The sequence below is a fragment of the Oryx dammah genome, unplaced genomic scaffold (assembly GCF_014754425.2).
Source record: "Oryx dammah isolate SB20612 unplaced genomic scaffold, SCBI_Odam_1.1 HiC_scaffold_14, whole genome shotgun sequence".
Lineage (NCBI taxonomy): Eukaryota > Metazoa > Chordata > Mammalia > Artiodactyla > Bovidae > Oryx > Oryx dammah.
The window spans coordinates 21124629-21195744 of NW_024070198.1; the positions used below are offsets into that span (position 1 = coordinate 21124629).

The 71116-nt window shown below is 49.1% G+C and overlaps 1 protein-coding gene across 1 annotated transcript; it reads left to right on the forward strand.

Annotated features, from left to right (window-relative positions):
* Positions 1-25934: 25934 nt before the first annotated feature.
* On the forward strand, positions 25935-31176 carry TLX1 (T cell leukemia homeobox 1). Its single transcript, XM_040255166.1, has 3 exons — positions 25935-26514; positions 28573-28774; positions 30950-31176. Exons 1-3 carry the CDS (start codon positions 25935-25937, stop codon positions 31170-31172), a joined length of 1005 nt encoding a protein of 334 aa, XP_040111100.1. The 3' UTR covers positions 31173-31176.
* Positions 31177-71116: the final 39940 nt, after the last annotated feature.

The window sequence follows — 71116 nt, forward strand, 5'->3', positions numbered from 1 at the left end:
TCTAAGATGACAAGTGTGAAGTGACAAGTCGTGTCCAACTCTATATAGTCCATGGAATTCTCCAGGCCAGAATACTGGAATGGGTAGCCTTCCCCTTCTCCAGGGGATCTTCCCAACCTAGGGATCGAACTCAGGTCTCCCATATCTAGATGACAAATTTTAGGTCAACTTGCCACGCTCCCCCTTCCATTAACCTTTTGTGATCTTTCGGCAGCTGTGTTTTGAGCTCTGGCCATCTTTCCTTACTTCTGTAAAACCAGGGATCCAAGCCAGTTCGTCTGGACAGCTCCCTAATTTTCACTTTTCAGGAGTGGAATGGAAGGCAAACCTTTGTGACATTTGCCAAACCAGGATTGTTGCCAAAGAGGGCCTCCCTCTGCAGTCAGTGGCCAAGACTCTGGGTGTCTCATGTGTATGTCAAGTCTCACTGCTGATCCTGTTATTAATTGATTCAGTAAACTTTTATTAAAACTTAAATTTCAAAATTCTTGCTGTAAGAAATATAGATGAAGCAATTCCAGAATCTCCCCCCAGAGTTCACAGCTGTTGTCAGTTTACTGGGTATCCTTCCAGACCATTTCTTATGCATTTATCTGTATGTTATATATACAAAGAAACACACCATTTTGGGGTGAGTTTTTATCTTTGCGGACAAGTATTCTTATTTTTCTGCAACTTGCTTTTCTAATTAAAAATATGTCTGGGAAAAAAAATATGTCTTTGAGATTTTCCTGAATCAATACCTAGAGATCTACTTCATAGTTTTTAACTGTGACATATTAAATATTCTGTAGCATGGGGTTTCACTGTTTATTTAGCCACCCCTCACCAGTGGACTGTGAGGTTGCTTCTAATTTTTCATTGTTATAAACAATGCTCAGTAAATTCTCTGGTATATGGTTCTGTGGGCAGACGTGAATATTTCATTAGGATAATGAGGATCTAGAAATAAAGTTGCTAAGACAAAGATGGTCATTGTTGATTTTAATAGAAACTGCCATAGTACCCTCTAAGAAGACTGGATCTGTTTACAGTGCTTCCAATTACCGATGAGACCACCCAGTTATGGATGCTTTCTCCAACACTGGATACTATCAGTTTTCTGAATTTTTGCTAATCTATTGGATTAAGCAAAAATGAATCTGGTGTTTGTTTTAATTTGTGTTTCTGTAATTAGAATTGAGCCTGTAATGCTGAGCATGTTTTCCTAAGTTTATTGGACATTTTGTATTCCTGAAGTGAAGTGAAGGACCTGAAGTGAAATCGCTCAGTCGTGTCCAACACTTTGCGACCCCATGGACAGTAGCCTGCACCAGGCTCCTCCGTCCATAGGATTTTCTAGGCAAGAGTACTGGAGTGGGTTGCCATTTCCTTCTCCAGGGAATCTTACCGACCCAGGAATCGAATCCAGGTCTCCCACATTGATAGACAGACGCTTTACCGTCTGAGCCACCAGGGGACCTAAACTGCCTGTTCCTATGCTTTGCCCATCTTTCTAGAGCATTTTTTTTGGCGGCACCATGCTGCTTGCTTCGGTTCCCCTGACCAGGGATCGAACTCAGGCCATGACAGTGAAAGCACCGAATCCTAACCACCTCCCACCTAATGTGCTTTTAAATATCTCTTTCTTAGTGTGTTAGCATTCTTTATTCTGGATGTTAACATCTGTTATGCTTCAGTTGCCTGTCTTTCTATGCAATTTCTGACCTTTTATCACATAGCAGTTTAAAATTTAGTTGTAGTATATTTGTCAGTGTTCTTCTTTATGGCTTTTATAGCTTGTGTCTTAAACAGCCTTCTTTAATCCAAAATTATTTAATTTTAACGTGTCTTCTAGCATTTTTAGGGCCTAACATTTATTTCCTCTGGAGTCTACTTTGTGAGTGGTGCAAGACAGAAAGAAATACGTAAAGTTTGGAGACCTCCTCCATCACCACTGGGGTGCCTGGACTAGGAATCTGATTTGCCAAAATCAGGGCTTGCCCGGTAGTGTTTTCACAACTGGAAGTGAGAGCCTGTAAGCAATGGCAGGTATCTGGTGTGAGGAAGGAGGTATGGTGGTGGAGATGGGTGGGACGTGAAGGGTCCCCTCGCAGGACTCAGCTGAGTGAAGAGGAGTAGGGGCTGCAGGCCTCGGTTCTCGCGCCCCGCTCCTCAGTCTGAACGGGGCTCCAGGCAAGGAGATCTGCAGGTGATCCCGTCACGGTCTTTACAGGTGCATCTACGGTACAGCACGTGTCACACCACATGAGTGGTCTATTTCCTCAGCACTGCCCCCACTAAACGTCAGCGCCTGGAGCAGGGACTCTTCATTTTTATCTCCCTTGCACCAGACATAGAGCGGTCATCCTTGGGTAAACGCACATGTACGTTCTCGTGGGCGCCCGAGGGGCATGTCCAGGGTGAGCACATGGCCCGCTGTGTGCACGGGTGCATATTGAGGGTGTGTGATATGCAGTGTGTGCCCTCGTGTCTCTAGACTGTGAGTGCAGGCCGGTCTACCTGTGTCTGGGGCAGAAACCCTTGGGGCCCCCTTTCCCTCCCCCATCAGTTCTCCATCTCCACTTCTCTGGTCAAAGAGCTTTTTCTCCTCGCAGGTGGGAGGGTTTATTAGCCAGGACAGCGTTGGAGACATGTCAAGTCTTCTAGTTTCTTCTGGGAAAGCGTTACTCTTCCCCCTTCCTTATCCCATCTTCTTCGCTCTCTTTTCCCCTCCTCCTCTTAGTTCACATCTCTCCCCCTCCCCCCTCAGGGAGGAAGCTCATCTGAGCTCAGCCTTTGCTGACATGGCCATTTGGGCCCATTAGCTGCCTCCTAATGAGTGGCTGCCTTCTTGGCCCTTCCCCCACCCCAGCTGGGAGGGAGGGATCAATTAGCCTCACACACACACACACACCCTTATACATAAATCCGTGCCCCTGTGTACACATGTGCACATCACATATACATTCATAAAAACACTCATAACAAACATACATGCTTCCTTTCTCCTTGACCAATGATGTCTTTTTAGGGGCCCCTGCCTTCCACAGTATTCCCCTGGAGAGAGATCCTGCTCAATTCCATAAGCAGAACCCCCACTGCCAACTTTACTCACCCCAGCTCATTCCCAGATTCCCATGATTCTAAATTTAGTCCAAATCATATTTTACTGATGGGTAAACTGAGGCTCAGGGTGGGAAACTGACTAGCCCAGAGTCAAGCCAAGCTGGAAAGAGACTTGTGTCCTTGGATTTCAGGTCCTGCACTAGTGCTATCAACAGAGAGAAATGGGGTGTCCCACAAACACCCATCCTGTACTCAGCAGAGCTGTGGGCTTTCAAAAACAGTCCCTGCTCAGGTGTGTGGATGTGATCCTGGGAGTGACAGGGATCTGGGGAGGCCCTGCCATGTGCAGAGGAGAGAGAGGGTGAGCTCTTGAGGAGCCGCCTTGTTCCATGGAGTCAGTGTGGCCCAGAGTGACTGAGCAATGGGTAAAGCCTCAGTGCCTCCCGTGGCCCTCGAAAGCCTGGCCTTGGCCTTCTCTCCCTCCCCTGAGAACAGACCTCAGGCATTCCCGATGGACACTCCCTCTTGTTCACATAGGAAGGGGGCAACTCGCTGAGGATTCTATCCCAAAGAGTCTCCCCTGAGGACAGGGGAAGGGTGGTCCCATCCCGGCCCTGGCCCATTCTCCAGATTATGTATAAGGACAGGAAATGTGGGTACTGGGTGGTAACTCCAAGGCACAAAGGACCATCAGGGAGAGCCTGGGCCACCTGTGTCAGAATGCCCACTGGGAGTCAGAACAGCCACTTGGGAGTCTTGAAAGCTTCAGCAGTTGCTGCTGCTGCTGCTAAGTCGCTTTAGTTGTGTCTGACACTGTGCGACCCCATAGACGGAAGCCCACCAGGCTCCCCCGTCCCTGGGATTCTCTAGGCAAGAACACTGGAGTGGGTTGCCATTTCCTTCTCCAGTGCATGAAAGTGAAAAGCGAAAGTGAAGTCACTCAGTCGTGCCCAACTCTTAGTGACCTCATGGACTGCAGCCCACCAGGCTCCTCTGTCCATGGGATTTTCCAGGCAAGAGTACTGGAGTGGGGTGCCATTGGGTTACAGCCAAACCCTGGAAACTCACACCTGCCCAGGTCCCACCCTTGCAGGCTCTGTAGGAAGAGAAGTTGAGGACAGGTCGGGGGAGGCCCTTCTGAAAGATGAGCCAGGAGCAGTCACAGAATGCTTACCTAGAGGGCAGGGTGCTTCCAGAGCCTCTTACACCCAGGAGCTAGGAATAGTCCTTGCCATGTCCATGGTTAGCCTCTCCTGGAGGCAGAGCGGAGGGTTGAAGTTCGTATCTAAAGACTGACATTATATCTAGCATCCCTCTTCTTCCTGGGAGCCCTGGACTCACCCTGCTCCCTGATCCTGTGTCCCTGCCTGGGAGGCACCGTGAAGACAAGGCCTGTCTCCTACAGCACTCCCTAATCCCCAAGGCCTTGGGGAGCCTAATGTGGACTCGAGAGGGGCACCCTGGGACCTGTCCCTCTGGTGACGTGGACCCTGCAGGGATCTCAGTCAGGTTCCCAGGCCTGCTCCCTACCCTCCTTTTAGCAGGGATCAGCCCAGCTACTTGTCCCCCGGATTGAGTTGATGGAGGAAATAAACTTCTCCAGACGAGCTCCCCACTCTGCCCTAGAGTGCAGAGCAGCAGGGGCCAGACGTGTTTATGGGGGTGATGGAGCCTCTCACCTGGGCTGGACATCACAGTTCCAGCGTGTGAAAGAGGATGCAATGGGCCTGGGGAGCTGAGGGAATGAGAACACACGTTTCAGGCCAGGTAGGTGGATTCACAACAACACTTGCTCGATGACGTAGCTGAGCAACCTTGGAGAGCTGCCCAACCTTTAAGAAATTTTCATCTGTAAAAGAGGAGAAGCAAAGCTTCTTCCCAAGGGTTAGATCCACATATAATCTCTAATACTATATGCTTCTGTGTGCATTGACAATTTCTGGAATGATATGCCTCTGTTAACAATGGTTACCTCTGCAAGTGGGAATATCAGGAGGAAGAAGGTGGACTTTTACTTTTCACTTTATCCTCATTTGTATAGTTTTAATTTTACTGCTAAAATTAATTTAGTAAAATCATATTTTACCTTTATTTAAAGAGAGAAAGGAAGAGAAGATGAACCACTTCCAGCAAATAGTTGAACCTCAGTTGAGTCAGTAAATGGCAGCTTTAATTGCTGTCTGTTTACGGGATAACAATCCCTCCTTCGGTAGGTATTGTGTCCAGGTGTGAAAGTGATTTGTAAATGAATTGCTGTATGAATGTTAGGTATGATTAACATCTGGGTAATGATGTTTTTCTATGCTGTGTATATGAGATGGCTTGTCTTTAAGTATGAGTGATGGTGGTTTAGTTGCTAAGTCGTGTCCGACTCTTGCGATCCCATGGACGGTAGCCCACCAAGCTCCCTGTCCGTGGGATTCTCCAGGCAAGAATACTGGAGTGGGTTGCCATTTCCTTCTCCAGGGGATCTTCCCGTCCCAGGGATCAAACCCGGGTCTCCTGCAGTGCAGGCACACTCTTTACCAACTGAGCTAAAGGGAAGATAATGATGCGTTTCTATGCTGTGTATATGAGATGGCTTGTCTAGGTGTGTGTATCTTTAAGGGTAATTAGGCAAATGTCGCAGGGTGGCAGTTAAGAGTGCAGTTTGTGTTGCCTGGGTTTGAACCCACTGTTTACTGGAGATATGATCTTAAACAAATCTTCCTATCTTTAAAATGGGGATAATGAATGTACCTTTGCCATAGGATTGCTGTGAAGTGGAAAGATCTAGTAAAAGTGAAAGTTGCTCCGTCATGTCCAACTTTTTGGGACCCCGTGGACTATATGATCCATGGAATTCTCCAGGCCAGAATACTGGAGTGGGTAGCCTTTCCCTTCTCCTGGGGATCTTCCCAATCCATCTATCGAACCCAGGTCTCCCGCATTGCAGGAGGATTCTTTACCAGCTGAGCTATCAAGGAAGCCCCAAAAGAGCTAAGTTGTGGAAAACTCTTAGAACAGTCCCTGGCACATAGTGAGCACTCAACAAATGGTTCTTTATCTTGTGTATCTGTGTATACACTTTAATGTTTCTCATCCCCTCACAGGGAGGAACACTATCTTATCCTGTCTTCCATCAAGGAGGGGGAGATGACTGGGTGGGTCTGTCCACGCTTTGTGACCTAAGGTGCTTCAGGAAATTGGGGTCCCTATTCCAAGAGTCCGGAGCCAGGCCCTCATCCTCAAAGGGAGCCCTGGGAAGGGGTGTGGTGACTCCAGCTGTCTCTCATCCCTCCCGTGCTTCCAGGACACTCCTGGGTGTGGCAAGTCCCATTGGCCCCTCTGGGTCACTTAGATAGAATGTCAGCTGAGCCCGCAGGGTAGAATGAGCCACTGAGGGTGGGGGTGGGAAAAAAGAGGTTACTATCAGAGTCCTGACTGGCAGGAGAGACCTGGGCAGTGGGGCAGGGGGTACTATAGCTAAGATCTGAGAGAAGCATCAGGATAGCTCTGGAAACGGCAAGCCCAATCTCCCCACCCCTTCTGAGGGGTCAGCCCGCCCTCCACCTACCCCACTCCCAGCTCTCACTGTCTCTCCTGGTTCTGTGTGATGGCTGTTCCCCTGAAGAGGGGTGCAGGAGGCACCTCTGGGAGATGCTGGGCCGCCGGGCGGGTTGAGCAGGTTTGGGAGAGGGTGGGAGGGGCCCTGACTCAGGGAGGGATGGGGGTGGGAGGGTGAGGGGGTGGGTGTGGTGGGAGGGGGGCCTGGGATGTAGCTGACAGAGCCAGGTTCCTCATGGTGCCAGGGCAGGCGCCAGCCTGTGGAAGGGAGTGAATGAGTCTGCCTGGAGGAGGATGGGAGGGCTGAGCCAAGCTGACCCTCCTGCCTCAGAGGCACAGCCCCCTTCCCAGGGTAGACCCCAGGTCCTGGAGACCTTCAGAAATCTGAGGGTCTGAACCTCCAAGTGGGATGTGTGGCAGGCCAGTGTTGTGGGACTCACAAGGTAAAGTAGTTTGAAAGAAAGTGTGCTTACTCTGTCTGGTGTGGAGCACAAGCACTCTTGTGCCCCTTGGAATCACAGGGGCTCATGTGCGTGTCCTAACATACAGCCACAAGCACACACATGGCCACATACATCACCCACAGGCACGTGCACACAATCACATATACACATAATCACAGGGACGGTGCGGGAGCCCAGAACGCTTTCTTTCACTTTAAGAAACCAGATCCCAAGAGCTTTAATAGTGTGGCCAATGTCTGTCTTTGGGGGTTTCCAAAGAGAGACCCTCTTGAGATTTTTTTCTTCTAAAAACCCACAGTGAACACACACCTGCAGTACCCGCTCCCTCCCATGTGCACTCTGTCTCCCTTGAGAGCGACTGGACTTCTAACATTGTCACATCGGTGTATACACCTGGGGTCTGGCCCAGTGCAGAATTTCAGTGTGAGGGCTCCTAGAGGGTGGACCCAAATCTCCCCTCATCTGAGCTCTAATCTTAGGACACTGTCTCAGATGGGGTCGCTGAGTTTTAAGGAGAGGCCAAGGAAGGTGAGATGGAGGTAGAGAGGAGGGCCATGAAGCTGGGGAGGACCCCAGACTCAGCGACCCTGATACACACGCCTCTTAAACATCGAGACACCCCCGCCTTCAGGGGGTGTGAGGAGGGGAAGGAAGAGAATGCGGAGCAAGTGGCCAGAAGGGACGACGGGGGCACGTGTGAGGCATGTGGGTGGAGATTCAGGAGACAGTCTTCACGTTCATTTTGGGGGTAAATGTTTTATTGAATTACAACATATATTCAGACAATATCTAAATTATACACCTTATGGTTTATTATTATATATGTGAATAGAACTCAGTGAGTTTCCACAAGGTAGACACCCCCATGTAGACAGTATCCTGATCAAAATGAAGAATATTCTCAGTATCCCAGGGATTCCCTCATGCCTCCTTTCCAGGCACAATACCCTAGTCTGATTTCTCATACGATGGATTCGTTTTGCCTATTTTTATCCTTCATATAAGGGCTTCCCATGTGGCGCTAGTAGTAAAGAACCTGCCTGCCAATTCAGGAGGCAAAAGAGATGCGGGTTCGATACCTGGTTTGGGAAGATCCCCTGGAGAAGGGCATGGCAATCCTCTCCAGTATTCTTGCCTGGAGAATCCCATGGACAGAGAAGCCTGGTGGGCTACAGCCCATAGTGTAGCAAAGAGTCGGACACAACTGAAGTGACTTAGCATGCATGCACATATCCTTCATACACACGGCATCGTAGAGCACATTAACTTCTGTGTCTGTCTTTGCTTTAACATTACAGTTCTGACACCTTTCTAGGTTGTGCTGACACGGCCTTAAACACTATTCATACCTGGAGATGTACACAAACTTCTATGTGTGCTCACACACAGGCAGGCAGGCACATGTGTACATGTTCTGCCACAAGCCTGCACACCAACTCACACATAAGCACAAGCACACATCCAACTTCTCATGCACATGTGCACATTCTCTTACACTCACATATGTGGCTATCAAGCACACATATAAATGCTCACACCCAGATGCTCATGCTTATTCACACTCACAGGGGTTCTCACACACAAACATGTTTTCAAGACAGATGTGTTAAACTTACCTTGGTTTTCCCACACAAATGCACCCTCACACCATGCACCCCCAGGCTCATGCATGACACCCGTTTCTCACAACCCCATGCCCACTTTCACAGGCTGAGGCCAACCCCCAGCCTCTCTGGTTCTGGCTCTAGACAGACAGAGGAATGTGATCAAATCGACAGCTGAGAACTGTCCTGAGAGCAAAGCTGTACTTTGTTGAGAAATCTGAGCCCTTATTGGAGGGACACAAGTGTCTGTGTGTCTGGAGGCTGCGGGGAGAAGGGAGGTAGTGGGGTGGTCTCCCAGGGCGCCTGTGGCCACTGGGCTGTTTCCATTATAAAAAATGATGAAAGGACTGGAGCAGTGAGAGCATGGCTGTGAGTAAATAAAGCTGCCACCTTTGACCCTTGGAGGCCAGGGCTCATCCCAGAACGAATGCTCATTAGTTGGGGAGGGGGTGCTCAGGCCCAGCCCAAGTTCTCCAGCACCCCAGGCTCAAGGCCAGACTCCCAAGGGGGAGGGGGGGGGGACCTGAGCCCCTGTATGATACTAGGGGACATGTCAAGGAGCAGGGGGAGGAGAAAGGAGTAGAGGATGTGAGGTGGAGGCTGGGGACATTCGTGGGGGAGTGGTGGGGACAGGGAGGAGGCTCTGACTTCTCTCTCTCTCTCTGTACCTCTCCAGGTCTCTACTGCTCCTGAGCTCTGAAATAAGCATATGTCCCCCTTCTCGTGTTTAAGGCTTGCTTTGCTTGTTTTTCTAATCATCAGGAACTACAGACAAACAGGGGTTAGCAAAAATAACAAACACAGGCGAACTACAAAGTCACCAGGAATTCCAGAAAGGTTGAGAAGTGGTTGTTTCCGGCTTTGACAGAAATGAGAGTGTTTCTGGGCCTGCCCGCTGTGAACTCCCCCCAGGAGGTCTGTCCAGCTCAGTCACTGGTTTGGAGGAAACCTTGTTTGGATTAGTGGCATTGAAATGGTCGTCAGTGGTGGTCACCCAGCTGCTGTCCTCATATGCGTTCGTCTGCACAGAGCACAGAGTTGGCTGAATGGATAAATAAGTGAGTGGATGAATGAAGGAAGGTTTCATTCCGTGGGTCTGGCTTCAAAAGTCTTTCAACACATTTGTGGGATTAGCCTCACTATAGAGTTAGGAAGGACCCTTGGCCGTTTTCAGGCTTCCTCCTTCTCTTCTTTTTGCAGCTGACCCTCTGGATGCCCCTCCTCAGGGCTGACATTCAGTTTATTCTATAATCACGTTGGTTCCTAGAGGGTCCCCTGGTCCAGTTCCCAGGAGAAGAAAGTGCTTTGCAATCTGGTTCTCAAAGAGCCCTGCCCTGCATGTCTCTCCATCCTGAATGGACCCAGTAGTCACTCTCTTTGACCCTCCTGGAGGACACTAAGTAGGTCCTAGGAAGTCCTGCCTTGGCTAATTATAATAAAGGTAATAATGACAATGCCGTATAGCAATAAACACAGAAGTGTTCATCAAAGGATAAGGGTACTCCCAGGTTTATGTGCGAGGAGTGTACAGAGAAACAGACCATTGTACCCCTACCCTTGCCACCCATCTATGCCTGATTTAGCAAGAGGAGCAGGGGAAGACAGTACAAGAAAAGCATCTCCATTTTCCTGTAAGCCTAAAGACTTGTGGCTGGAATTGAACAGGAGGGAGGGATCGCTGAAGGACACAAGCATACTCCAAGCAGGACAGAGCTCGCTGGGGTAGGGGGGAGTGCCCAGTTCTTGGCTGGGAGAGCTGCCTCTGGCCAGTGAGACATGGCCTGCAGCCAAGCTCCCAGAGCCTGGCCCCTTTTTATCCCCCAGGCACAAAGCGTATTTCCCCCAAATCCCTGATGGTGACTTGGCTTGGTCTTTGTCCCTGGGTGGAGAGGGGAGGCAGAACCCCCATGGAGGGAGGAAGAATCTGAGGCAGCTGAGCCCTGTGTGTCAGCACTGGATTCTTAGTCTGCACTGGAGGGCCCCTCTTGGCCCAGTCTCTCTTGCCTCATCAGTCGAGATGAGGGAGAGAGCCAGGTGGGCTCAGCTTCACAACCAGCTGGAGACCCAGAAGACATAGGTATCGCAGAAATCGAATGCTGTTTTCTGACTTCTCCCTTAGCATTCTGTCAACTTTCAATTCCCCCAAATCATGACTGACTTTTACTGAGAAGTTACTCTGGGCCACACACTATTATGTGGAGTTACATGAATTAAATGATTTAATCTTCACAATGATTCTAAGAATAGGTGCTACTACTATCCCCATTTTACAGATGAGAAAATTGAGATCCTGGGAGGTTAATTTACAGTTTTTAGACGAATGACTGAAATTGGAACCCAGCAATCTAGCCTCTAGGGAGCTGGTGAGTATAACCAGCTGTAGGAGCTGGCTTGGGGACACGGAAGCCCAAGTCCAGGAGTCAGATTTGGAAGGCAGTGAGTATCCTGTTAGCTGTCCTGAATCTCTGCTGCTGGGGTCCCCTCATCTGAGCTAGAGCAGATGTAGTCCTACCCCTTCTACAAGCAGCACCAACTTCTCTGTGTTAATGGAAAGGTGGGATGACTCACACCCTCTCCTTTCCCTATTTTATCAGACTCCTATCTTCTCAACAATAAAAAATTTGAAACATCAACTATTACAGCAATTGTAATGTTCCATCCCTTGATCCTTATCAAGGTTATGACCTGTACTTTCTCAGCACTGTAGTCAGTGAGTGTGTGTGTTATTCACTCAGTCATGTCCCACCAGGCTCCTCTGTCCATAGGATTTTCCAGGCAAGAATACTGGAGTGGATAGCCTATCCCTTCTCTAGGGGATCTTCTCAACCTGGGATCGAACCCGGGTCTCCTGCTTCGCAGGGAGATTCTCTACTGTCTGAGCCACCAGGGAAGCCCCTGTAGTCAGTAAGAACATACACTCTTTTGTGAATTTTTAAAATTTAACATTACATTGTACGTCATTTCCCTGCATCCTCTTAGTCATCATTTTGATTATTTAGTCCCTCTTGTGTTAAATTTTATGATATAAAATAACTTATTGTTCAAGTGGTAAATCTTTCCCAACCCTGTTTATTGAGTTACGCTCCCTTCTCCCTTTGCTTTCAAACATCTATATTCAATTCTTAGGTGTGACTGGCTCTGTTTCTGGGCTCTCTTCTGTCCCACTGATTTCAGTGTCTATCTTGGCGCCTATACCACACTGTTTCCGTTTAGTTGCTCTATAACAAAATGTTTGAACATCTAGTCAAAATTGCTCTTGTTTAGAAAAATTATCTGATATATTCACCTATTTACTCTTTCACGTGAAACCTGGAATAATTTTTTTCTGAGGTTAAGAAAATTTCTAGGGTGATTTTGATTCATAAATCCAGTCTGTAAATTTTCTTGGGGAGTATTGATATTTTTACACTGCTCAGCATCTTCACCAAGAAAGGTGCTATGTTCTGCTGCTTGTCTGTGTCATAGTTAGCAATTTGAATTTGTTGTTGTTCTGCTGCTAAGTCATGTCCAACTCTTTGTGAACCCATGGACTGCAGTGTGTCAGGCTCCTCTGTCTTCCACTATCTCCTGGAATTTGCTCATACTCATGTCTATTGAATCGGGGATGCTATCTAACCATCTCATCCTCTGCCACCCCCATCTCCTCAATCTTTCCCAGCATTAGTCTTTCCCAATGAGTTGGCTCTTCGAATCAGGTGGCCAAACTATTGGAGCTTCAGCATCAGTCCTTCCAATGAATATTCAGGGTTGATTTCATTTAGGATTGACTGGCTGTATACTATTCCTTTGTGCTGATGTTCCCTGGCTGATTTAATCATTTCCCTAGTGTAGGGTATTTGGGTTGCTTCCAAGGCTGAGGCACTGTGAATAGTGATGCTATAAACATCTTTGTACAAATCGCTTTTTTATTTCCTTGGGAATGTGGTCCCCAAAGTGGGACTATCTGATCAAAGGATATGAACAGTATCATGGTTTTTGTTACATAACCCAGGGAGGACGGGACCAATTTACAGCGCCACCAGCAACATATAAAGAAATGTCTACTCTTCCCTTAAAAAAACCTTGAGCAGCTTGAACACTTAAAAGAGTAACTTGTTCCTAAGGTAAACAAACCACAGACAAAAGAGGGAGTCTGAGCGCAGGGTTCTGAAGAGAGCTGATCCTGCAGCCAAAGAGGCAGCCTGTGCCTGGCCCATGGCTGCTGTGGCGCCTATGAATCCTTCTCAGAGCCAGATTCCCCATCAGCATGTGAGCCTGGCTTTATTTTTATTTACTTAGCTTATGTTTGCACAGCATTTGTTATGTGTCAGAAAGTACTCTAAGCACTTTACAAATATTAAGCCATTTACTTTTCATAATAAGCTCATAAGAGAGATCCTATTATTATCATGTCCATTTTACAGAGGAGGAAACCAAATCATAGAGTACTTAGCTGTAGGTCCCACAGTTAGTAGGATTTGAACTCAGGCCATCTGGCGTTAGATTCTTAACCACTGTGCACTGCATCTTTGATGAGAAACAGGCCTTTCAACTTGTAGCTGCCCTTCTTTTTCTGGGTCCTGCAAGAAAGGAAGACCCTGAATTTTCCTGTCCTGGGTTTCAGGCCATCTTACACTGGCCTTGTAATTACTTCCTTCTCATGTACAGCCATCATCTGTTGGATCTTGCATGCGCCAGCCACTGGGCTTAGTACTTTTATGTCTTTTCGTCTCTTTTAATCCTCACTACAATCACACAAGCAAGGCAGCATACCTTTATTTAGTAAAGGAGGAAACTAGGATCAGAGAGGTTAAGTATGTCTCTCAAGACCACACAGCTACTAGAGCGGCAGGAGAATTTGAATCAATGCCTTTGATCTTTCCATTATACTTGACTCCTTGAAACCCCACTCTTTACCCTAGTCCATTTCTTTTTGGCCTGATTGGTGTTCTTGAAACACACCAAAATGGAAACCAACCCTGGTGGTGTAGCCTTGCTGCTCCTCCTGGCCACTGTCAGTCCTGGCTTCACCGAGCCCAAGTAGCCACCCCCAAGGGAAATGCCATTTTTACCTTCTGCTTTTTGGAACTTAGAGGCCCCAATAGCTCCTTCCTTTCCCGTTTTGAAGTCCACACCCCTTTGGCGTTACCCACTGGCTCCTACTTCCTGCCTCAGGATCTTCTGCTGGTTTACAGAGCACAGGTGATGGGCAGGTTCTGATTCCAACGATTGGATCACACCCCTCCACTCAGATCTCTGCTCCTCCTCCTTCTCCAGGTTCTCTGGGATGACTCAGAGCTCAGGGACCTTCTGGGGAGTGGTTTTCGTCCATCCTGTCGTACAACTGTTACAGCCCCAAACATGCTGCGCACACATTACACAGATGTATACGGAATTCCCAACAGGAATAAAATACGGGAATTCCCTGGCAAACTCTGGAAGATTTGGTGGCAGCAGGAACTGTGATAACCACACTTGGCATGTTGAGTGGATGTATATTTGTGTTTGTGGGTCCTTTGGTGTGAACAGGCCAGTGTGTATGGTTGGAGACATCTCTGAGTGCATGCTCTTTGGGTGGGAGATAGCAGAGATGCATGTGTGCGTAGGTGAACCCGGGGCTTCAATGACAGCCTGATGTCTTAAGCTCAAAGGTTTGTGTTTGTGTTTCTGAGAGTGAATATCTACATGTATCCCTGAATTTGTGTGTGTGTTTGTGTGCACACATGTACAAAGTGGGCAAAAGGTCTGCTGAGGAAGATTTCCTGTACCAAGAACACTAAGAAAAGAAGCAGCAGGGAGGCGGGACAAGAGAGGTAGGGTGGACAGAAAGTGAAAAGAGGAAAGACAATCAAGTCTGCTGCTTTGTAACCAAGTGAAGGGATGCTGTGGGAAGTCCGAAGTGCTCCAGATTCAGACCAATTTGCAGAATTCAGCAAAGTCACTTGTAGCCCAGGGCAGGAATGGCAGGTCAGAGTTGGCGATAAGTATGTGCTGGTCTGGCCAGGTGTAAGGGGACCGAAGAATATGGTTAAGCACGGCTCCCTTCCCCCATCCTTCAGGCCCTGGGCACACAGACCTAATGGCCTTTTGAGCTAAAGACTATTAGGCCTTGGTGGAGAGGTTGGGGGAAGGGAGAGAGGCTCCAGGAGGCCTAGGAGGAGGTCTTGCCAGCTCCCCTCACCCTCTGCCTTCTCCAAGGGCAAAGGAACCGCCTTCTTCCAGAAGCTGCTCAATGGTTTCGCTGACTTCAGAGGGATGGTGGAGGAGGGAGAAAGGAGGGGAGGCCTCTGAGGCAGGGAAACTTGTGCTGAGCCTGCAGGCTGCCCAGCCCCTCCCTGGTTCCTGATTACTGAGGTCCTCGGGCAAAATATGTCTTTTGAGTTGAAGGCCAAGAAGAATCCAGGGCTGTGGTAATGACCAGCCTGTACCAGGGCAAGGCCTGAAGCAAGGGGCTGCCTCTCTTTTCTATTTTATTTATCTATTTATTGGCTGTGTTGGGTCTTAGCTGCTGCATGTGGAGTCTTCATCGAGGTGCACAGGCTTCTCTCTAGTTGTGGCACACAGGCTCCAGAGCACGTGGGCTCAGTAGTTGCAGCAAACTGACTCAGCTGCCCTGTGGCCAGTGGGATCTTATCTCCCTGAACAGGGATCAAACCCCTGCACTGGAAGGCAGATTTTTAACCACTGGACCACCAGGGAAGTCCCGGGTTTGCCTCACCTGAAACCCTGTCCACACTTTTCTGCTGTGTTGATGTTCTATTTTTCCAGAACTTACCTCTAATGTCTTGGTCATACCCTCTCAGTTGGACTCTGAAGAAGCCTCAAGAGGAGGGGAGTTAGGGAGGCAAGGAGAAGGCATCCAGTATGTCTGAGGAGTTCACCTGCTGGGTCTGAGAAACTGAGGAGGGCTTGACAAATATTTGGTTTCAGTGACTCCCAGACCCATAGGGATGACAAACATTTCATGTGTCAATGCAATAAGAAAGATGGTAAAGCAGAGATACGCTGGATGAATTAGGACACTTACAATGTTTCATCTTTATACTAACTCTGACAGTAGCTTGTTGAAATTGAAGGCAGAGTCCACTGTGCCTGAAAAAAGCATGGGCCCTAGAAGTTCATGAATCTGTTCCAATTCACATTTGTAAAGCAGTGCAGATGAGACTTCAATCCATGCCTCCGTGACTCCAAGTGAATAACAACAACAGAAAAGGTAATTTTTTTAAATACACATACTATCGATCCCACGAGGGCCTCATGAATTATGCCTGGAGAATGTCACGGGAGCCAGAACTTCAAAGTAGGACTGGGAATTTCCTTTCCTTTTATTATTATTATTTTCAGTGGGGGAGATGGGTGTTGTCAGAGCATAGCACCCAACAGCTGGGTGCAAGCAGGAAGGTGAGATAATATTTATCTCTCTTAACGTTTATTAAAAAGGCTAACAGTAGCCAGCAACTAGGGGAGGTGCTGGAGAGGAAAGTAAATTAAGGGCCTTGAATGGCAGGGATGAGGGGTTTTGAGTTTCCCATAGACAACAGTAAGAGGTTCCTAAGCCAGGGAAGAACATGCCCTGGACACCCTTTGTGTGTTCTTTTGCTCAGTTGTATCCGACTCTTTGAGACCCCATGGGCTCGCCAGGCCCCTCTGTCCATGGGATTCTCCAGGCAAGAATACTGCAGTGGATTGCCATTTCCTCCTCCAGGGGATTTTCCTGATCCAGGGATCGAACCTGTGTCTCCTGCATTGGCAGGCACGTTCTTTACCATTGATGCCACCTGGGAAATTTTGAACACCCTTTAGGGGGAGAGAATTGGGCTCTTCCAACAGTGTGGAGTCAGAGGAGAGGGGTAGGGTGCCAGCTGGGACCAAACTTGCTGATAAAGAAATTAAATGGAAGAAATGAGGGTGTCCAGTGAGGTTCCTGGCTTGTGGGTGGATGTGAGGCTGCCTCCAGACAAGGAGAGCTCCAAGCCAGGAGGCCTGGAGAGCAGGATGGTCTTGGTATCCCAGGGAGAGGGGCAGGCTGGCGAAGCCCTCAAGCACGGGCAGCCATGCTGCGGCCATTCTTACCAAGCACGGCCGGCAGCCCCTGCATTCTGAGCCTCAAGCCTCATTGAGAGGTTATTAATAGGGAGTTTGTCTGGTGTCAGAGCGTAGACATAAACGGCATTAGCATTACCCCATAATCGTATTTAGTAAACGCTCATGCCGCTCTGTCTCCTGTAATTGCATTGGGAAGATGTAATATTTATGAAAGGGGAGAAGGGGACGTCACTGCTCATCTTGGTGCTGCAGTAAAAGTCCCAGGAAACACAGCGTGGGCTGCTGAGGCCTGGCCACGGGCTGTGGGAGTGAGCAATGTGGGTGCCGAGGTCTCTCAAGGTGGCCCACCTGAGCCCCCCACCTCCACCATCTCTCCCTAGCCTCAGGCAGCAGGGCAGGGGGGTGTGAACAGAGGTGACAGCCACTGATCCCCTTAGTGACACTCCTCTAGAAGGTCCTAGTTGCTGCCCTGCTGGACACACCGAAACTTCTGCTGGGCCCAAGGCTCCCAGATTTGGCTCCCCTCACCCCTAGTTGGATACCCAGGAACTCTACCTTCACTGCATAGCCTTGGGGATTTGTCAAAGCTCAGCAGGCAGCAGTGGAAGGCAGCAGGAGGTGGGAGTCCTGGCTGGGGTGGGGGTCCTGGCTGTGGCAGAGTCTCAGGGGCAGTGTTGGCCACTGGATGATCCCCAACACCAGCTACAGACCTAGGTTCCCAGGGCAGTGGCTCTCTTCTGCTTTCCTTGGGTCCCATGGCTCAATCCCTAGGACACACACACCCCCAACATGTGGGGCCAGCCCCAGGTCTCCTATTTCCGGGTGGAGGAGGCAAGGGTGCAAACTTGCCCCAAAGGGACTTGGAAGCATGGCCGTGTGCCCCCACCCCGAACATCCAGTCTCCACAGCTCTTGAGCTCACAAGACGAGGAAGTCTTGCTGGTGTTGGAGCACCAGTAGATGAGTGTGTGCCAGCGCTGGGGGGCAAGCTGGGACCCTGCCCACTGTACAGTTAAGGTGTAGGAGGCACGGGGCAGTTTAGGACGGACACAGAGACCTGATTCCAGCCCTGGGAACCCCAGGCCTAGGGCAGGAGTTATTTCTCAGGCACCTGCGGGGAGGGCACTGGGAGTCAGACTTCAAAAGGCTGCGTGTGGGTACTGGATCAGCCAAGATGTAGAGTATGTCAGGGTAGGAGAAAAGCTGAACAAAAAGATGCCCGTGCTTGGAAACGGATGTCCAGAAAGCCCCCGTGAGACTCCCTGGAAGTCTAGGAGGAGAGGAAGGCAGATCCCTAGGCAGGTGCTTCCAGATGGGGCCTTGGGGTCTGCGTGGCTCCCAGTAGTGGGGGCTGGGTGTCCTTACACACCCCACTCACACCTCACTCACACACAGCTCCACACTCTACCCTTAAGCCCCCCACACATGGCCCGCACTGCACCTACCGGGCAGGGAGGTGCTCACAGCTCTCCGTGCTCTTGCGCACTTGGGGTGGGCTGCAACCCTCCACCCACTCATTCACCCCCCACCCACGCAGACTGCACACACCTCCCTCACTGAAGCATCCAACTGGCCTCATTTCCAGCGGCAGCTTCCCCTCCCTCCCTCTCTTGCCCTCACTTTGAGGCGGAAGGGGCACAGAGGAAGGCAGCTGAGCACCGGGAGAAGAGTGGGAGGAGGAGGGCCGCGGCCCCTCCCTGTGTCCGCTCCCTCGCCGCCATCCCATTCATCACAGCGTCGCAGTCCAGTTGGGGATCCCGGCACCCAGCACCCCACGTAGCCCGCGGGACAATGGGATTATTTCCAGGGGGAGAGGCTGCCTGGGGCAGCGGCTCAGGCGGGAGTGCCTCCCTCCCTCAATCCGTCCCTTGGCACCCAACGAGCGCCTGCGGCGGCTGGGGCGGGTGGCAGAGCGGACACGGGTGGCGCGGGTGGCAGGGCTTGGCCGGCCTAATTCAATTAGCTGGGTCGCCGCCGCCTGCCCGCAACTCTGGGCCCGCTGGGGCTCAGCTTCGGGCAGCTGCTCTTCGAGCGCAGAGCCCATGCATATGGATACCGTCCCTCCCGCTTCGACGTGGCTCCCCCACCCCCCTTGCCGGCACCTGCGGCTCCGTATCCAGCCCTCCCTGAGAGAGGGCGACCCTGGCCTCCCCGCAAAAGTTGGAAAACAGTTGGCTGCTGGTGGGCCCAAAATGGCCCGCCTGAGGGGGTGCGGTGAAGGGAGGGAGGTGGGTCTTAACCTGAGCAGGAGGGTCTGCGAGGAAGAGAGTGTACCTGTAGGTTTGCAGCCTCTCTGCCGACTGGCGTCTGCGTGACCTGTGGGGTTGTGTACGCGAAGGGAGAGGTTTGGCTTGGTTTTGAATCTGCCCAAAGTGTGTCCTGTGTCTGTGGGCACCTGAATACGAATGGGAGAAGGAGGCTTTGTGAGCATCTGCAGGGATTGCGCACAGGAGTGTCTGTGTTTTGTGCGCAAGAGTGAGTGTGGGTCTGTAAGTCTGGGCACCAGAGGGTGTTGTGTCTGCGCCAAGGAGTTATCTGGAAAACCTCGGGTGGTGGGCGTTCGAAGTCTGTATGTGACCATCGGTGTATATGCGGGGGTCCAAGTGCAGTCAGGACAGTGTGGAACGCATCACCCCACTGCCGCCACCACTAGCACCAGCGCCAACAGCGGGAGCAGCTGGGTCTTCCAGGCCGAATTCATGTCCTCCTTACCGCACCTCGTGTTTTTCTGATGGAGGAAGAGCTTGGAGAATTAACTTCAAACCTGAACTCCAGCTTTATTCATTTATTCGGAGGACGCTTCCCAAACCACCAGGCTGGCATGGAGGCTACAGCCGAGGTGGTCAGACCCTCTCACTGATGGCAGGCTTCCAGCCGTCCAGGTTTTCCTTTGCCAGAGCATCGTGGTGGGATCCACAGATGCGTGCAGCTTCGGACAACGTGCCCTGAGCACCTTCAGAATTCCCAGACCTGCTCCTGCCAAAGCAGCCCTAGCTCCTGGGGTGATCATAAGACCTTCAACTGGCCTCCCCTCTGCAGCAGGGGATGAACCCAACCCCCGCAGGGAGTCTGGGTTTTCAGGGGCTTGGAGATCTCCATCCGCTCTTCCTCTGAAGCCAACTCTCTGCTCCAGGAGTGGACAGGAATTGTGGCAATGAGTCTGGGTAGATCTGGCCATGGTGGTCCACAGAGCCTGCCAGCCCTGCGCAGGGAGGAGGTTCTTAGAAGGCTATGTAGTGGTCCTCAGATGGCCGACCTGCAGGGAGCTTGTACCCTCTCTGCTCTGACTCCCTCCTGGGCACCTCAGCTGAGGGTCTGGCTAAGGGGATGCCCTCTGCCACAGGAAATTTCTCAGATCCAGAGGGACTCACCTGGTCAATGAATAGGGCCAAGGGCAGAGGCCAAAGGTGAGGGAGGCTGGCATGTTCGCATGGCCCTGGGCCCTTGTTACTGGGATCCACTGGTGGGAAGCCCTCCTAAGCTGTGCCTCTGGAGCTTTCCCACCAGGCGATGGCAGGGCCACAAATATTTGTCTTCCCCTGAATTTTCTCTCACACCACCTTTACCCCCACACTATGCCCTCTCACCCCCATGCCACCCTTTCCTCCTGAGAGCACACTTAGCATGGAAGACATACCCAGTCAAGGGCACCAGTGCTGGATGGTGAGACCTGAGGGTCTCTGGGCTTTCCTTGGGATAGATTTGGTCAGAGAGAGTTGAGGCCCTAGCTCACTGCCCAGAGGTGATGCGGCCAACAGCTGCCTTTTGGTCAGAAGCTGAGAGGGGTGAGTTTAAGAGGGGAAGGCCAGAACATAAGGACCCCATGACTCAAGGAGGCTTTGGGTTGGGGGTAGGAAGAGGAGAAAGGTGCTCACCCCTAAATCAGGTGACAGCTGAGATTGTCTAATATCAGGGAAGATCTGTCCCCTGTCCCTCTGTCTTTGACTCACTTGGGATTCCTCCACTGATAGGGAAACGTGTGCCTGTCCTTCCGTGTTGGAGAGGTCCTTGGGCCTCACTCTGTAAGGACTGGGTGGGGGCACCTGGAGCTGACCCTGGACAACCCTCACTCCCTGCCCTGAAAAATCACTGAATTGTGTGACTGGAACCAGCCTGACCTGCTCGGATCCCTCCTCCTCCATCCCAAAGACAACACCACCTCCCCCACCCCCTCACTCCCAGGTTCTTCAGAGGTGAAGTGCCCTTCACTGGGTTTCTAAATCTCTGAGTCACCAGCTTCACCTGCCTCCTTCATGGATGGTGACATTTTCTGCCCCCTTCCTGAGGCAGGGAAGCAAGGCAGAAGGCACACCTTTGGTATTGGGAATCCAGCCCCCAACCCCCAGGGTCTGCTTTATATTACCTGTCCCTTTACATGGTTCCCAGCCTGTTCCACCCTTTACCTTCAAAATGCCTGTTGGGCATACCCTGTCTCCTGCCACCCTCACCTACAGGCCAACACATGGTGATTTCCCGGACAATTAGACTAGAAATAAGAAGCCCCTTCCACAGATGCACAAAACCATCGGCAGCACACATCACTGTTACACTCACACTATCACAGTGGCTGGAGTATAGTCTTGCCCTATCAAATGTGCCCGTTATAGAGGAACAGTTACAGAAACGCATTCTTATCCTGTTACAGAAAACACATTTACCTGCCTTCTCACTGACATCCAGCCTCACACAGACAAATCCAGTTGTAAAAATGACCTAGACATCTTTCATCTCTTACAGCACCCTTACTGAAGTGTTTTTCTTGCAGCCTAATAGGGTACTATCCCAACAGTCTAACACTGATACAAAATAGACAGTGCGTATTTGTTGGGTAAATTAACAAATTAGTCCTCAAAGACATGCCCGGTATGTCTGCACAGATACCCTCACTGCCATGCACTTTCATACCCGCTTTCCCCTTGTGGTTGCAGTCCCACAAACACAAAGTAATTAAGTTACCACAAACACCCCTAAGCTAAAGGACAACCTCTGGCCCAGGGGTCTCTCCCTGAGCGGGGAGGGAGCCGGGTGGGATCCAAAGAGGCCTCTGCCTATGGCTGAGCCCTCCCTTTTCTCCTCCCCCTGCCCCAGCCTCAGTCCCAGCTGCTCTTCTTTTAATTGGAAGTACTTATTATCCTGCAGGCAAGGGGAGGGGATCTGGGATGGCAGCGGGGTTGGGGGTGGTGTTACCAGGGGGCCTAAGGGCTCAAAGGCACCTAGCTGTGTGCAGGGTACTCCTGCAAGGCATGGACCACCTCTGCCAAGTTTGGTGCTGAGAAAGCAGCTCGTAATGAATGCAGCCAGAAAAGCAGCATTTGAGTCCAGTCTCAAATGCTTTCCAGATTTCAGTGAGTCAGTTTTCTCATCTGTAAAATGGAGATAATAAAAGCCACATCATAGGATTATTGAAAGATGAGATGAGGTAATTGTGACTGCAGATGTCTAGGACATCAGCTGCGCTTTGTGGGTCCCTTTCCTAAAAGGACTATTCTGCAAAGTATGGAAAAGCACTGTGGAAACACTGAAGCTGCACTGACTATAAGCTCTGTGTGAGCCTCCTCCTCCATTTCAGAAAACTTGCCAACCTATAGCATTGTGCTCAGGTAACACTGGGAAGTGTGGTGAGGGGCAAAGCCCAGTGAATCGTCACCCTTTTGTTTCATCTTCCTAGGCAGAGATGGGACTGAGAGAATAACCCTGGCCCCTCAGCAACTATGTCATCAGGGGACAAAGGCTGAAGTTAAAGTGGACTCAAAAACTCCAGATGTGGGGAGACCAGCACCTCAGAACTAGATTGGGATAAAAGTTGACTCATAGTAGGAGAGGTGAGTGGGAAGCACTAAAGCCATCAGGCAGGCAGGCACCTGTGAGGGCAGGGGAACGTTAGGACGTCCCTGGGTTTCTGGGTTTTGATGAGTCAGTCTTAGTGGGCTACTAGGTGACTGTGACCTCTGCCATCCTTGGGCTGGGCCAGCAAGGGTAAAGTCTCCTCCCAGGTACCTTGGACAACTTGTGCCAGACCTGAGGAGGTAAGTGAGGCAGATGTCCAAAGAGTTGGAACAAGCAGGGTTGAAAAGTCAAAGGGGCTGTAAAGTCCATTGGGAGGGAGGAGAAAGGAGAAAGAAGAAGAGTGTTAGAAACACTCAAGGGATTTCCAGCACAGATTAGAGAGAGGCAAAGAGGAGTTGTTCTGAGGGTAACCTAGAAAGACAGGGTTTTCATTGTAGCAGGCAGAACTGTAGTTAGACCCAAATGTGACTTCTTGACCAAAAGGAGGAACACAGTTGGGACCCAGCCTCACAGGAAGCTGGAGCTCCCTTCTGCATCATTTTCAGCCTCCTACAGAGAAAATAGCCCAGATCTGAGGGTCCCGGATCAGTTCTCTTCTGTCTGTGGGACTTCGGGAAACTTTGTTCATCTCAAGCCTCAGTTATTGTTTCCTTTTCTAATAAATTAGATATAATTTCCTATAACATCATACAGAATATCTTTTAACTCATACAATTTAGTGGCTTTTAAAATTATATTCATAAAGTTGTACAATCATCACCACTGTTTAATTCTAGAGTATTTCTATCCCTACGAATAGAAACTTTGTATGCATTTGCAACCAATTCCTACTCCCCCAACCCCACCAATCCCAGCTCCACTAATCTGCTTTCTGTCTCCAAGGATTTGCCTATTCTGGATGGTTCATATTAATGGAATCACATAACATGTTGCCTTTTGTGCCTGGTCTCTTTCACTTAATGTTTTGGAGGATTGTCCATATTGTAGCAGGAATTCCTTTTTATGGCTGAATAATATTCCACTGTATGGATGGAATATTAAATATGGATATACCACATTTAATTTATCCATTCATCAGATGATGGATATTTGGGTTGTTTCCACACTTTGGCCATTATGAATAATACTGCTATGAACATTCATTCCGTTTTCTTAATTATTTAAGACTGAGGATGTTTCTATTAATTTCACAAGATTGTTGTGAGTCTTAAATGAGATCAGTGCCTGGCACACTAGTTTCTCAGCAAAATATTTATGTTTATCTCTGCTTTAGTTCCCTCAAGATAAGAGACAAGAGACTCATTCAGGTTTAAACAACTTCCAAAGGAAGTCTGGAACCTCCTGTGTAGAGGTGTAGTATGCCTGCCTGGGAGGGTGGAGAGGAGAGAACTGGCAAGGGAATAGAGTTCTTTCTCATGTTTCTGCTTAATGTTTACAAATGACCACCAGCTTCATACTTGGCTTTGTCTTGAGGGGCCTTTGTCCACTTGCCTGGAGCCCAAGCAAGATTTTTCCCATAGAAATGTGCCACAAACCAGCAGCCAGCTTTCCAGGCCAACCCATAAAAGCAAGTTAAACCCCGCTCCTTCATCCTGATCAAGTCATTTAGCCTTGCTGAAATGTGGTTTCCTTCAATCCATAAAACGGGAATAATCCTTGTCTTGAAGACTTGGTGTAGAGTTTATGCCCTACATAACACTTTCCACCATCTGGCTTATTGTATTTGCTTCTTTGTTTACTGTCTCACTCATGCTGTGGAATATAAGCTCCATGAGGACAGGAACTTTGTTTTGTTCACTGCTGTTTTCCCAGTGCCAAGAACAGCGACTGACACGTAGTAGATATTCAATAAAATATGTGTTGAATAAAGAGGTTCTTTCATTATTTACCCAAGATGAGTATATTTCATGGGTTGGGGCTGCACTCCACAGGGAGGAACAGAGATGAAGAAACCATTCCCTGCCTCCATGGAGCTCTCTTCAGGTTACAGTAACACATATGGCCAAAGCAAGTAAATTGCAATGAGACTTGTTAAGTAGAATGTGAGCCACCACATTCTAGCATCTTGTCTGATAGACAGCCCCTCCCTGAAGACCTGTTGAATCTGAACTAGAGCAGAAATAGATCCCAAGTGATCCAACCTGTGCCCTTACTAGGGCTTGGCGCCTAGGAGGGAGCAGACATTTCTCTGCTAGAGAGGAGAAAGAGAGGAAGCAGAAAAAGGGAGTTTCCTTCTTCTCTCCTGGGCTCTAAGCCAGTCAGCCACAGGCAAAACTTTGAAAAGGCCTAAATTTGTCCTGCTGTACTTCCCTGATCTTGGTCCCACCATACCCAGCCCCCACTGCCTTAAGCCCCTAGGCCTCCCTTCCAAGATTCCAAAAGTAAGAAAATAATTCCTTCCCCTTGCTACAATCCAAAGGTTTCTTGCTTGGAATAACCAGCCCTGGTGAAAGCAATCTGATTGAATTCATTCGCATACTGTGGAAACTGCTTCTTGGGACTTCTATTTAAAAGGAAAGGAGGTATCTTGGGCACCTCCGAAGCAGGCCCCAAGCCAATTTCTCTGACTTGTGACTGCCTTTCTCTAAATAGGCTGAGGTGAGGTTGCTGCTGACTTTTTCAACAACATATAGCCACTGTTCATAAGCCCTTGTTTTAAAAGACAATCTGAACTCACCTTCCTGTCTGGGAGGCATACCCCGGGGAGCAGACAGCCTTCTACTTTCTAACAAGCCAGACAAAATTGGGAGTAAATCCTCTGGTTGACAGACTGGTGCTTCCCGGCTGAGCCCCTGGGAGATTCCCCGGTAGCGCTGGGTGCCCCTTCCCCACAGGCCTGGTGGGCTAGCTCCTCCGGCCCAATTCTAAGCGAGGGGGTGGCTCCCGCCAGGCGGGGAAGAGGGCTCTGACCTCCACCTCCTTGAGGCCATCTGTCTATCCGTCTCTGGGAATGCCAGCCTCCTATTCTCTTTCTCCTTTGACGCCTCTGGTTGGCCTCTTCCCTCTCTTTCCGAACTACTTCTCTGAGCTTCGAGCTCAGTCCCTCCGTCTCTGGCTCCTACTTCTGTCTCCGCTCCAGGCTTTCCTCTCGCCTTCTCTGCCCCTCCCCCGCGCTGTCATTCACCCCGCTCCTCTCCGCTCACAGCCAATGGAGAGACCCGGCCGAAACTGAGAGGCTAGCTCGCACCGGGCTTTTTCGCCGGGTGATTGATGTCCCAGAGTCAACAGCGACCGAGCAGCCGGAGAGGGGAAGGAGCAGCCGGAGAGGGGAAGAATACCGCGCCCCCTCTCTCCTTCCCCTCCCCCCCGACTTTAGCCCTTCTGCGCACTTCGCCTCCAAGTCTCCACGCAGCCAGGAGCCGCTGCCGCCTCCGCGCCGCCGCGCGCTGTCCCCGAGCCAAGCACAGCGAGTGCCACCGCCCAGGGCCCCCACCCCCGCGAGGCCGGGGTCGGGGGCCAGCATGGAGCACCTGGGTCCGCACCATCTCCACCCGGGCCACGCGGAGCCCATCAGCTTTGGCATCGACCAGATCCTCAACAGCCCGGACCAGGGCGGCTGCATGGGGCCCTCCTCGCGCCTCCAGGACGGAGAATACGGCCTTGGCTGTTTGGTTGGAGGCGCCTACCCTTACGGCGGCGGGGGCCCCGCAGCCGGGCCGGGGGCCGGGGGCGCGGGGGCCTATGGCGCTGGAGGCCCGAGTGGCCCGGGTGGCCCGGCGGGCGGCGGCGGCGGCGCGTGCAGCATGGGCCCGCTGGCCGGCTCCTACAACGTGAACATGGCCTTGGCGGGCGGCCCCGGTCCCGGTGGCGGCGGCGGCGGGGGTGGCGGCGGCGGCGGCGGGGGCGCGCTGAGTGCTGCGGGAGTGATCCGAGTGCCTGCGCACAGGCCGCTAGCTGGAACGGTGGCCCACCCTCAACCTCTGGCTACCGGTTTGCCCACCGTGTCCTCCGTGCCTGCCGTCCCGGGCGTCAACAACCTCACCGGCCTCACCTTCCCCTGGATGGAGAGTAACCGCAGATACACAAAGGACAGGTTCACAGGTGAGTCCGGCCCGCGCGCGCCCCGCCTGGCCGCGGCCCCGGCTCTCCTCTACCCCTCCTTCGCCCCGGGGCTCCCTGCAGCCCCCTCTGCGCCCGGCCGCCCGGCTCTTCTGGGTGCTTCCCCCAAGTTCAGCCGCCCGCCGCCTCTCTCGCGGAATCGACTCGCTGGAAGAGTTCTCCCAGCCTGGGCCCCTCTCCGTCTCTCCCACAGGACCCCCTGCTCTGAGAAGTTCTGCCTGATCCCCTCTCGGAGTCCCTGGGCCGGTCAGGCGAAGGGAAGGGGTTGTAGCTTCGGGACTACCTTCTGCCGGCATTTGGGGCTCAGGGATGTTGGAGAAAGGGGCGCGAGGTGAACAAACTGTTTCTTCCGTCCTGGCGGACGTTGTCTGGCCGAGGCGGCGAATCCCAGAATCAGACTCAAGGGAAACAGGTTCCCCACCTTCCTTCCCCTACACACACACACACACAACACACGCACAACACACGCACACACACTTTGCGCTCCGAGGTCCAGTGCCCGTCGCGCTGCCGACTCGATAGAGGCCGTGAGCCGGAGTTAAGACGCAGGGCTGGCCGGCCTTTCTTCCCGGACTGCGGGCCCCGTCCGGGTCAGTGGCAGCGACTAGGCTGAGCCGCCCGCTCCATTTTCGTTCTGTACCGGCTCGGCGTCCCCCGCTCTGGGCCCAGCCTCGTTTCCTCTGGCGTGAATAATGCACCGGCCAGGCCCGTGATCGATCGGCAGCCGAAAGAACCCCTGGGACGATAACGCACTCGGCGGTGGCCGTCTGCCCTCCTCTCCGCTGCCTGCTCTGCGCCTTGCTTCTGCCTTCTTCGGCTCCCTCCGCTCCTGCTTCCGCTCACGGCACTCAGCTTTTGCATCTGCGCGGGTCCTTTTCCACGCCGCCTCACTTCCCGCCGCCCCTAGCGTTCCCTGGATGCGAGACTGCGATCTTCCCGCCAGGCCAGGCCAGGCCCCCAAGTCCGCTGGGAAACAGACCTGAGTTGAGCCTGGGTTCCCGGCGGGGCCTTAGAGAGAGAGGAAGCAGGAGGCACAGGCGGCTGCCTAGATCGACCACGACGTGGGATTCCCGTGGGGCTCGGGCTCCAGGGCCCAACGGTAGAAGGGGAATAGGCAGTTAAGAGCTAGACCCTGGGCTAGGGTCGTGTTCCAGCCTTGAAATCTTGGCCCAGATTCTAGGTCAGTGGCAAAGAGGGGTGGAGGAAAGCAGAAGATCCATTCCACTCTGGGCCTCAAGAAGGGCCCCTGTGACCCAGCCCAAGTCCTTTCATTCCTGGGGAGGCCTAGTGCCCGGTCCTACTCCCCCAGCCGGGCCAAGCTAATCTTAAAGGGCCCTGATGGAGCACCACCACCACTCCCAGCCTGGAACCACTGGGAGCCCACTGGTGGAAAGGTACTCCACATAGCCCACTGAGGGGAGCCACAGCCTGCCCTAACCTTGCTTCAGCCCTGAAGAAGGCTCAGAAGGAGGTTATGGCTGTCACCTTACGCATCTGTCTCTGTGCCTGTGCTTGTCGTCTGTGTGTCAGCTTGTCTGGGTCTATAGATCTCTAATTTGTCCCCTGTTGTATGTGATGTGTCTGTATGTTGGTGTGTAATGGAGGCCTCAGGTCAGGATCCAGGATTCCTGGCCTTGACCAAGGATGGTCTCTTACTGTTGAGCAGCTTCTCTGAGGCTGGAGGCCTGGGGCTATGAGGCGAATGCGACCTTTAGCTCGCCTTGGACATGCCCCTCAAAAAGACTGCATCTGTCTGATGGGCATATGGGAGCCCAGGGCTAGGGAGGCCTCTGTGGTGGCAGAACCCATGGCGTCGGCCTGGCGGGCCGCTGGGTGGGGGGCCATTTCAGCCCACAGGCTTGGAGCTGAGGGCTGACAGGAGGACCACAGCCCTGCTTTTGGGATCTAGCCGCTGGGCTTGCTGACTCGCGGGGTGTCGGGCCTGGGACGCCTCCTGACGCTCTGCCGCTTGCCTCTGCCGTCTGTCTGTCTCTCCCGCTCCAGTGGCCCTCTCACCCTTCACTGTAACACGCCGTATAGGTCACCCCTATCAGAATCGGACGCCCCCCAAGAAGAAGAAGCCACGCACGTCCTTCACACGCCTGCAGATCTGCGAGCTGGAGAAGCGCTTCCACCGCCAGAAGTACCTGGCTTCGGCCGAGCGCGCCGCCCTGGCCAAGGCGCTCAAAATGACCGACGCGCAAGTCAAAACCTGGTTCCAGAACCGGCGGACAAAGTGGAGGTGAGCTGGCGGGCCGTGGGCGGTACAGTCTCTGGCTCCAGGCCTCTCCTGGGGAATTCACACTCCTTCAATCCCTGCCTTCCGATGGTTCTGGTTCGGAGGAGCGGACCGCTCTGCTAGGCTCGAGGGGAGTGGGAAGCAACAGTGGCCTATGACCGGATGGGGCCGGAGAGCCCCTGCTGTTTTGCTTTCCGGCTTTCTGGCCGGCACACAGTGCGGTTGTAGACGCGGCGGGTCTCTGCCGCTGCTTGGGGTATACGTCTGGATTTAAGCAGTCTACGCCGTCTGGGCTTCCGAGATCAGCGGGTCCTGAGGGACTTTTTGTTTGTGCAGAATTACGGGTACAGAGATGTCTCTTCCATCCTGGAGACCAGAGGCAGACTAGCTCGCTCCCGGTTTCTGCGCCCCAACCGGGGCTCCGGCTAGAGCGCCTGGGGCCCTAGACCGTGAGCCCGGTCCCTGCTGTCTCCCTCCTCCCTAGACGCCTGGCCTGGGCGCAGCGGGTCCCCCACCCGGGAAGGGGAAAATCAATCTGCGCCGCCTGCGGCGGGGTTTCCGAGGGTCCCACTGAAAGGGGGATCAATCAGGAACAGATGGGTATGTGTGTGTAAGAGAGAAACATTTTCTCTTATCCCGTCACACACCCACAGCTACACTCGTTTTACCCACAAGCAGGCGCTTTCTTTGGTTGAACCCTTTTGCACCCCTGCATTCTCCCGCACATTTGGCCCGCCTGCTGGGTTCCACACACGCCGGGAGTTTCTTGCTAGCTCAGGTCTCAGGAGGGAGAGCAAGAGAGTCTGGGCGAAGTCCCCGGCGCCGGGCAGGGAGGGCCTGGGCCCGGAGGAAGGAATTGGAGTTTCCTCTTTTTCTGAAAGAAGGCGAGGAATCTGCCTGAGATTCCGCCACCGTGGCCACAAAGGAAGCCACTGCCCCGCAAGTCTGTGCCCCCTCTCCCCACATTCCTGCTGCTGGGGAAGGGGTGGGGGACGCAGCTCAAACCTCTGGAAAGCTAGGGAGGGAGCAAGGACTGGAGGGGGGAGGGGGAACGCACTCGGGTTCCCAAGGCCGATCGGAGGCTACCGGCCTAAGGGAGGGAGTCAGGCAAGCCCTTGGGGTGGGCGCATAGAGAAAAATAGTATAGCAGGCTTAGAGAAACTGATACACAAGGTGGGGGCAAAGATAAACACCCCACCCAGGGAGAAAATATAACAGAGAAAGAGTGGACTTCCCTGGTGGCAAAGAAGTCTTATGTATGTATAATAAAGAAAAGCAATAGATGACTGAAATCTTCATTTTCGTTTCAAACAAATTCCCTTAAATTCTGAGAGAAGGAAAGGGGTAGGGTGAGAGAAAAACCAAAGAAAAGGACACAAAGCCTAAAGGAAGAGAAATAGTTTGAAATTCAGGGAAGAACGGGCAGAGGAGAGACGGAGCGAAAAGGCAAGAAAGGGCGGCAGGCGAGAAGAAGGTCGGCGTCCGCTGCTGGGAGAGGCCCTCTCGCTGGCTTCGCTGGCCTTCATCGATCGCCTACAAATTGCTTCTGGAGGCCCCGGGGACTCCCATTAGGTCTGTCCACCTTAGAGACAGACGCTTGATCTCAGTTGACTGGGTGGAGGGGAGGCATTAAATGGAATACGTGAGTCATCGCCTCCCTGGACCGCCTCGGAGAAAGCCAGTCGGTCCGGCGGGAATCCCGGCCGGCCCAGGGCTTGGCGCAGGAGGTCGGAAGCCTGGGAGAGGTTCTCAGAAAGGGGGTGAAGAGGTCCATCATGGCAGCTCACATCCACTGGTCCCTGCCTCTGCCCTGGACTGATGGGGAGGGTGAGACCGCTCAGACTTGGGAAGGCTCCTGGTCTTCCTCGAGTCTGGGGAGAGGCAAAATGCCATCCTAGCCCTGCTTGTGCCTTCCAAGGCGAGAGAGGGTGTGGGCCCTGCCTGGAGCCAGAGAGCCCCAACTGCTTGGGCCTAGCGGATCTCCCTACAGTTCCCCCAGAGTACCCCCTATCTACTTTTGTGGTTTCCAGTCTTTGTCGGAGTCAGAACCCTCAAGATAGGGGAGTGTTTCCAAGGGCCCCCAGCTGGAATTGGGGGCCGCGAAGGGGAGCTGCGCTCTCCCAGGCTGTCTCCCGGGAGCGCACCCGAAGCGTGGGTAACGGTTTGTCCCCGGTGCAGGCGGCAGACTGCGGAGGAGCGTGAGGCCGAGAGGCAGCAGGCAAACCGCATCCTCCTGCAGCTGCAGCAGGAGGCCTTCCAGAAGAGCCTGGCTCAGCCGCTGCCCGCGGACCCGCTGTGCGTGCACAACTCCTCGCTCTTCGCCCTGCAGAACCTGCAGCCGTGGTCTGACGACTCGACCAAGATCACCAGCGTCACGTCCGTGGCGTCGGCCTGCGAGTGAGCCTGTCTGCTACTCTCTGAGAGACCCGAGACCCGGGCCCAGCCAAGGGGTCTCGAGGCCCCGAGAGCCAGGACTCTCGCCCGCCCTCCGCCGCAGACTGCACGCCTCCGGGGATCGCGGCGCCCCTACGCACCGGCCCGCGCGCTCGCGCCGACTCCGTTCTCTTTTGGGTGGAAAGAAGAAGAGAGCGCGCAGGAAAGGGACGCGCCGCCGTCTCCCAGATGCCTACGCGGTCCCGCGCCTGCTGGAACTGTTCAGAGTCCTCCGTTAGCGTCTATTTTATTTTATTCTGATTTTTAACGTGGGACTGAGAGAGGCAGAAGAGGTGGTGGAAGAAGAGCTGGTGGGGTCCCTAGAGGACAGCATGAGCTGTCATTTGAACTTACCCTGGGGAGATCGCCCTCCCTGTTCTCCACTCCCCGTAGTGGCCCGCCCACACAGACGTGATTTCACTGTCCCTCCTGGTGTCTCCCCACAGTCACGCACAGGGGCCCTATGGCAGTGTCTTGCACACACAGGGTCATAGCCTTCACTCCCTTGGCCCTTACGATCAGGGGTGGCCCAGATTCATTCTGAACAGTATGGCACTTCTCACAAATACAAGGCCACAGTCACACTGTGACACACCATCACACACACAACAGCCACAACAGCGTCACTTGGCCTGCCAGACCCCTATCACACACCCTAGCTGCACCCAGGTACGCACAGGCAGGTTTCCACACAAAAAGCCTATTTCTCCAGATCCTGTTCATAGGGGGGGTTTAAGTTATGCACTTATAAGGTGTTTTCTGTGTAACCTTTTTATAAAGTGCTTGTGTAATTTATGTGAAAAAAATAATAAAACCCTCTGAATCCGGAATCAAGGCTGCTTGCTCCTTGCTGAGCCCAGCACCTTGCAGCTACTTGGGTCTGGTGTGAGCTGGTGCAGCCAGGGCAGCCCCTCATACTTAAGTTTGAAGGACATCTTAGGGTCAGGACCTGTCAGGTTCTGGAGAGAGGAAAGAAGGAGGAGGAGAAATGAAGAGAAGGCAGCAGTGAGAAAAGTTGGGAGAGCCAGTCTCTCCCGGAACAGTTAGTGCTCAAGATTTGTCTTTGGGAGTGAGAGTTATGTGTGTGCACTGTGTGTTTGTGATGGTGTGGGCAATCAGGATGTTATACTGACAATGAATGTTTGTATAATAAGTGTTCAAGTGTGTAATTTTGTATGCAGGTGTGTGTGCTTATTTTGCTTCAGTTGTGAATCGAAACTACCATTATATATACAGACTTGTATTGGTATATGTGTGATCATGTGTAAATGTGGCTTTTTGGGTAGTTGTATAATCACTCACCAACATCTGTGATTGTTAGTGAATTAGGGGCTAATATTTGTGATAGTACATATTAGTTTCTTATTATGAATCTATTTTTGTGTTAAATGTGTGAATGTTTATGGTTGTATATCATCTATAACTATGTATGTAATCATGTGTTAGAGGTGTATTTCATTGTATGAGTGATACTTGTCTAGGATTGTATATAATTGGGGGAGTGAATTAATGGGGAGTATGGATCATTGTGGATGACATGTCCCTGCGGTGAGTGTGTATGGTGCTGTGTGAGTGGGTATAATTGTACGGTGCTGGAGTACATGATGGTGGGGTGTGCAGATCCATTGTAGGGGTGTACACATCTGCTAGGAGATTGGGGTCCTAGGACCTTACCCAGCAAGCTGCAGAGATTAGAGCATTCTATGAGTAATCGGACTGGGATCTTCTGTGATGCTTGAAGCAAGACTTCCCAGCTCCCAGACTAGCCTGGCCTAGGAGGGATCTGAAAACCTGACTTCCTGGGGACCTTCAGGGAGGCCCCAGACCTCTCTAGCCAGGACAGCAGCCACAGTACACAACACTCCCCATGACATTTAGTCCCCCACCTACCAGACCAATGTCAGGATATACAAAACTGACTTAAGCCTGCTTTTCTGGAAGAAGCTAGATGGTAGAGGCTTTGGGAAACATGCCATCCTGGGGTAGTGGAGTGGGGACATAGGGGGCTCTTTCTTTATGGTGGAAGAGTGAGAGAACTTTGTGGCTAAAAACTGAAGAGCGTAGGGTGTGGGGCTTGTTCGTGTATGCAGAGCTGTGTGCACCCAGACGGGTTGAGGGCAGGACAGTTATGGAAACCATCAGAGCCCTTATCCTGGCCTAGACTGCCCTCTTGGCTCTGCCATATCACAGGACAAAGCACAGCAACCTCCAACCCAAGGAGGCCCAGGAGGAAATTTGGCTGAGTGCCGAAGGGGCACTGCTTGTCCACCCCTATCTGTGCTCCTCTTTAAGCAGGATCTGGGAAGGAGAGGAGGATTCTGAGTCCAAAGGACTTCCAAGGTGGAGGGGCTACTCCAACTCCAGACCCACCGGGTGACCAGGCCAGACCCTGACAGTGTGTGGGTCAAGGGGAGAAAGTTCTGGTCTCAAAGTCAGTTCTGCAGTGGGCCTCCTGCCTGTGCAGGCAGCGGCATCCAGTACCGGGCCAAGCGAAATCAAAATCCGGAAATGGCCTCTTGCAACCACAGAATTCTGCTCCTCCTACCTGGGTAGGTCTGGCTCTCCCTCCCCTCCTGCTGGGACTGGAGCTGCCCAGCCTAAACCATTTTCATTTGGTGTGGTCTCTATTTGCGTCTTTAAGAGGCACCTTCAGTGCCTGCCGGTTGCTGTATTCCAGAGTTACCGACCCCAGGGGAAACTGGGTCCTTCCTCCCACCTCCTGACTCCTGGGACCCTTCAGGCTGGGCGCCCGGGGGCTCCTGGATATTTTTTGGCCACAGACTGTCTAGCCGAGGCAGGAACGGGGAGTGGCTGTCCAGTTCAAACTCAACCACCAAACAGGCTCCCGAGAACCCCAACTCTTCACCAGCACTCCCTCACCTCTGCTCTGGCAGACAAAGCAGGCAAAATCAGGCATAACACACCTCTTCCCCCAAATACCTCCTACGTCCGGGATCTTCACCAGCAGCTGGGGTCACACTCAAAACAGCGCGGGGCCAGGCCCCTCAGCCCCTCTGCTCTCGGACCCTGTCCAGCTTATTCGGGCCTCTCGGAGAACTGGGCTTCCGCACGGCGGAATCCCGGGAGCCCATCGCGGGAGGCCACCCGACTCCCCAACCCCTCCCCGCTCCGGCTCCCGCTTGCCTGTTTCCAGGGCTCCCAGGCCGCCCCGGTCGCGCGCTCTCCCGGGCCCCTCCCACGCGCTCGGGACCCTGGGCAACGCGTCCCAGGGGTGGGGGCACACTCCCCGGGGTACTGGGGCCCTCGGCGCTGAAGGACGGCGTACGACTCCCCTTTCTCGGTCGGGAATTCGTTGGGACCGAATCTCGGTAAATCCCGCGTCGGCCGAGGGCCGCGGCGAGGACAGGCCGGGATGGCGGCGGGGCCCGCACACCCCGTAGTCCCGAGGGGACGCGGGCTGGAAGGGAGGAGGACTGCCAGGGTCACAATCAGGGCCAACTACCCGCCGCACAAACAAAGCTCACAACTCCTATCTGCCACCGCTCCTGCAGGCAAGGGTCTGTCTCTGTTCAGAAATAGAAAAGAAACAAATGATCCGAATAATGGTGTGTAGAGATGCGGAGGGAGAAGAGGAATTAACGAACCTGTCTGAGCAGAAAGGGCCACATCCTTCCTTGGTTTGAGTGAGCCGACTGCACTGACCAAATTCTGCAGTGAGTGAGCCTTGATACCCCATCAGACCTGGCTGACTGGGTGGTGGCCTTCTGGGTCCCAGAAACCCAAGCAGGGCTGGGGTCCTAGCGCCCCCGTGCCCCCGCCCCCTGGGGTGGCACACAGAGAATCTGGCCTAACCTGTTAACGATAATAGCGGCTTTGTGCGGCCAGATCCGTGCTTGGGAGCTCTATGGGCACAGTCTGAGCACTGCCTTGTGAAGCACCCACCGCAGTGGCAGGTATGGGGTCTGCACGGGGCCCAGGACTCAGACAGGCGTCCTGTTTGTGGTGTGAGTGACCTGCAGATGGGCAGGCCGGTTCCAGGTGTATGGTACAGTTATGCAGGGATCTCCAGGCTGTGCAGAATTGGAGCAGCTGGGACAGAGGACATGCTGCACGGGTCAGTGGGCTAGAGCTGGGGCCCCAGAGCTGCACGAAGGGCCAGATGCTACACTAAGGCCAGATGCTGGAGGCAACTGCCCCCCTTCCTTTCTGTTTCTGCAGCTTTGCTCAGGCACACTTGCCCCTCGCCCCCACACACTTCCCCTCCACACACCTGCCCCCCACCGCGCCCCACACACTTGCCCCCCCCACCCCACACACTTGCTCCCCCCCACACTTCCCCTCCACACACCTGCCCCCCACCCCGCCCCACACACTTGCTCCCACACACACACTTGCCCCCCTACAGACACTTCCCTTTTACTCCTCCCAGACACCCCCACACACACACCGCCCCGCCCCGCCCCGCTCAAGAGTCGGACAAAATTGAGCGTCTGAACTGAACTGAGACCCCCTCCCCCTCCTAAGCAGCGTCTCACTCTCCTAGGCCTTCCTAGTCAGCTCAGATTTTGGAGCCCAGCAGCCAGGTCACTGCCTGGGTAGCTAAGAGGAGCTGCCCGCGCGATTTTCCCGTATCGTTCGAATCCACGGCGGGTCCAGGAAGATCTCTGGAACGGCCCACCTGCACTCACTCCTGGATTCCTTATCCTCGGGAGTCCGATGGGAACAGGCTGAGTGAGTGAGAGGTCTGCAGCCAGTTCAGATTTTCCAAGGAGCTCAGAGCAGACTCGGAATATGGTGTTCGCAACTGGGGCGTGGGAAGCCAGGGCGGAGGTGCAAGCGGGGAAAGAGGGGAGAGGAGGAAAGGAGAGAGGAGGGGACGGAGAGGCGTCGGGGGTGAGCAGAGGGGGCGATGAGTGCCCGTGTTGTGTTGAAGGACGGTACAAAATCACATCCTCTCACCCTGGGCCTGCTTTGTTGTGGACCTCACATACCTCCTCCAACTATACTACGACTGGAGTGTGCGATGTTACACAAGGCAAGCTACAGGTGTGCTGTTCTACGCGCGCGCACACGGCACACACACACGCACGCATAAAGTCTCCACTGCTGCGTTCGCAGTTACCTCCACAAGCTCACTCCAAGGGGGACCCCATCAAGTTCCTATGGGTGGTTACCACGCGTCTATCCCGCCAAGGGCCTTCCTTTCCTTTCCCCATCTCTCCTCCCCTAGCCCGGAGGGAGGAGGGTCTAATTCAACTACCGGTCGGTTTGGGGGTGGAGATTGCCCAGGCCTGCATTTTCGTTTCCAGCCCCGCAGCTCTGGCAACGTGACCGTGGGGGCAGCGGGCCGCCCTGGATTCGGCCGAGAACCCTAGCAAGGCCCGGGAGGTCCAGCGGCCGCCGCTGCCTCCAAGCCCACAACAATCTGGCCTCCTTGTATGTGCGAGAAGGCGGCGGGGCAGCGGCGGGGGGATGGGGGGTCTGAGGCCCCCCTTCTGGGTGCCGTTCAATGGGGAGGTTTGATAGGAGCTGCTCCTGCCGCCTCACATTTTCCGCCCTGTGGCCCCAGAGCCCATGTATCTTTGGTTCCTGCGGGAGGAGTCGCAAGTCCGGAAAGCTGAAGGCCCAGAAACTGCTGGAGCCGGACCTGGGCTTCGAAGAAACGCTGGACAAGTGAGTTCCGGGCGCCCTCTAGGGGCCGCGCGGGGAGAGGCGCCTCTACCGAGGCCCTGGGAGCTTGTGGTCTGAGGGACCCTGGAGACCTCAGGGACGGCTGCTACCAGCCCCAGTGGAAAATAATAACGATAATAATATTAATAATTAACAATATCGAGCACTTGCTGTATTCCAGGCAATGCACTAGGTTTTAAAGGTATTAATACATTCTTAACAACCACCCTATGACGTGGGTGGTATTCTAATCCCACGTTATAGACAAGGAAAATTGAAGTCCAGAGAGGTTAAGCAACTTGCCTAAGGGCACACGACTCCAGCAGTCGAAAGTGAAAGAAAGAGAGTGAAGTCGCTCAGTCGTGTCCAACTCTTTGTGACCCCGTGAGATTCTCCAGGCAAGAATACTGGAGTGGGTTGCCATTTCCTTCTCCAGGGGATCTTCCAGACCCAGGGATTTAACCCAGGTCTCCCGCGTTGATAGGCAGACCCTTTAACCTCTGAGCCACCAGGTCAGACCCCAGAGTCTGACCCTGGAACCAGTTTCTTTGGGATGATGGCAAGTCAGAGGATGTGGTGGACTTGGGGAGGACTCCTCAAGGAATGTCTTGTTTTATGGAGGAAGCTCTTAGCTCAGAAGTCCACTGGGATTTTGCTCCCTTGCTGCTGCTGCTAAGTCACTTCAGTTGTGTCCGACTCCCTTAGGACTTTGGAAAAAATATTTCCAAGCCACCCCAGTCCACGGTTTCCTCCAGCTCTTACTGCTCCCCCACTCCAGGATCCCCTCTGCAGCACTGCCAGGACTTGAGATCTTGCCCTCCTCCTTCCTCACACCTAACCCTTTAGGCTTTCCCAGCCATGGCTTACCACCTTCCAGGAGCCCTTTGGGATTGGAAGGGGGTTGCATATACTTCCACCCCTCCCTCTTTTGGGTCAGCAAGATAGAGGACACAGGCCAACAGAAAATTTAAAATAGAAGTGAACGTGCCAAACTTGATTGGAGGAAGAAGTGGAGAACCAGGAAGGTAACCTGCACTAGGTTTTAAAGGTATTAATACATTCTTAACAACCACCCTATGACGTGGGTGGTATTTTAATCCCACTTTATAGACAAGGAAAATTGAAGTCTAGTGAGGTTAAGCAACTTGCCTAAGGGCACACGACTCCCACCTCTCTTTTCCATCTGCTCTGAGCAAAGCCTGTAGCTGGAGGAGGTTGCTCTGGGTTGGAGGATGGGGGAGCATGTTGGGGTGGGTCAGAGAATTAGCAAGGGCTTATGCCCTGACCTTTTAAACAGTAAAATTCAGTCAGAATATGAAAAGAAAAGAGAGCATTGTCTTCCCTTCTTCCCTGCCTTCTCCAGAGTGATAGAGAAGGGGGAGGAGGGTAGGTGAGTTGTCTCTGGGAGGCTCTTTTATATACAATATAAGGTGTGTTCAAGGCTATGGTTTTTCCAGTAGTCATGTATGGATGTGAGAGTTGAACTATAAAGAAAGCTGAGCGCCGAAGAATTGATGCTTTTGAACTGTGGTGTTGGAGAAGATTCTTGAGTCCCTTGGACTGCAAGGACATCCAACCAGTTCATCCTAAAGGAAATCAGTCCTGGGTGTTCATTGAAAGGACTGATGTTGAAGCTGAAACTCAAATACTTTGGCCACCTGATGCAAAGAGCTGACTCATTTGAAAAGACCCTGATGCTGGGAAAAATTGAGGGCAGGAGGAGAAGGGGAAGACAGAGGATGAGATGGTTGGATTGCATCACCGACTCAATGGACATGAGTTTGGGTAAACTCTGGGAGTTGGTGATGGAAGGGAGACCTGGCGTGCTGCGGTTCATGGGTCGCAAAGTCAGACACGACTGAGCGACTGAACTGAACTGAAGGTATATTCATTTATATATAAATTTCACCTGACAGTCTTAAACTTTCAGGTGTATAAGAAACACTTGGGAACCTTGTTAAAATGTAGGTTTTTATGCATTATGTCTGGGGTGGGGTTTGAGATTCCAGATTTAGAGCAAGCTTCCTGTGGTGCTGATGCTACTTCAAGGATCAAGGTACCACCCCTGTATATCTGAGATCTAATTCTGGGTTCTCAAGCTTATCTATCAAATATGGCCTACAGTTTTATTTGCCTGAGTATTTTCCCATTTTATTTAAAGAAATTAAAAACACAGACACAACTGACACCCTAAAATTCACTCTCCAGCATGCTACAGGCCTCACCACTCCCTGCTATCTTATGTCCTGCTCCTTCCCTGTTACCTGCATGGCCCCTCTTTTTCCAGTGCACCTGTCCCTCTTTCTAAAATTCTCTTTCACTCCCAGGTGCCTGCTGAGGTGACTTTGGGCATCAGCCTAGGTTTTGGGCTCAGCTTCCCTGCTTTCTAACCTCCGGCAAGTTAATTAAATTTTAGGAGCCTGCAGTTTCCTTGCCCAAATTATAGGGCCAACCCTTCCCTGGATTACAGAAGGGATTAAGGAGATAAGGCAAGTAAAAGCGTTTGGCTCTTAGCTGGTGCTCCAGGAGTGGCGCCCGGAGCCCCTAGGTGGCTTGACCTAGGTTTTCTGTGCACCAGGCGGGGTGGGGCAGTAGGGGGCGGGTCCTACAAACTGCAGAGTTCCCCTCCCTGCCCTCCCCATCCGCAGATTCTTGATTCCTGGGGTAAAGTCGAGTGGCCTCGCAGCTTTCCCTACTCAGCGCTTCAAAGGGAGGCTTACTGTGCATTTAGATGCTGCACTTCCTGCTCCTCCTGGCAACAAGGAACAATTAGCGAGTCCTCGCGTTCACAGGCGCCCAACTGTCCGCAGGGCAGGCGCTCGGGGTGAGAGCCGGTACCCAACAGGATGGGACGGGTGGAGACAGGCTCAGCCCCAGAGGGGCTGGAGGCCCCGGCAGGGTGGGGCCGCTGCGGAGCAACGTCCATCACCGCTTCCATAGACACACCGCACACCTTCCTCCACGAGTGCTCACAGGCACACACCGCCTTCTTCCTATCTCACTCTCAGGCTGGGTCTCAGTGAGTCCACAGGGCGGGACGATCCTGTCACATTCATTCCAGCAGGATCCTTGGTTACACAACAGCTGCTGTCCCCAGATCTCACCCTCACGATTGTGTCAGTCTAGGGAAACTGCGGGCTTGCGGGCATGGGCATTCACCCACCTGTTCCCTGGCCACAAGGTCACACCTGACTGCACATAGGCTTGGAGGTGGGTCTCACAGGTTCACAGGAAAACACTTAGGAGCCTCTGCAGAATCCTCTCACTAGTTCACTTGCTGTCAGGGGAAAACCGGCTCTTGTGTGTTGGCGCATTGTGTTCAGGAGTCCAGCCCACAAGCTCACAGACACAGACTGGTGCCCTTGAACCCATTTCTACCCGCAGGTTTCTACTTCTCTCCCTTTGGCATCTCAGACCTGAAATTGGGGGCTTCCTGGTCAGCACAGGGGAGGCATGGTTGCTCCACTGGGGCGGATTCTGCCGGTTGGTGGGCAGGATGAGTCGGGGAGGACAGTTTATTAGCCCCACAGAAGCCCCGGGTTACGGTCCTAGGTGCTGGCCTGCATCTCTGCGTAGGCACGCTGGATCACAAGGCGACTCCAGTCCTATTTATGGTGCTGGTGCAGCCTCGGTGCTGTTGGGAAGGCTTCTAGCCTAGAGAAAGTGAGGGGTCGGTGGTCCCTCAGAGACTGGATGCTTCTTGATGGGGGTGGGGTAGATCGAAGTAGCGGAATCACTGGGAGGCCTGGGGCCTTTGATTTCACCAGCTGAGCCAAATACTCAGTTCTAGGGACCCCCTACCAGTTCCTGCACCTTCTGCCCAGGGGTGAGTTCCACTGTCCTTCCACACAGCTTGTCGCGGGGTGTCACCGCCAGTTCACCGGAGTTCACAGGACGCCAGTGAGCTCCAGCGCCGGCCTGCGGGGAGCTGCCCTGCGGCGCTCAGGACCCATCCAGAGCATGCGGAAAACTGCTTTCGTGCGGACTGCCTCGAGCCTGTGTCCAGGCCAAAAATTCGGCGGAAAGCTCTGTAGGACGATTAGTGAACGTCCCCTTGCCTCCGTCGAGGCCAAACAGGCAAGCAAGGAATGCCAGTTTGGAACAGCAAGAAATGTGAAAAGTGAGAAACGGGCTCTCATTTTGAAGCCCAGTACCAAGAGGTCTGGGATAAGGGATATAAATAGAGGAGAAGAGGGGCATCTTGTACTTCTGTCCTCCCAAACTGGTCTCCTAGGGTGTCGAGGGGCCGGGCGGCAGCGGAGAAAACGCAGGCTGCGTCCACCAGCTTGGATCGGATCAGTCGGTAAAGTCAAGGCTCTACCCAGCTCTGAGGTGGATCCCACGGGCCCGGGGATGCGGTCTTGTCCCCACAGGGCTAGGGAACACGGCAAAGTTGGTCCTTCAGCAGCGAGTGGCTCCACTCGGCCAAGTGGACCTGAGAGGCTAGGGAATCCAGCCGCCCGGCGCTGACCTGGGCTGCGGAGGGCGGCCTGAGAGGCGGCGGCCTCGGCCCCGGGTAGAGAAGGAACGCGCTCCAGGAACGCGTGCACCTGGCCTCGGCGAAATCTGCCATCGGTCTCTCCTGTGGGCTTTATCCCTTCCTGGGGCCCAAGACCCGGACCGGGGCGGGCAAGTGTGCGGTGACTTCGCTTTTTCTGCCTATTCTAGGACTCCCTACCCCACCCCCGCCTCCAGAAATTGTGGGAAACGCGCTACTGAGCAGAGGTCCGGCCCTGCCCAACCCGGGGGCCGCCCAGGCCGCGGATTCGCTCCTGTGGGTTTCGGGGTAGAGTCTAGAGAAGCGCTCAACTGCCCGGAATCCGCCCAACCGCAGGACTGCAAATGCTTGGTAACCCGCCGCCGGAGGAGCTGGGTACTTCGAGTGAGAATATATCCTGTGGCCCAGAGGAGAGTTGCAGGGTGAGAACTCAGAAAGAAAGGCACACTTGCTGGTGGCCCTCCAGCACAAATGAGCACCACTGTGCGCCTCTTTTTCTCTAGTCCTACCTGCGTCCTGGGCCCCGTGGGGAGCACCTCGGGGGGCATTACTCCACTACAGAGAGATGACAGCCCAAGAGGCCCCCATGGAATCATCCCCCATATGTTCTCCCCTCAGTTGGCTTAGCTAGCGGTTTCCAGGAAGGATGAGGGCAAAGGCAAGGCTGATAGAGGAGTTCAGGTACCCCTTATTTTTTGTTGAAGAAAAAGCACCTTGGGCGCCTGTGTTACTGGGCAGCCCCCTTTGTAGCTGTGTTGTGAGGTTCATTACAGTGAATGCAGCTGTTCCTCTTCACATTCCTTGGTGAAAAAGTTGCTCAGTTGTGTCCGACTCTTTGTGACCCCATGGACTGTAGCCCACCAGGCTCCTCTGCCCGTGGGATTTCTAAGGCAAGAATACTGGAATGGCTAGCCATTCCTTTCTCCAGGGGCTCTTCCCCACCCAGGGATGGAATCCAGGTCTCCTGCATTGCAGGCAGATTCTTTACCCTCTGAACCACCAGGGAAGCCCCACATTCCTTGGGACAGCAGGAATCCCAGGAAAAAGGAGCCGATCAGCCCTGACTGCTCGTCCCCAGGCAGCTGAGCCTACACGGCATCTCTGCCTTTATGGCCCTTGGATGTCAGGGCCGTGGGAAAGAGGGCTGAGTGTTTTGGGCCACTGGCCTGGCAACTGTCAATAGTCTCCTTGGCTATGAGGACAAATGAGTCTTCTTAGTGACCAGAGTCCACAAGAGGCTGTAGGAAACAAGCATTCCTCTCCAGCCAGTAGAGGACAGAAACCCTTCCCACCTGTATAAAGTTCAGAGACTACTTCTCTGCCCGAAACTGCAGAGAATCCTCCCCTTCCTTGAAAGTGTTCGTTGCTCAGTCATGTCTGACTCTGCAACCACATCGACTCTAGCCTGCCAGGCTCTTTCATCAGTGGAATTCTCTAGGCAAGAATACTTTTCTCCCTGCTCAGCAGTGTTTAAGTCTGGGTTCAGCTAACGCAAGAGAAAATTTAACTTAATACAGGGATATTGGATAGTTTATAGGAGTAACAGGAAGGTTGAAAAATGAGGAAGATTGTATCAGGAAACACCAGAAGGTCACACCGCAGAAAAGCCTGGTTAGTACATTACTGCTGGCACCCAATCTCTAGACTCATATCTAGAGATACAAGTATCACTATGTGTAATCTTTCAAGTCTCCTTCCATACTTACTGACCTTAATCCTTCAGATTTAAATCTTGTGTGGGATCGTTTGATTGGCTAAACCTAGGACACATGTAGGCACCAGCTATCACAGATGGGGAGAAAATGAACATAGTCTTTTAGGCTTCTATATGAAAAACTAAAATTCACCCACTAATGTTGACCTTCTGTGGGGAGAGTCTCTCCAATCAGAAAGTGTTCAGAAGGGTTTAAAAAAAGGGGGGGGGATGATAAATGCTGCTACAGTCCACCCCTTTGACTGCCCAACATCCATCCACACATTTCTTTCTAAATTTACAGTCTTTCCCCCTACAAAATGCTCCCATCCAATGTCATGCTACTGTCATTCATACAGAGTGCATTTGACTTGCCCTCAAGGGAGACATTCCAAACCCTCATAGCTCTAAATTCAGGGTCTTCCTTCTGTTCCTCCTCTTATTCTTTTGGCATCCTAGCTCAGTATTCTGCAACCTGTAAACTAGACCAAATTGTAAAGATAAGTATCACCACACATAATAATACAATAGCAAGGAAATAAGAACTGGAAGAAAATGCAAATAAGTTCAAATATATAAATGTCTAATATGACAGAAGGTCAGGAGGTAAAAGCCACTTTCTTTCTGTGATATTAGATTCTGTTTTGTATTTATGACATCCCTCCTCCTTTTTCCCTTCTGTTTTTCTTGCCTTCAGCTATCACCTGCTGGTTTTCTCTTTACCCAGAGGAGGAGCAAGCCTCTACTTCTGAAGGATCTGAGAACCTTGATGATCCTGCCTAGGAAGGGTTGTAGTTAATGTTAACTTTTACTTCCATCAGCGTTTTAAACTTTAATTTCCATTAACTTTTACCACTGGACGTAACAGCATTAGGAGGCTCCCCAGGGGAGCCCTTTGTTTCCACAAATACTTCCTTTTGCCTATGGTGTAGAGAAAAATCCTGCTTGATCTTGATATTCAGAATCAATCACCCTGGCCAATCCCATAATCCCTCTTTAACATCTTTATCCATTGCTGTTAGCAACCAGAAGTGACCAGGTAGCAGTTTCTGCTTATAATTCAGTAAAAATATTGTTGTTTCTCCTGGTAGGAACGTTCTTCCTTTGAGAATTCCCTAACTCCAATCCAGCAGAAATAAGGGTCATAAGAAGTGAGAGAGTCATTGGGTACTTGTAGGAAGTTCTGCCCCTCTTTTGGGGCCCATATAATTGGGTTGTGGGAGAAATAGCTTTCTATGTTAATCACTAGCCCACAACATATAGCTCATCCTTGAAGTACTGTAGCACACCATGATAAAAAGCTAAATTGTTTTAAGAAAGAGTCCAGAAACACAATGGGTCAAACTAGACAAAATGTATTTTTCTCTTACAACCAGGGAAGAGGGTTGAACACATCTCCAGACCTGAGCTAATGAGGGAGTTCTGGCATCCTCAGTAAGTGCCTTGCAAAGTTGTCGGTCCTGGCTAGCAGGAAGGAAAGGGTACAGCCAACTCCAGGGCAGGCTGTTTAAGATGACTTGAAGTGACTTCTCATTTGCACTCACATTCCGTTGAGGTAAATGAGGGAGCTTGTGAAATGTGGTCCCTGTGTGGGCAACCATATGCTCAAGAAAAAGGGAGGATGGATTTGATGGGACAAGCTGCTAACTCTAATATTCTTGTCTGGAGAATCCCATGGACAGAGGAGCCTGGTGGGCTACAGTGCCTAATGTCGCAAAGAGTCAGACAGGACTGAAGTGACCGAGCATATCACGTGCCATAGTTTCCTTCATACCATTCCACTGATCTGTAAAGCCAGCTGCTTCTGGATGATGAAATACATAATATCAGTCAATATCATGAAATTTAGCCTCGTTTTGAAACTGTAATATGAATTCTTTTTTAAATTTTATTTATTTAAATTGGAGGATAATTACAATATTGTGATGGAATATGAATTCTTAAGAAGCAATGTTGTGTGGGAAATAAGGCAGTTATAAGGCATAGACTAACTTTATGGGAGATAATATTGGCAGAATCTTGATATTTGGTGAAGATATAGCCAAAGCTTCCACTAGATCCTGGTCTAATAGGTCCCCCTGGGGTGATAGAATAGGGGACCTGGGGTTGATTGCTGCTGCTGGCAAATTAGGTACTTTCCCAATGATGGTGACCAGGTTGGCTTTGATGAGATGTTGAATTCAGATATAGCCTTCATTCCAGTCTTGGGACCATCTATTCAACAGAAGGTTTGGCAGGCCCTGGAGTTCCCTGGGGTAAAGGACTCAGATCCAGAATCTGTTATCTTGTCCACCTGATTATTAAGAACCTGTTCTATAGTAGGAGGTTTTTGGTGCTTGATGTCATAAGACAAGAATATTTTCACACTCTATATCCATTCGCAAAGATTCTTCTTTATCCTTTTTCTTCCACTTCCTTACCCAAAGCCTCTAACATCAGTCCTTTTAAGTCCTTGACCATCTGTCTAAACCATCAGCCACCACCCATACGTTCACTGCAGATCCTTACCTCAGGTCATCTTCTGTCTGCAGGCAGGGTGAGCACAAAATAACACTGTTTGACATTCTACCCACTGGGTAAGATTCTCTTTTCTGTTGTTTCTCAGAGCCATCCCAAATGGGACTGTACAGCAATGATTTGTTTCTGAACAGGGTCATTGTATTGCACTGTAAACTGGCCTTGAAACTTTTCTTCTTCCCTCATCTGGTGTTAGGGTATTCCCCATGAGATCATAAATGTGGAGTGAGGGGTGGCATATTGTAGTATAAGGTAGAGTGAGGCCCGTGGGCTCCTTGTTGTGAAAAATACACAGAGGCATCCACTCTTAGGATTGTGCAAGTACTGGCTCAGCACCTGTGTGAATGCCTCCATAAATTTTACACCATAGACATCTTGTCTACCTCCCCCTAGTCCAGGCCCTGGTGAGTGAACTGTACTGGACACTTACTTATGCCTTTAGGACCTATTTGTACCTGATTCCCTGGATTCCACTTCTGCTTGATGACAGACTCTAAAGGGTACAGTCAACACATGGTTAGCTAGATCAAATAGCAACCGGCTCAGTCCATCTTGGTGTCTCATGTACACCTAGTGATTTATAGCAAGCTAAGCCCCCTTCTGTGAGTAGCTATTTTCTTTTTGGGGAAAAAAAGGCTCTTGCGTCTTTGCTGGACCATGAGAGGTACCTCCTCTGTGACTATTCTATGGTGACATGCCACAGGCTCCACATAGCACCCCTATGTGCTGTAGTGACTGAACTTTTGTCCAGGCCTTATCCATGCTCTACTGTGTCTTGATAGTTAAATGGAGATGTGATAGGAATCATCAGCCTTTATATATATATATATATATACATATATATATATATATATATATATATATACACACACACACTTATTTGTTTATTTTTGGCTGTGCTGGGTCTTTGCTGCTATGTGGACTTTTCTCTAGTGGCCTCAAGCGGGAGTTGCTCTCTGGTTGCAGGCAAGGGCTTCTCATTGCGGTGGCTTCTTTTGTTGTAGAGCACAGATTAGGGAACAAGGGTTTTAGCAGCTGCAGCACGTGGGCTCAGTAGTTGCAGCTCGCAGACTCTAAAGCACAAGTTCAGTAGTTGCAGTGCATAAGCTTTGTGGGATCTCCCAGGATCAGGGATGGAACCCGTGTCTCTTGCATTGGCAGGGAGATTCTTCACTAAGGAAGCATTAGGGAAGCACCCCCTGCCACTTCACTTTTATAGTCCTTCATGATATAAGTTTTGCAATTCCCTCAGGGTGTAGCTTTTGATCTGCTATTTTGGTGAGAGTTCCAGGGTCTTCCATGTTGTCTTTCCAAATACTAGATTTCCAGTATGTGCTAGTTTCTGAAGATGGAAAGGAAGATAATCAGGAAATAGTTTATATTGGACCCTCTGTATGGCAAATTGAGTAAAAACTGATCTCATGACCTCCATGAGCATCTACTCTAATGGACCACAGAAGCATTCATGTTAGCTGAAAGCTAGCAACTAATAATCTCTCTAAAGGATGAGTGTTCCTCTTTCTCTAGGGCTCAATTCCCCTTGAAATAGTAAAGGATTCCTTAAAGGAAGACCATGAGAGGAATGCAATATAGTTTCGCTGTCAGGAGCACAGGTCTGGAGCTGGACTCTGTGAGCTTGAAATCTGTCTGTATCTTAGTTTCTTAAACTGTAGAATAGGGGTAACAATGCCTACTTCAAAGAGTAGTTTGAAGTCTAAGTCATGTTTGAGATATAATCTGCATACAGCAAATTTCACCTTTTTTAGTGAACAGTTCTATGAGTTTTGACAAAACTCATAGGTTAGGGTGAACTGCCCAGGGGATGTAATCTCTCAGCTGGTGCTGAAGGATGAGGAGGGTATACGATCAGATATAGAACATTTTCATCACCATTCCCCCAAAGTCCCTCATACCCTTTTGGTAATCAATCTCTTCCTCATCTGAAGCTCCTGGTAACACCTGCTCTATTTTCTGTCCCAGAAGTTTGCCTTTTCTAGAATGCCATGAAATGAAATCATCCTGTATGTAGCCTTTTGAGTCTGGCTTTTTTCACTTGGCATGATACAGTTAAGATTCATCCTTGTATGTATCAGAAATTCATTACTTTTTTATTGCTGAGTAGTATTCCATTGTATGGATGTACCAGAGTTTGCATATCCATTCGCAGTTGAAGGACTTTAGGGTTGTTATCAGTTTGGGGCAACTAAGAGCAAAGCTAATCTGAACATTCATGTTCAGGATTTTGGTGAACATTCCAGTTTTATTTTTCTTGGGTTAAATACCCAGGAGAGGGATTGCTGGGTTACATGATAAGTGTGTAAGTATATTTTTATAAGAAACTGTCAAACTGTTTTCCAAAATGGATAAGCCATTTTTCATTCCACCAGCAATGTGTGGCAGTTGCAGTCACTCCATATCCTGGCCAACACTTGGTATGTTCAGTGTTTAACCATTTTAAGCTGTGGTATCTTATTGTGGTGTTTGTTGCTGTTGTTGTTGTTTGTTTATTTTTGGCTGCATAGCATGTGAGATCTTAGTTCCCAAACTGGGGATCAAACCCATGCTTCCTGCAGTGGAAGTGCAGAGCCTTAACCGCTGGACCACCAGAGAAGTCCCCTTACTGTGGTTTTAATTTACATTATCCTAATGATTAATGATGTTAAAAATCTTTCCATGTGCCTATTTGGTAAAATATTCAAATCACCTGTCCATTACAAAAGATGGACTGCTTGCTTTCTTTTTATTGAGTTTTGAGAGCTCTTTATATATCTTGCATACAAATCCTTGATCAGATATGTGAAAGTGAAAATCACTCAGTCGTGTCTGACTCTTTGTGACCCCATGGACTGTAGTCCATGGAATTCTCCAGGCCAGAATACTGGAGTGGGTAGCCTTTTCCTTCTCCAGGGGATCTTCCCCAATCCATGATATATGTTTTGCAAATATTTGCCTCCAGTCTGTATCCTGTCTTTTAATTTTCTGAGCAGTGTTTACTGAAGAGCAGAAGTTTTAACACTTTCATGAAGTAGAATTTATGATTTTTTTCTTTAATGGGTAGTGAGTTTGGTGCTGTAGATAAGAAGTTTTTGCTTAACACAAAGTCATAAAAAGTTCCTCCCCTGTGTTCTTCTAGATTTTTAATAGTTGGTTTTATACTTAGAACTATAATCCATTTTGAGTTAATTTTTGTTACTATGCCAATTTTCTTTGGTATATGGATTATATATAGTTTCAAGGATTAAATAATGTATGTTAAGCATTTATAAGAGAGCTTGGTACATAATGAAGTTCAATAAATGATAGCTATAATTATTAAAGAACATTCTTTTGCTGTTCTTACAGAATTCCTCACTAAGAACACTATTTTTCTTTTACTTAAGGGTGTCTATGAAATGACTCAGGTCTGGAAATTGAGGGAGGTGCCTCATTCCCTATCACTGGGGTTTACCAATCTATCATCATTACTTATTTACCTGCAAGTAACAGAGACCTAAAATAACAGTGTCCTAAACAAGGTGAAAGTTCATTTCTTTCTCATGTGAGTGACAGAATGCAGGCTGTCCAGGGCTGGATGGCATCTCGAGTCCAAAAAGACACTCAGGGACCTACACTCCTTTTTATCTTATTTTCTCACCACCACTAAATATTGCCCTTATCCACATTCCAAGATGCCTCATAACCACTTCTATGTTCTGAGCAGAAGGTTGGATAACCAACAAGGACCTACTGTGTAGCACTTGGAACTCTGCTCACTGTTACGTGAGCACCTGGAACTCTGCTCACTGTTACGTGGCAGCGTGGATGGGAGAGGAGTGTGGGGCAGAATGGATACATGTGTCTGTATGGCTGAGTCCCTTCACTGTTCACCTGAAACTATCACAACATTGTTAATTGGCTATACCCCAATACAAAATTATAAGTTTTGTTTTTTTTTTAAAGAAATAGAACCTCTGATTTTTAGCAGAACACGTGGCTACCATGAATAAAGACTACATTTCCCAGCCTCCCTTGCAGGTATGTATGGCCATGTGACTACCCCTCCCATCCAGGCTGCCACAGAACATTAAGCGGAATTCCAGGTGCTATACAGTAGGTCTTTGCTGGTTGTGTATGTGTCCATCCCAAACTCCCCTGGAACTCATAAGTTCACTCTCTGTGAGTCTCTTTCTGTAAGTAAGTTCATTTGTATCATTTCTTTTTAGAGTCCACATATAAGGGATGTCATACATAAGAGCTTCTATCTCTATGAGAGATAAGGGGGAAATAGATATTCGAGAGCAATTAGTAACCCTTGTCACAGTAACTCAAGCCTCTGTTCACCAGTTTTTACTATTAAAAAGTACTGATTGGGACTTCCCTTGTGGTCTAGTGGTTAAGACTCTGAACTCCCAATGCACAGGGTTGCAGGTTTGATCTCTAGTCAAGAAACTAGATTCCACATGCCACAAAGAAGGCCTGGTGCAGTTAAATAAATAAATATTATATTTTTTTAAAAAGTACTGATCAAGTGGCATCTTAATGGCCTCTTTTGTTTCAGGCACTTAATTAGAAGAAACAAAAATAATTATAATGGTCAGGGACCTTTGTCTATGGAGTACCTGTCTGTTCTGTTGACTAGTGTCTTATTTATCCTCATCTCCCTCTGCTATTAAGTGTCACTACTTGGTCTAAAGCACATAGTGTTCTTCACTTTCTTTGAAACAAAGAGCCCCATACCATCTTCTAATAGCACCCCTAGCCTGGAGAGGACAGATTACTAACGCTTTTTGGTGCTTCCGCTATTTCCTTCACCAAAGTATTTTTTAAGTTATTTGAGAACAAAACAGGACCGTTTTAGTTGCAGAGAGGGGGTTATCTGCGAACTCACAGATGTCTGTAAGGCTGGAGAATGAAGAAAGTACAGTCGTAGTAATTTCCCTCTGGGGCAATCTCAGCTCACATTGGTGCACTCATTTTCCCCTCTCCAACCCTCCCTTGTTTTTGGTAATCTCAAAGACTGGAAACAAAAGACCATCCGTAGAGAACCGAGAAAATTATGCTATATCCATCAGTGTAATATGTGCAGCCACAAAAAGAATGAGAGCTCTAATTACACTGATGTGGAGCAAACTCTAAGATATATTATGCGTAAAGAATAAGATGCAGAACAGGACGTGTGCCAGGCCGCCCTCCACGTCTGCGTGAAGGGAGGGAGAACACGTGGGTCTGCATGTGTATGAAAAAGCTTGGGAAGGACACAAGACAACGATAGCTCTGGTTCTCCGGGGAAAGCCACGGGGTGACTGAGAGAGAGAGGTGGAAGGGAGGCTGACTTGCCACTGCGTTGAACTGTTTGAATCTGGGTTGTGTGAGTATTTTAATCACACGTTTGGAACCAGACTTGGGTCACCCTCCCCGTTCTGCTACTTACCAGCTGTAAGACTGGCAAGCAAGACCACATGCCTCTTGAGTCTCAGTTTCTGCATCTGTAAAATCGAACTGTTGGAAGCCTTCCCAGCGCTCTGAGAGTTGCCAAAGGTGTTTTTGTGGCTCATTTAAGGGAGCCCAGGGTTTCACTAGCATTGCTGCCATTTCCACCACTGCATACAGATGACCAAAGAGGAGAAGCCTCTGACTAGGAGAGGCCAGAGTTGCTTACCAAAACCTTACAAAAAGTAATGCGGTGAGAGACTGACAATGTGATCCCTGACCCCACTGAGCTTAACCCCATGTTTGAGGAGCCAGCTTAGATAATGTCCTGGGGTTCACCTGCTGGGTGACGTTATCCACTGGACCCTCTTCCCCCACTTCAGTGACAGTGCCCAGCACCAAGCCTCAGGGATTCTGTCCCAACTCCAGATGGTTAGGTCCTAAAATTCCTCCCTTGTTTCCTCTCTCCATCTTACCAGTGAGAGAACAGCTCTAATATGAAGGAATAGAACACATAGTCATCTGGGGCTTTGCAGGGAGAAATACCCAAGATTTCAAGCTTAACATTTTTTAGAGACTTTCTCCCTGAAGTGAGCACCCACTTGGAGCACTGCATAACTCCACTGCGGTGATGCTGACCTTGTGTCCAAACCACGCATACCAGACCAGGAATCCTCTCTCATTCACCATTTATTCATCTGACAGATTAATCCAGTCCCTTCTCTCTGCCAGGGATGTAATGGAGACTAAGCTGGAAGTTACAGTCCTTTGGTGAAGATAAACAGTCAGATAAACAAATCATAGTAAAGCACAACAGCATCAGAGAGGCAGCCAAGCTTTCTAGAAATACCAGCAGAGGTTCAGGACACAGGGGCAGAGGTCCCCCAGGTCTGGGAAGTGAGTTTTCAGCTTGCATCTCAAGATTGTGGGTGGAGGACAAGACCAGATAAAGAGAAACAGTTTTCCCCCAGCTGTTGTAAAGGTGAAACAGTAGCTGTAAGGCTCCTGCAAGGCTCAACACACCATCAATGCTCCATCAGTTCTTGCTAGTACCTGAGCGAATCTCCCCAGATTCCCAGGCCTGAGTTCAGGGTTGCCATTACCACAAAATACCACAAGAGGGAGCTCGTCCCCAGTTATTTGTGCATTCCTGCTCCAGTCCCTGAGAGAGCAATGGAGCTTCTTCCCACTACTGCTGCTGCTGCTGCTAAGTCGCTTCAGTCGTGTCTGACTCTGTCAGTTCAGTTCAGTTCAGTCGCTCAGTCGTGTCCGACTCTTTGCGACCCCATGAATCGCAGCACGCCAGGCCTCCCTGTCCATCACCAACTCCCGGAGTTCACTCAGACTCACGTCCATCGAGTCCATGATGCCATCCAGCCATCTCATCCTCGGTCGTCCCCTTCTCCTCCTGCCCCCAATCCCTCCCAGCATCAAAGTCTTTTCCAATGAGTCAGCTCTTCGCATGAGGTGTCCAAAGTACTGGAGCTTCAGCTTTAGCATCATTCCTTCCAAAGAAATCCCAGGGCTGATCTCCTTCAGAATGGACTGGTTGGATCTCCTTGCAGTCCAAGGGACTCTCAAGAGTCTTCTCCAACACCACAGTTCAAACGCATCAATTCTTTGGCGCTCAGCCTTCTTCACAGTCCAACTCTCACATCCATACATGACCACTGGAAAAACCATAGCCTTGACTAGACGGACCTTAGCTGGAAAAGTAATGTCTCTGCTTTTGAATATACTATCTAGGTTGGTCATAACTTTTCTTCCAAGGAGTAAGCGTCTTTTAATTTCATGGCTGCAGTCACCATCTGCAGTGATTTTGGAGCCCCCCAAAATAAAGTCTGACACTGTTTCTACTGTTTCCCCATCTATTTCCCATGAAGTGATGGGACCGGATGCCATGATCTTCGTTTTCTGAATGTTGAGCTTTAAGCCAACTTTTTCACTCTCCTCTTTCACTTTCATCAAGAGGCTTTTTAGCTCCTCTTCACTTTCTGCCATAAGGGTGGTGTCATCTGCATATCTGAGGTGATTGATATTTCTCCTGGCAATCTTGATTCCAGCTTGTGTTTCTTCCAGTCCAGCGTTTCTCATGATGTACTCTGCATATAAGTTAAATAAGCACGGTGACAATATACAGCCTTGGGCGAAAAGCAAAGGAGAAAAGCAAAGATATAAGCATCTGAATGCAGAGTTCCAAAGAATAGCAAGAAGAGATAAGAAAGCCTTCTTCAGCTATCAATGCAAAGAAATAGAGGAAAACAACAGAATGGGGAAGACTAGAGATCTCTTCAAGAAAATTAGAGATACCAAGGGAACATTTCATGCAAAGATGGGCTCGATAAAGGACAGAAATGGTCTGGACCTAACAGAAGCAGCAGATATTAAGGAGAGGTGGCAAGAATACACGGAAGAACTGTACAAAAAAGATCTTCACGACCCAGATAATCATGATGATGTGATCACTAATCTAGAGCCAGACATCTTGGAATGTGAAGTCAAGTGGGCCTTAGAAAGCATCACTATGAACAAAGCTAGTGGAGGTGATGGAATTCCAGTTGAGCTGTTTCAAATCCTGAAAGATGATGCTGTGAAAGTGCTGCACTCAGTATGCCAGCAAGTTTGGAAAACTCAGCAGTGGCCACAGGACTGGAAAAGGTCAGTTTTCATTCCAATTCCAAAGAAAGGCAATGCCAAAGAATGCTCAAACTACCGCACAATTGCACTCATCTCACACGCTAGTAAAGTAATGCTCAAAATTCTCCAAGCCAGACTTCAGCAATATGTGAACCGTGAACTCCCTGATGTTCAAGCTGGTTTTAGAAAAGGCAGAGGAACCAGAGATCAAATTGCCAGCATCCGCTGGATCATTGAAAAAGCAAGAGAGTTCCAGAATAACATCTATTTCTGCTTTATTGACTATGCCAAAGCCTTTGACTGTGTGGATTACAATCAACTGTGGAAAATTCTGAAAGAAATGGGAATACCAGACCACCTGACCTGCCTCTTGAGAAATCTGTATGCAGGTCAGGAAGCAACAGTTAGAACTGGACATGGAACAACAGACTGGTTCCAAATAGGAAAAGGAGTATGTCAAGGCTGTATATCGTCCAGCTCTGTGCAACCCCATAGACGGAAGCCCACTAGGCTCCCCTGTCCCTGGGATTCTCCAGGCAAGAACACTGGAGTGGGTTGCCATTTCCTTCTCCAATGCCGGAAAGTGAAAAGTGAAAGTGAAGTTGCTCAGTCGTGTCCAACTCTTAGCGACCCCATAGACTGCAGCCTACCAGGCTCCTCCGCCCATGGGATTTTCCAGGCAAGAGTACTGGAGTGGGGTGCCATTGCCTTCTCCGTCTTCCCACTAAGGACTGGTTATTTACACCTTACAAAGCTGTTACAAAGCACCCTCAGACACATGCAGCCCCTGCCAAGGCCAGGGTGTGCTTGAGTCTATGTGGCTCCTGACAGCCTTGTCCTGGTGTTTTCTCTTAAAGCCCAGAATTTGTTCCTCTGAATTCTTACCATCTCAGAATAACTCCAGTTTCCCAAAATAGCCACCAATTATGTTCTTTTCATTCTTTCTGGTTCTTCCCACCCACACTAGACATCCCCAGGGCCCATCCTCCCTCCTTCCTAGCCCCTTCCCTCTCCCTCTCTCACCCATGAGGGTGAGAACCTGACCACCGAGGCCTTGGAGCCATCTAGGCCAGCAGAGGTTCATTTTTCTGCATCTGTCAGCCACCACCAGGTCCCCAGTCTCTCTCCAGAGGGGATGAAAAAGTATTCTTCCACAAATATCCTTCCTCAGTTAGGAATGCACTCTTTGTTGTGAACCCCACAGTCTCTGCCTTGATGGATAGGATTTGATCTACCTGCTCTGGAGTGAGCTGGCTCTGTTGTTCAGTTCTCACTCTGTGGGTGGCCTTGGGCAAGACCATCTCCATGGTCATCACCCATGAAACAGATATGAAAAGAAGATCTAACATCTTCTTGTAGGATGTTACTTGTAGGGTGATTGAAAGGAGCAGGTGTTCCCTGCTCAGAGAGAGGAATATTCACAGAGAAAGGAATATTCACAGGCGACCTTATTGCTTTTCTCCCCTGTCCCATGGAAACTTTTTAAACACACCCTGAGATTGACATACAGGTAAGTCCCCCAAAGGAGAGGGGCCGTTTCCTGACAGATGGCTTCGAGCCAAAGAGATAAAACGTGGGTTCAGTTGGGGGCTGGCAGGAAGTCACTCTGTTTTAACTTTCTCCCGGGAGGAGTCTGGTGAGGTTGAGGACTGACAAGCGCAGGACTAGATGAGGTCAGAAAAGGGGCAGCAGAAGGATTTCCAGGTAGAGGAAGCACAGGCATGGGTGGACGTCACAGGTCAGGTGTCCCTGCAGCGGAGGGGAACAAGACCTCAACCACCTGTGCCCGGCTCAGTGCCAGGCACATAAGGGAAGCCTCCTGGGGTCCAGAGTGACCGGAGCCTTCATCCCCATCTGGACCGTCATAGTCAACTGGCTTAGCCCCCTTTAGAAGATTACAGGCAGTCCAGAGGCGCCCCACATGGACTGCAGTTTGCCTCTCAGTGAAACAAGAGTTGGATCTGTTTGACAGTTTTGAAACTGTGTTCCTCAGAACTTCTCAGAGAGAAGGAGCCGGGGAGAGGGAGGTGAGGTGGACTACAAATGCTCAAAGCCCCCTCTGTCTACTTCACGAGAGAAGCACAAAAAAGACCATGTTTTAGAATGAGAGGGGTGTCCCTGGTGGCTCAGTGGTGAAGAGTCCACCCGCCAATGCAGGAGACACGAGTTCTATCCCCGGTCCGGGATGATCCCACGTGCTGCGGAGCAAAGAAGCCAAATGCATCATAACTGCTGAGCCTGTGCTCTAGAGCCTGGGAACTGCAACTTCTGAGGCATGCTTGCCCTAAAGCCCATGCTCCACAACAAGAGAAGGCACTACAATGAGAAACCTGAGCAGCACAACAAAGAGTCGCCCCTGCTGGACGCAACTAGAGAAAGCCTGCACAGCAGAGAAGACACAGCACAGCCAAAATAATAATAATAATAATAATAATAAAACTGAGGGAAAAAGAATAATAAAGAAAATCCATATGACCTATTTGTGTAGTTTAACGATTAGTTATAAAATGAGTATCCTATCATGCAGGGCAAGTCGTAGAACAGTACTTATTCCCCAGGGCCCCCTGAATACCCTGCCTTTGCCACCTTAGAGGCCCCAGACTTGATTTTAAGGAAGCCAACAGGTCTGGTGTAAGATGTAGGCTTTAGTGTTTGTGAGTGTGTGTGGTGTCTGTTTTAGCTGTGATGCAGGATCATGCAACCAAATCGGGCTCACACTTGCCGTTTCTCTTATATGTGTATTTTGCTTCCCTTCACCACCACCGCTGCTAGTATTTCCCCCTTTCCCCCACAGACACTTACTATGTTGTATTTGGCCTGTGCCCTTGGGTATATATGGTGGTGGTTTAGTCATAAAGTCTTCTCCGACTCTTGTGTTTCCACCGACTATAGCCCTCCAGGCTCCTCTGTCTGTGGGTTTTTTAGGCAAGAATACTGGAGTGGGTTGCCATTTCCTTCTCCAGGGGATCTTCCCAACTCTGGGACCAAACAAGTGTCTCCTGTGTTGTGGATGGTCTCCTGCATTACAGGCAGATGCTTTACTGGTAAGCCACCAGGGAAGCCCTGTGTATATGTGTCTTTGAGAAATATATTGTGTTTTGAATGTGTGTACATTTTATTTTTTATTAAACTTTTTTATTTTGTATTGGAGTATAGCTGATTAACAATGTCATGACAGTTTCAGGTAGACAGCAAAGGGACCCAGCCATACACATATATGTATCCATTCTCTCTCAAACTCCCTCCCATCCAGGCTTCCACGTAACACTGAGCAGAGTCCTTCCCTGGGTTATACAGTAGAGAGAATGTGTACACATTTTATATCTCTTTATTCTTTCCTTTTTACTGCTTTTAAGACTTACCCATGTTATTATATATTCCTCGAACCCATTGCTTCCAACTGCTGCCCATTTACTCCACAGAATGCATTTTTTCATTCACGTCATGGTTTTTCTCATCCTTTCTCCTAATGATAGATACTTAGGGTAACTCCAGTTCTCTGCTGAAGTGAGTAACATTCATAGGTGTTTCCTCATGGACCTGAATTTGGGTTGCTCTGAGGCATAAGACCAGGAGGAGATAAGGCGAGACAAGGCAAGCAGGTTTAGGATTGACTGAAATAATTTCAGTGGGCTCTTGGGTACAGGGGCTGCCCCTAGTTGCCTGGTGTCTGGCCCTGGTGAATAGTGCAGGTGAATAGTGAATTAGAGCAGGTGAATAGTGTCCTGGAGGGAAAGAGCCCAGAGAAGATGGAGTAGGGTATGTAGACTCTGGATTGATTAGTTTGCAGGTCAAAGGTGTGCTTGAAGGTAAATCCTTTACTAGCTCTAGGAATTGGCTGGCCCTCAGATGTCAGTCTCTCCAAGGTTAGCAAGGCTGCAGATATTAAACCATCAGAATTAAAAATATGCTTAATACTATGAGTTTGGTAGAACTTAGCTATAAAGTAACCTGAGCTGAGAAAAAAATTTTAATGTGTTAATTTTGATTATAATTTCAATTATTTTACTGGTTGTTGGCCTATTTTCTATTCCTTCTTATTCAAAGCTTGGCATTTTATGTATTTCAATAAACATTTCTTATAGATTTAAAATCTTATATTGGTAAAAGCTATTTCTAATAATTCTTTTACTTTGAACTTTGTTGCATAATTATGAAATTTTCAAACAAAGAAAAGAGAATAATATAAGAACATCTGTGTATCCACAATCCAGCTTTGTCAAACCTTAATATTATAAAATGTCAACTTCAGAGGTTTTATTGAAAAACTGCAAATACAACTGAGACTGCTGGGTGCCTCTTCTCTCTCCCACTTCACTCCTTCCCTTCCCAAAGGAAACCACAATCAGTAACTTCAGTTCAGTTCAGTTCAGTTCAGTCACTCAGTCATGTCCAACTCTTGAGACCCCATGGACTGCAGCACACCAGGCTTCCCTGTCTATCACCAATTCCCAGAGCTTACTCAGACTCATGTCCGAGTCGGTGATGCCATCCAGCCATCTCATCTTCTGTCGTCCCCTTTTCCTCCCGCCTTCAATCTTTCCCAGCATCAGGGTCTTTTCCAAGGAGTCAGTTCTTTACATCAGGTGGCCAAAGTATTGGAGTTTCAGCTTTAGCAACAGTCCTTCCAGTGAATATTTAGGACTGATTTCCTTTACATGGTTGGACCTCCTTGCAGTCCAAGGGACTCTGAACAGTCTTCTCCAACACCACAGTTCAAAAGCATCTGTTCTTGGGTGCTCAGCTTTCTTTACAGTCCAACTCTCACATCCATACATGACTACTGGAAAAATCAGAGCTTTGACTAGACGGACCCTTGTTGGCAAAATAATGTCTCTGCTTTTTAATATGCTGTCTAGGTTGGTTGTAGCTTTTCTTCCAAGGAGCAAACGTCTTTTAATTTCATGGCTGCAGTCACCATCTGCAGTGATTTGGGAGCCCAAGAAATTAAAGTCTCACACTGTTTCCATTGTTTCCCCATCTATTTGCCATGAAATGATGGGACCAGATGCCATGATCTTAGTTTTCTGAATGCTGAGTTTTAAGCCAACTTTTTCACTCTCCTCTTTCACTTTCATCAACAGGCTCTTTAGTTCTTCTTCATCCCTTAGCTCTGCAAAATTAAATCAAGAGGTGTGTCCCATGTTCGCATCTGCATGGGAAACACCAGTTTATCCTTAAAGACTTGCTGACCTGGCCCTGTCTTCTGTACAGCCTCCCCTGACCCCTTCTGGCCACTCTACTCCCCTGCGCTAGATTCATGTCTGTGCCCCACCCCAGGCCCTGCCTTGCGCACCCCCAGCCTGTCTCACTGGGCTCGACACAGCCGGTGGCCAGAAAATCTCAGTGGAATTGAATCCCGCGAATCTGCCAAACTCTAACCCAGGACCAGTCCATTCTGCCCTCGCCTTTGGGTTCCAACCCACACAGCACTCCAGGCAGGTGGGGAGTTGAAACAGGCTTCCTGGCTCTCTCGCACTCACAGCCCTTCAGAAGCCAACTTTTTCACTCTTCTCTTTCACTCTCATCAAGAGGCTCTTAAGTTCTTCTTCGCTTTCTGCTATCAATAACTTAGTCATTATCATTCCCACGTACACTTTTGTACTTTCATTCCATTTTTGTGTTCTCTTAACTGTCATGTAATTTTGTTTTCAGAAAGTCAAAACTCAATAAATAGTATATGATGTACATGTGTGTCCGACTCTATGTGACCCCATGGACGGTAGCCCGCCAGGCTACCTCTATCCAGGGAATTCTCCAGTCAAGCATACTGGGTTGGGTTGCCATTCCCTTCTCCAGATATTGTACATGTTATTCTGTAACTTCTCTCTGGCTTCATAAATCATGTTCTGGAGACTGTCCATGTTAACAAATCATTTTAATTCCAGTTCATTTTAACTGCTGTGTAGAATTCCATCATGTGATTGTACTTCCCTTCCAGTCTGCTGTTGATGGACATGTAGATTGTTTTCAACCTGTTGTTGTCAATGGTAGCTTTTTTTTTTTTCCTGGCTGTGCCACATGGCCTGTGGGATCTTAGTTCCCCACCAGGAATTGAATCTGGGCCATGGCATTGAAAATGCCAAGTCCAAAGCACTGGACTACCAGGGAACTCCCTCAATGGTGAACATTTGAATACATGTCTTCTTGTATTCAATGCAGGTAAGGATTTCTCTGAGGTGTACACCTGGAAGGGAAATGGGCTATGTGCATGCACATCCTCCACTTAAACTAATATCTGAGTTTATACTCCCATCAGTATGTGAGTTCTTCTTTCCCTGCTTCATTGACAACACTTGGTCTGGTCAGATGTTAAATAATTTTCCAGTCTAATCTTTCTAAATTGGTATCTCATTTTTTAAAAATTCACATTTCCGTGGCTTCTAGAATGGTTGGACATTCTTTTCTTTTTTAATATCTATGGCATAAAGTTGATTTATAGTGTTGTGTTAGTTTCTGCTATATACAGCACAGGATCTAAAAAAGGGTGGATATAGGAGAAGGCAATGGCACCCCACTCCAGCTCTTTTGCCTGGAAAATCCTATGGACGGAGGAGCCTGGTGGGCCGCATTCCATGGGGTCGCTAAGAGTCGGACTCGACTGAGCGACTTCACTTTCACTTTTCACTTTCGTGCATTGGAGAAGGAAATGGCAACCCACTCCAGTGTTCTTGTCTGGAGATCCCAGGGATGGGGGAGCCTGTGGGCTGCCTTCTATAGGATCGCAGAGTCGAACATGACTGAAGTGACTTGGCAATAGGTATATGTACCAATTTACATTCCCACCAACAATGTAGGAGGGCTCCCTTTTCTTCACACCCTCTCAGCATTTACGGTTTGTAGACTTTTTGATGATGGCCATTCTGACTGGTGGGAAGTGATACTTCTTTGTAGGTTTGATTTGCACTTCTCTGATAGTAATGTTGAGCATCTTTTCATGCGCTTTTTGGCCATCTGTATGTCTTCTTTGGAGAAATGTGTATGTAGATCTTCTGCCCATTTTGGGGGGAGTTTTGTTTGGCTTTTACATAGCGCTGCATGAGCTGTTTGTATATTTTGGAGATTAATCCCTTGTTGCTTCATTTGCAAATATTTTCTCCCACTCTGTGGGTTGTCTTTCCATTTTGTTTATGGTCTCCCTTGCTGTGCAGAACAAACTTGGACATTCTTTTACATTTTGCTTGTCCATTGAATTTGTCCTTTCTCCTGGGCTGTTTCTTATTGATTTGTTGGAATTCCTTGTAAAGTCCTCTGTGCTCTGACTCTTTGTAGGTGATGTGCACAGCACATGTCCTTTCCCAGTCTATGCTTTATCTTTCAACCTTGCCTACGTCATTTTCATGTGTGACCTAAAATTTTGAATGTGGGGAAATATATCAGCATTTATATTAACAATTTGAGCTCTTATTCTTTGTTTAAGAAGTCTTGCCCTACCCTAAAGGTACTAAAAAATATTCTATTTTTTTCTAAAACATGTAGTTTTGCCTTTTATGTTTTTAATACCTCTAAATTTTGTTTTTATATGATGTGAAATAAGAATCTAGTTTTTTCCTATGTGGAGAGCTAACTAATTCAAACCATGCAACACCACCTCTGTTATAGTGTATGTATCTATAAATAAGCCTTTTTCAGGGCTCCTTAATTTATCCCACTAGATTATTTACAAGTCTAATCTATAGCACATAGTATTGATTGCTTTCACTATTTTTATAATCTTTGCTGTGACTGTAGTTATTTTCCCCTACTTTTCTTTGTCATTTCCTCTTTAAACCACGAATAATTTGGAAGTATTATTTTAGTTTACAGACATAGGAGATTTTTAAAGCTACTCTTTTGTTGTAAATTTCTAATTTTATTGCACTATAGTCTGAGACCTATATTTTTATGCTGATTCTTTGAAATTAATTGAAGCTTCCTTTGTGATCTACTACAAGGTCAAGTTTTGCTAATATTACATAAATATTTCCAATTTTAAGAAATAAATTTCTCTACATATACCTATTAATTTGAGCTTATTAATATATTGTTTAAATATAAGCTCTATCTTTGTTCAATTTTTGTCTACCTAAACTATCAGTTTTGAGAAGGATCTGTTAAAAATTTCTAATTACCATCATTGATTTATCTATTCCCATCCCAAACCCAAGTTTTCTCAGTTGCCACTTACATAATTTAATCTATATCACTATTTGTTGCTATTTTATCCCTTTGACTTATTCTTTTACAAATATATACATCCCTCTTTGTCATTTATAATGCTTTTCCCCTTAAAATCTTTTTGGCCTGATACAAAACTGCTACAGGGAGTTCCCTGGCAGTCCAGTGGTTAGGACTCGGCACCCACTGTTGTGGCCTAGGTTCAGTCCTTGGTTAGGAACTAAGATCCCACAAGCCAAGCCATGGTGACACAGCTAAAAAAAAAAGAAAAAAAGAAAAACTGCTACAATGACTTTATTTTGATTGATGTTTTAGTTTATCTTTTTTCTCTTTGTTTTCAACCTTTCTGTGTCCCTTTTTAAAATAACATATTTTATTTCAATATATTATTTATTTTTATTTAATGAGATTCTTTTGATTTATAAATTTAACCCATTTATATTTAAGTTTATTTGCTGTTGTATTCAGACCCATATCAGCTATCTTATTTCATACTTCCTATTTACCATATTTAATTTTTCTTTTTTTCTCCTTCCATAACTTTCACTGGATAGATTGAATTTTCTTTTTTGGTTTGAAAGTTATACATTCTATTTTCATTCTTCTGGTGTTACCCCTAGTTTATGTGTGATAACCCTTACTTGTGTTTATTTTTCCTTATCAATTTTGAACTTATCGGTAGCTATATCTCTTCCTCCATAAAAAGCATGTGCTTGCCTCCCAGTGGACTTCACAACCTTCCAGACATACAACCCTGTCATGTTGTATCATTTAGGATTTTAATGCTCAAGATACAGCTTTTTGCTTTTTACTTTTAGACTTATTTATCTAGACAAATATATACCTTACTCTATTCTTTAGTCAGCCTTCCTTCCGGTATCTTAAAGTATTAGACAAAGTATGTCTTAAAGTATATCTTAAAGTATCTAAAAGTATTCTCAAAGAGGGCCTTTGGGTAAGTAAATCTTCTAAGAACTTGAAAGCTTTAGAGCACCTTTATTTCACTTTTATGTTAAAATTTGAGTTCTAAAGTTCTTTTTCTTGCATTCTGTATTGCTACTGAGAAAGCTGATGTCAATATGATACTTGTTCCTAGTGGTTAGTGTGTGGGTGTTGTTTTTTATTTTATGTTTGTTTGCTTGTTTGTTATGATTCTGTAGAAGCTTTTAGAATTTTATTAAATTTTATTTGATAAATAAAATTTTTATTTAAATAAGAGATAACTCACACTTTATTAAATTTTACTATAATAAGTTCAAGTGATTTAAAAAAAATCTATCTTGTTGGTACTCAGACTGAAATCTTATACTTTTCTCTAATTCTGGTAAATTCTGGGAATTCATTTACTCATTATTTTTTTCAACTATTTCCTTCCTTCCAGCTTTTTTTTTCCCCCACCTCTTCTGGAACTTTCATTTTAAAGACATATCTATCTTCGATATCTATTAACTTTACCCTTGTATTTTTCCTCTTTATTCCTTCCTGATACCTTTTGGGAAAGTTCATCAACCCTGTCTTCCAGTTTATGAATTCATTCTCAGTCTGAATCTATTCTGCCATCCAACTTTCATATTGAATTTTTTACTTCAGCTATTATATTTTTCATTCTTGATAGTTTCTTTATACGTTCTCATTCCCTATTTCAATTATAATGTTACAATTATTATACTATCATCCATGATCTGAGAATTTTATTATGATTAAAGCCAGTTCTTATTGGTCCATTCATTCTGCTTCATTTCATATAGGTTCATTTTTTTGCATTTTCTTTTACAGGTGTTATACTACTCAATGTCTTCTCATTTTTCTTATGAGCTCATGTTCCCCTGGTGGTTATGTACCTAGAGAGGGAACTACTACAATCTGGATCCTTAATTTGGCTGCCACCTCCCCAGTGACCGCCCCCCCCCCCCCCCCGCCCATCATGTGCTTAGGCAGGAGAGAATGTGCCTTTGGATGAGCCTACTGGGTTTCAATCTGGGTTCTGCTACTCCTGAAATGCCGCTCTCCAAGGTGGACCTACCTCTCCTCAGGAGATTCAATGCAGGGTGGTTAACAGGAGATGAGAATGCCTAGCAATGAGCTAGGAGGAGCCTGGCTCCCTGTGGTGGTGGTGTACTATGTCACTTTGATTACACTGGAAGTACACTTTAAGACACCCTTCCTTGTGGGGCTCTGAGCTAGAATAGGCCTAATGAGAAGTTTGCTTGAGATTTGGAAGGTGGAAGTAAAACAGCTCTGAAGGAATTCTGCTTCTGAAGGTTGTTGTGGGCAGAGGCAGAAAGAGACAGACATACATGTGTCAGAGAGCTCCTTTTTGTCCTTACTCTTCTTTATCCATTCATCTGCTGGTGGACACTTAGGGTGCTTCCATGTCCTGGCTATTGCAAATAGTTTATATCAGCTTTATTCATAATTGCCAAAACTCAGAAGCAACCAAGATGTCCTCCTTCATGAGGTGGATGGATAAAGAAGCTCTGGTACAATCACACAATGAAATATCACAAGCACCTAAAAGAAGCTATCAAGCTGGCATGCTATCAAGCCATGAAAAGACATGGAGAAAACTTAAGTGCATATTACTAAGTGAAAGAAGCCAATATGGTTCCAGTTCTACAGCATTCTGGAAAAAGATCAGTGGTTGCCTGGGGTTAGAGGGGAGAGAGAGATGAATAGGCAGAGCACAGGGGATTTTTAGAGTGGCCAAATCATTCTATATGATACTGTCATTGTAGACACATGACATGATACATTTGTCAAGACCCATGGAACTAAAAGAGTGAACACTAATGCGAGCTATGATCTTTGGACGATAGTGATGTGTCGATGTGGGCTCATCAACTGTAACAAATGTACCACTCTGGAAGGGGGTGATGATAGCAGGGGGAGGCTATGGAAGGAGAGGTAGGGGGTTTACAGAAACCCTCTGTACTTTACGTTCAATTTTACTGTGAACCTAAAACTGCTCCAAAAGTCTAACTAATCAAAAAGCCATCATCATAATCCCCTGGATCTTTAGCAGGCTAAATGCTCTTGTGAGATTCTCCTTTCTCTATGTGAGACACTCTTCCTATAAATCCACTCTACATGACTTTTTTCACTTGTGTAAAGATAGGATGTGGGGGGATTATGATAGACCTTCATAAATTCACTCTCTATTTTCTGCTTCATATTTGTTTAAATATCTTTGTTTCTCTTCATCAGTGAGATCTCGCCTCCTGTGTACTGTGCTTAGTTGCTCAGTCGTGTCTGACTCTTTGTGACTCCATGGACTGCAGCCTGCCAGGATCCTCTGTCCATGGACTTTCCAGGCAAGAATACTGGAGTGGGTTGCCATTTCCTACTCCAGGGGATCTTCCTGACCCTGGGGTAAAACCCACATCTCTTGCATCTCCTGCATTGGCAGGTGGATTCTTTACCACTGTGCCATCTCGGAAGCCCTAAGATCTTGCCACATGCCAGCAATAATCTTGCCAGTTTCCCACAACTTTAGGTCAGGGTTAGAAGCCTTTACTTGGTCCCAAGCCTTTTCTGCTGTCCGTCCTGTAGGGCATCAGTGGTTTATCCCTGGGGGTTTTGAATCATAATATCACAGGACACCATGGCCCAGCTGGTAGTGCCCAGGTTCCTCCCAGCCTTGTAGTCAAGATGGCTCTATAGATTGTCTCCCATAAGCCCTAGTGCACTGGGCATTTGTATTGTAGGAGCTGGAGTAGGAGGTGGGGTCATTAGATGATTTTTTTTTTTTTTTTTACATTGTGAAAGATTAAGTTCTCAGTTCCTTAACGGTGACTATGAGACACAGAAACTGCCCGTAGCTCCAGCTTCATGCCCATCATCTCTGGTTTTATAAATGGAGGAAGAATGCCTGCATTTACCATCCCACCAAGGTCATGTCCAATGTGAATGGGCTAAGTTCCTATATTCATTATAATTTCCGATCTTCTATATTCTTGATGCTCTGGCAGCTGGGGCCTTATTGACTGGAGAGATACTGCTCATTTCTAGGGTTAACCAGTTCTTAGAGATTACAAACAGGCAGTATGCCTTTATATATATATACCTTAAATTTTTTAAAATGTATTTATTTATTTTGGCTGTGCTGGATCTTAGTTGCAGCACGCAGGATCTTTAGTTGCAGTATGCAGACCCTAGTTCCCTGACCAGGGATTGAACCCAGGCCCCCTGCATTGGGAATGCAAAGTCTTGGCACTGGATCAACAGGGAAGTACAGGGAATGTGACTTTCATATATATACTAACCAACCAGTCCATAGTCCATACTCCAAAACAATGCCTCTATCTGGCTCTTACACTCCAGGAGACAATATCCCCTGATCATCCCAGGGCCCAGATACCAGACAACTACACACCATCCTAGATCCCAGAACCCACGGAGATTATTCAGCTTGCAAATTCTAAACCTGCTTACCCTCCCATTCATTGCCTTGCCTTTCCCACAGAAACCACAAGTCTTGTGCCCATGCTTTCCCTGGGCCCCTTCTGCCTCGTGAGTGACCCCAGTGCTTCCCCCCGTGGCCCTGTGTGGCAGGCATGCCCTCCTCTCTTGGGAACAGTAACAAATGATCTTTTCAATGGCAATCATCTCCTAACCAGCTGGCCTTATCACTCCTGAATAAAAACAAAATCCAGAGTATATTTAAAAACAGTCCTCCATAGGAAATAGGGGTGCTATCAGGGGGATATAGATGTTGAGTAGCCCCAAAATGACAAATGTCTACTACAAGGTGCAAAGAGACGCAGATAAAACCAGTTGAGAGAGAGAGAGTATGACACACAAGTGGGTAAGCTTGCTGACATCTGGGGATAATAACCCCAGTTATCTAGCTCCTGTATCTAGCTCCTTATTAGCCTCAGCTTCATCCCTGCAACTTGAAATCTATGACAGGGACTTACCTGTCAGTCTGGTGTTAAGAATCCGCCTTGCAATGCAAGGGACACAAGTTTCATGCCTGGCTGGGGAACTAAGATTCCACATGCCGCTGGCCACAGCTAGAGTTTGTTCGTCGCCATGAAGATCTATGTCACAACTAAGACCGGATGCAATCGAATAAATAATAATAATTTTTTAAAGTGTATGACAGATTTGCTGCTGTTTCCTTCTAGTAAATCCTGTTTTGGTTCAGCAAGTTGAGCATGTTTCTGCTCCTTGCAGCCAGTGATTCCTCTCACAGGGAACTTGTTCCCACACAGATGCGCCTCAACCTATGAAAAGGTTTTATCCCAGATGGTGGTCAACAACTGTCTGCCCAGGCGCCTCTTGCCTCCCCAACAACCCTGCCCTCTTTGCACCCTGTCCTGTCCTCTGGCCTTCAAGATTTGAGGCCAGCGCACTTCTAGCCCTGAAGCTCCCTGCTCTTTTTTTTTTTTTTTAATTTATTTTAATTGGAAGATAATTACTTTACAATATTGTGATGACTTTTGCCATACATCAACATGAATCAGCCACAGGTATACATGTGTGCCCCCCATCCTGATCCCCACTCCTATCCCTCTGGGTTGTCCCAGAGCACTGGCTTTGGGTGCCTAGCTTGCCTCACCCATGCCCTGCACTGCGCATGCCTCACTCCTTGTGCTTGCTTCCCTCCTCTTCTCATTCAGCCCCTCTCACCTTGTCTGCTGAGCCCCCTCGTTTGTCTTCAGCATGGGCTTTGCTCCTGCCAAGGCCCTGCCTTCCTCCTTTCCGCCACAACCCAGGCTGGCAGAAGCTGGCCCCTAACTTTGGAGGTCGCCCTCCAGTCTTTCTGCCTTAATTTTCTAGCCTGGATTCCAGCCCCTGCCTTTAGGAACTGTCATCACATTTAATCCCGCCTGGGGGAGACCCCCTCCACCTTCCTAAATGGAAGGCATTCCATTACACAATAAAGAGTAGATTAAGTAGCTGTAGGGAAGTGTGACAGAAAGTCTGTCAGAGTTGGGCTGGACTTGCCAAAACTTGGTGTAATGTGGGGACGCCATCAACCTGCCCCCTAAGGAAACCTGAGTTGAGGGGAGCCTGGGGCAAGTTAGGATGTTCCAGGTAAGAGGCCGGAAACGGTGTAGGGAGGGGCAGGGAAAGAAGGGCCTCCTGTGGGTGGGAGCAGGAGTTTCCTCCTCGAGGCTGTCAAGGCAGTGGGTCATCAGGGTGTCCTACTGCTTTAGGGTGGGGTGGTTGGGGCCCAACTCAACTGTGGGTGGGGGAGGGGAGGGTGAGGGAGGAGGTTGGGAAGTGGGGGAGGACAGGGACCCAACAAGTGATTCGGCCTGAGGCCAGGGACGCCTGGACCCCAAGGGAAAGGCCCTCCCCCTGGAGATGAGGAGTTGGTGGTTCCTGGTGGAGAGGGCCTGGGCCTTGGGGCAGCTGGAGGACCCAGGACTGGCCACCAGGAATATCCAGCAGGGCTGTCCATACTCAAGAAAGCAACTGAGCAAATCCCAGAAGTAGACCTAGTCAGACTCAGAACTTTGGTCTCAGGGCCCGCCTGCCATCAGGCCTCCTCCCACGTTCCATCATCCAGAATGGACACTCCAGCCCCTCTGGCCCTCTGGGCTTGTGGTCAATCAGGGCTGGGTCCAGCTTCCTTCCTCAGCCTCATCCCTGATGTCCTCCCCATCATGCGCGGAGGCCAGCCCTCCTCCAACCTCCCCGGGGAGCCCAGGTCCTGCCAAGCCGAGCCACCTCGCCCCAGCCATGCTCCAGCTGGGACATTCCCTTGTCTCAGCAAGCTGAGGCACCTGAGGCTTCAATTAGTTCAAAGCCTTTCTGGAAGCAGGTGAGAGATAAAGTGTAAACAAGTAAGTGAGTGAGTCATCTGCCCAGCCCGCATGACCAGAATAGCCTTCCTCCAAAGGAGCCTTGGAGGGCCCTGGCCCCAGGACAGTGTCCACAAGGGGAGCAAACCGGTGGTTGGTCACTGGAGAGGCTGCCAAGGAGGAAGGGGAGACTGAGGCAGGAAGGCTTGGACATGGTTGGGGCAGGGCGGAGGGTGTTGCAAAAATGACCCTGAGGCCCATTTCTCTGTGACCAGAGCCTCAGCCTCAAATTTAGGGAAAGAAACAGGAAGTAATGTGTTCAGAGGGGCAGACAGGGTTGAGAGACCATCCCATCACCTCCACAGCCGATGTCTTGGAAAAGCAGCAGAGTGGCAGGAGAGAAGAACGGCAAACAGATGGGCTCTGGAGTCAGGCCTGAGCCTGAATCTCACAGTTTTGTGGCCTTTCTACTTTGTGGGACAATGACTTTACCCAATGAATTGACTTTACAATTTACTTTACCTTCAGAGCCTCAGTGGTTTAATCTGTGAAATGTGATAATAAATAGCAACTGATTCTAGATGCTGAAAGGCATCAACTCCATTTCTCAACTGTCACAGTAATTGTTGATACAGGAGAGAATCAGCAGTGGATGCTAAAACTATTGGGCAAGAGTTTATGGGGGGAAAGACAGTCTCAAAGCATCTCTCGTTAATTAACACAGCACTTATTAATTTCAAGGGGAAAAAAAGTACCTTTGGCAGGGATCACATTAACCTTGTAACCAAAGTTAACATCGCCAATAGTGGGACCAAATGACATCCTGTGCCCTCCTGATGGAGGCACCAGGGAGGCGGCAGCATCACTCACTCAGCATCCTTGTCCAAATGCACAGACTGCATCTAACCATGAGAAAGCTGCCAGACATCCAAACTCTTCCAAACAGTCAATATTATAAAAGACAAAAGAGATGAGAAGAATGTTTGCAGGTTTCAGGAGACTGAAGAGATGGGACAACTAACCACAACACGTAATTCTGGATTGGAACCTGCATTGGGAAAAAGCAAATGCTCTAAAAGACAGGATGGGACAAAGAGCAAAATAGTTGTCCTAAGGATATGTAAGAAAATATCCTTGTTCTTAAGAGATATATGCTGCTGAAGTATATAGGGATATGACATTTGTATCTAATCCTCAAATAGTTCAGGAAAAAATATTAAAATAATTACAGGGCTTCCCTAGTGGCTCAGTGGTAAAGAATCCACCTGCCAAAGCAGGAGATATGGATTTGATCCCTGATCCAGGAAGATCCCACAGGCTGCACAGCAACTAAGCCTGGGAGCTACAACTACTGAAGCTGGAGCGCCCTAAAGCCTGCGCTCTGCAACAAGAGAAACCACTGCAATGAGAAGCCTGCGCACCGCAACTAGAGGGCGGACCCCGCTCGCCACAACTGCACAGAAAAGACCCAGCACAGCCAAAACAATAACTAGGTTTTAAAAATTACAGCTGTGTGTGTATGTGCTAGAGAAAGGGACAGAGGAAAAAGCCAATGCAGCAAAGTATTAGTTATCAGTGAATCTTGGGAAAGGCCACTTGGGGGTTTATTATACTACTCTTTTCGGCAGGTTTAAGATTTTTTCAAAATAAAAAGGTTGTTTAAAGAGAGTTACTGAATAACACAGCCTGGCATTGGTTTAAAGCTTATTAGATGCTAGTTCCGGAGAAGGAAATGGCAACCCACTCCAGTATTCTTGCCTAGAGAATCCTGTGGACAGAGGAGCCTGGTGGACTGCCATCTATGGAGTCGCACAGAGTTGGACACGACCGAAGAGACTTAGCAGCAGCAGCAGATGCTAGTTCATATTTTTGTGAGATGGGTCCCAAAGTCAGCACCACCCCAAGCTCCCAGGGAAACCCAAGGTCAGGGTCCTCATCCTCATCTGACTTTCACTGCAATGGCCTCCCTTCCACTTTTGTATCCACTCTCAGAATCATCTCAGCCAGAGCTGAGGCGGGGGATAGGAGGAGGTGGGCGAAGGGTATGAGGAAGACCGTCCTTCCTCTTTCCTCACCTCAGGAATTGTATCTTTTGAGAGTCTGGACAGATTTGTCCACATGGACTAAGTGGTTGGTGTTGAGCGATCTGCGAACAGAAAAGATACTGATTGAGAGGCAGGAATGCTCCTCTGGCTCAGCCTCCTGCCTCTTGGCGATGCCTGAACCTCCGAGTACCAGGAAGGGGTGACGCACTCCCGTCGAGGCGTCACTCAGCCCTGGGAAAGCCAGCCCGAGTGTCAACACTCTGGCAGAGAGAAGTGCTAAAGCGCATATTTAAAGATGTCTGAACAGACTTGTTTGAGAGACAACTGGGGCTGTGAAGTAATCCGGATGTCTCCCCGTGTCTCGGTGTGGAAGGCAGGGTTTGCCTGCAGGCCTCTGACCTTTAATGTCTTTCTGTTATTGTTAGCATTTGACAGAACTTTGCTGAAGACTTGGGGATGACAGAAATCAACACAGAGAGGAGCTTATAATTGCTGCTAGAAGGGCTACTCATTCTTAAGACCCTGCCTGAAACAGAAATCAATCCAACCTGGGATCTTCCAGGTCTAATGCCT

Excerpts from the sequence above, each read along its gene's own strand:
- TLX1 (XM_040255166.1), top strand. The coding sequence starts at position 25,935 with ATGGAGCACCTGGGTCCGCACCATCTCCACCCGGGCCACGCGGAGCCC. Across the intron at positions 26,515-28,572 it reads CACAAAGGACAGGTTCACAG|GTCACCCCTATCAGAATCGG; the intron begins GTGAGTCCGGCC and ends CACGCCGTATAG. Across the intron at positions 28,775-30,949 it reads AACCGGCGGACAAAGTGGAG|GCGGCAGACTGCGGAGGAGC; the intron begins GTGAGCTGGCGG and ends TCCCCGGTGCAG.